Here is a 72,089-nt window from a genome sequence, read left to right as displayed (position 1 = left end):
GAAAGACGGGAAGTTGAGAGCACCCGCTGACGGGTCGCAGTGGAGAAAAATCGAGAGAAAGTACTGGGATGAGTTTGCAAGTGAGCCAAGGAACGTATGGTTTGCTTTAAGCGCGGATGGCATTAATCCTTTCGGGGAGCAGAGCAGCAATCACAGCACCTGGCCCGTGACTCTATGTATGTATAACCTTCCTCCTTGGATGTGCATGAAGCGGAAGTTCATTATGATGCCAGTTCTCATCCAAGGCCCTAAGCAACCCGGCAACGACATTGATGTGTACCTAAGGCCATTAGTTGAAGAACTTTTATAGCTGTGGTATGGAAACGGTGTACGTACGTGGGATGAGCACAAACAGGAGGAATTTAACCTAAAGGCGTTGCTGTTCGTGACCATCAACGATTGGCCCGCTCTCAGTAACCTTTCAGGACAGACAAACAAGGGATACCACGCATGCACGCACTGTTTACTTGACACCGATAGTATATACCTGGCAAGCTGCAGGAAGAATGTGTACCTGGGCCATCGTCGATTTCTTCCAACCAACCATCACTGTCGAAATAAAGGCAAGCATTTCAAAGGCGAGGCAGATCACCGAAAGAAGCCCGCCATGCGTACCGGTGATCACGTACTTGCTATGATCAATGATTTACACATAATCTTTGGAAAGGGTCCCGGCGGACTAGCTGTTCGGAATGACGCTGAGAATCACGCACCCATGTGGAAGAAGAAATCTATATTTTGGGACCTACCCTACTGGAAAGACCTAGAGGTCCGCTCTTCGATCGACGTGATGCACGTGACGAAGAACCTTTGCATGAACCTGCTAGGCTTCTTGGGCGTGTATGGGAAGACAAAAGATACACCTGAGGCACGGGAGGACCTGCAATGCTTGCACGAAAAAGAGGGCATGCCTCCGAAGCAGTATGAAGGTCCTGCCATCTACGCTCTTACGAAAGAAGAGAAATAAATCTTCTTTGAATGCCTGCTCAGTATGAAGGTCCCGACTGGCTTCTCGTCGAATATAAAGGGAATAATAAATATGCCAGAGAAAAAGTTCCAGAACCTAAAGTCTCATGACTGCCACGTGATTATGACGCAACTGCTTCCGGTTGCATTGAGGGGGCTTCTACCGGAAAACGTCCGATTAGCCATTGTGAAGCTATGTGCATTCCTCAATGCAATCTCTCAGAAGGTGATCGATCCAGAAATCATACCAAGGCTAAGGAGTGATGTGGTGCAATGTCTTGTCAGTTTCGAGCTGGTGTTCCCACCATCCTTCTTCAATATCATGACGCACGTCCTAGTTCATCTAGTTGACGAGATTGTCATTCTGGGCCCCGTATTTCTACACAATATGTACCCCTTTGAGAGGTTCATGGGAGTCCTAAAGAAATATGTCCGTAACCGCGCTAGGCCAGAAGGAAGCATCTCCATGGGCCATCAAACAGAGGATGTCATCGGGTTTTGTGTTGACTTCATTCCTGGCCTTAAGAAGATAGGTCTCCCTAAATCGCGGTATGAGGGGAGACTGACTGGAAAAGGCACGCTTGGAAGGGACTCAATAATATGCAGGGACGGATATTCTTGGTCTCAAGCACACTACACAGTTCTACAGAACTCTACCTTGGTGACCCCGTATGTCGATGAACACAAGAACAGTCTGCGCTCCAAACACCCGGAGCAGTGCGACGACTGGATTACATGTGAACACATCAGGACTTTCAGCAGTTGGTTGGAAGCACGTATCAGAGGTGACAACACTGTTTGTGATGAGCTGTACTTGTTGTCCAGGGGACCATCTTTGACTGTATTGATTTGGAAAGGATACGAGATAAATGGGAATACATTTTACACGATTGACCAAGATCAAAAGAGCACCAACCAAAACAGCGGTGTCCGCTTTGATGCAACAACCGAGAGGGGAAAGGACACATATTATGGTTACATAGTGGACATATGGGAACTTGACTACGGACATGATTTTAAGGTCCCTTTGTTTAAGTGCAAATGGGTCAATCTGTCAGGAGGCGGGGTACAGGTAGACCCACAGTACGGAATGACAACAGTGGATCTGAAAAATCTTGGGTACACTGACGAACCGTTCGTCCTAGCCAATGATGTGGCACAGGTTATCTATGTGAAGGACATGTCTACCAGACCGAGAAAGAGAAAAGATAAGGAAGCGAATACATCATACGATGAGCCAAAGCGCCACATAGTTCTTTCAGGAAAAAGGGACATCGTGGGAGTGGAGGACAAGACAGACATGTCTGAAGATTATGAAAAGTTTCATGAAATTCCTCCCTTCAAAGTCAAGGCTGACCCCAGCATCCTGATAAACGATGAAGATTATCCATGGTTACGGCGCAATAAGCAAATGACACAAGCGAAGAAAAAGTGAAGACTTTCTCCCGCAACTATTATGATGATACCATGCCAACTTTGTAACTGACGAGTATGATACCATGCCAACTTTCAACTTTTTCAGAGTTCATTTGAAATGCTTTAATGTCTTATGGTTCGGCCCTCGTAATAATTAAAAATAGCAACAATAAGTTTTTTGTTGTAAGTAAAAACAAAATAAAATAAATAAAGCAAGAAAGAAAACAAAAAACAAAAAAAGTGTTTTCAAATTTGAAAACTAATGGCACTAACAGAAAGTTTATAATTTTCCTAAAACTAAAAGCAAAAAGAATTGAAAAATAAAGCAAAAAACAAAAGAAAATAAATAATGCAGAAATCAAAACAAAAAAACAACAATAAGTATTTTGTTGTAAGTAGAAACAAAATAAAATAAATAAAGCAAGAAAGAAAACAAAAAAAAAGTGTTTTCAAATTTGAAAAGTAATGGCACTAACAGAAAGTTTATAATTTTCCTAAAACTAAAAGCAAAAAGAATTAAAAAATAAAGCAAAAAACAAAAGAAAATAAATAATGCAGAAAACAAAACAAAAAAACTGGAAAAAAATAAAAATAGCAACAATAAGTAAAGAAAACAAAAAAAACAAAAAAATGCCTCCTACTGGGCCCCCACGGCCTGAATATGACATGAAACCCTACTATGGGCCAGGATTCAGGCCCGCAGTAGGCCCAGAAGGCCCATCAGGCACAGCAATAGCAAGTAGGCCCGAAAGCCTCCGGTGGAGAGGAGCTCGAGAGGGGTGCGGCAGTGGGGATTATAAACCACTGCGCGCCCCTCTCAACTAGCGAGGTGGGACTAAACTTTGGCCCCGACGCGTGCAGCACAGGTGCCTTTGGTCCCGGTTGGTGGCACCAACCGGGACTAAAGGGGGGGGCATTGGTACCGGTTCGTGGCACCAACCGGTACCAAAGGCCGCCGCTTCCCGCCCTTTGGGCTGCCGAAAAAGAGGCATTTGGTCCCGGCTGGTGGCACCAACCGGGACTAAAGGGTGCATTAGTCCCGGTTGGTTTCACGAACCATGACCAATGGCTTTGCTATATAAGCAAGCACTTTGCAAAAATTCAGAATCTCATCGCCAGTTGCCCCCGACGACGCCGACCCTCCTCGACGCCGCCAGGCTGCTCCACCTCGCCGCCGCCGCCGCCGCCAAGGCCGTCGCCCCCCAACCCGCGTCATCCTCGTTGCCGGCCTTCCCGAGCCCGCACCGTCCTTGTCGCCGGCCTCCCCGAGCCCGCGCCCCGTCCCGCCACCGCGCGCCACCCCGAGCCCCTGCCCCATCGTCCCGCCCCCGCGCGCCGGAGCCCTCGCCGCCCCCACCGTCGCCATCGTCATCTAGCCGCCCCCGCTGTGAGCCGCCGCACCGCACCGGCTCTGTTTTTTTTCATTTTTATTAGTTTAATTTTTTTGTTCATATATATATATATATATAATGTATATGTGTATGTATGTGGCTATGTGTATGTAGATGTTCAAAATGTATAAAAAAATTGTTCAGAGCATGTTTTTCTTCATATATGTATTTTTTGTTCATATGTGTATTAATGTTTTTAGAGAAGTTAGGTTTTTTTTCTGTTCATAGATTTTTTTCGTGATATTAATTATTGTAGAATATGCAAATGTTTGTATATTCATCTGAACAACGCATTAGGCAAAACCTTTGTTTTTTTCGAAATTTTCTATTTGAACATTTTTTTTAAAACAAGCAATACAAAAAGAATGAGAGGAAAAAGGAAAATAAGAAGAGGAAGAAAGGAGAAGAAGAGGAGAGGAAGAAGAGGAGAAATAAATAATAAGCGGAAATAAGAAGAAAAAGAAGAGGAGAATTCTTCTTCTCCTCTATTCCTTTCTTCTTCTCCTCTTTTTTTTGTTCTTTTTTTTTCTTCTTCCTTCTTCCTAGTTTCTTCCTTTTCCTTATTTTCCTTTCTCGAGGGAGAAGAAGAAAAGGAAGAGTAGAAGAAGAAAGGAATAGAGGAGAAAGAAGAAACTTCAACACGAGGGGGGAGGGGTACCGATACCCCCTCCCCGATAACATTATTTTCCCATGTATATGTATGTCGCGTCGTTGTCGATATAACCCCCTCGAGATAACTTCGACATGAGGGGCGGTCGATATATATACCCCCTCTCGACCGTGATAACTTATACAACGGCAGCACCCCCCTCGGCCCTCTTGCTCGACCAAAACTCTCGAGGACACCCAAACCCTAGAGAGAAAACGATGTTGGTCTCCTACCCCCTACCACCGCGCCCCTACCCGACAAATTAATTCTCTCGAGGCCACCCAAATTAACCCTTGAAGCGTTGTGTCGAGGCGACCCCAAACCGTAGAGAAGCAGCGTCGAGGCCACTAACATGATTCCTTATTGTGATTAGCTAGCTAGTTCTACGTTTGCCACTAATATATATATATATATATATATATATATATATATATATATATATATATCCATCTGTACCATGTTTGAATAATAATTGACATGTTGTAAATATTTGCAGAAACTATGGAGCACTCCCGAGACGAAGAAACAGAAGCGATGTTGGGGCACATAATCGCACAAGGAAGTGATGAAGTTGCGTCATTTTCAACGACACCGAAGGTCCCGAAGGACTGGGTGAAGAAGAGGGCTATGTTCATGATGGCTTCGACCCATTAATGCCGGTACAAGAAGAGGACTATGTTCATGATGGCTCCGGTGACACAATGGAGGTACAAGAAGGAGACCGTGCTGACTGCTCCGGTGACCGAACCGAGTCCGGCCAGGTATATATATATTAGTTAAGCCCGTGCTGACTAGTTAATTGATGCATCCATTGTTTTGGTATATGTACACATATTAATTACTCTCGTCTTTCTTCCTTATAATTTCTAGCCCTCCGGATCGAGCACAACTTCGGTAAGGAGACGAGGCCCGAAGAAAAAGTTGAGCTCGGATGAAAAGTTTGAGATCATAGAAATCGCGCCCGACGGCGAACCGATTGAACCCATCCGGACAAGGAAGGCATTTTCTGCTCAGTGCGGGGTTCTTGTTAGGGACAAGATCCCGATCAGCATCCATCAATGGTATAAGCCTAAGGAGGAAGACCCTGAGGTGTCTTATGTCAATGATATGCAGAAAGAAGATCTTTGGACTCAGCTGAAGGCAAATTTCACCCTACCGCCAGAGGAGGATCCGGAGAAGCCAGTTAAAGAGCAATTAATCAAGTCTTGTGCTCTTAAGAAGATGGCAACCCTAATGAGGAGGTGGAGGAAAGAGCTGAACCAGTTTGTCGAGAAAGAAAAGACACCAGAATTCATCGGCAAATATGAGAAGATCAAAGATCACTGGCCCGCATTTGTGGCCCACAAGACATCGGAAAAGAGTAAGAAGATGTCGGCGACAAACAAGCAAAATGCTGCGAAGAAGAAGCTTCACCATCGCACGGGGTCAGGTGGCTACCTCAAAGCCCGGCCTAAGTGGTCCAAGGCTGAGCATGATCTGCTTGAAAAAGGGATCGAACCAGAGACAATGTACTGGCCAGACCATTGCCGGACTTGGTTCTTCGGGGCTGGCGGAACCTTGGACCCTGTAACAAGGAAGTGCCAGTGGACAGACGAGCAACTGCAAATACCAGTCAAGAACCTTCGACACTATATCGATGCAGCGCAGCGAGGGACGTTCCTTCCAAACAGGGAGAAGGACGAGCTCACAATGGCCCTTGGCAATCCTGAGCACCCTGGACGGACACGAGGCACGCCAGGATCCATTCCGTGGAAGGTTGGTTTTCCGGACGCAGGGGGTTACAAAACCCACGAGAGGAGGAAGAAACTGGAGCAGGACCAACTGCAGGCGCTGCACGAAAGGGTAATGGGGCTAGAGGAACGAGAAGCAGCAGATCGCAGCAAACGACCTGCCGAAGCTTCCCCCGAAGCTACCCCGCCATCTCAGCGGAGAAGCAGCGTGGCTTCCACCGAGCTGCTTCAGCTGGAGCATGTCTTGACGGCTCCTGCCAGCTATCCCGTGGATGGTATCACGGAGTCTCAAAATTGCCACATTATGGCGCGATGGATGAATTTGAAGGTCAAGGCGGCTGTTGGCCAAGTTTATCCTAGTGGACCCGGCACAACTTATCACTGCCAGCCGATTCCAGAAGGATATGCTAAGGTGATGGTGGATGAAATAACGGAGGGATTTGAGGACCTCCTGCTTGACCACCCTACCGGTGAAGGGGAGACTAGGCTGGGTTCTGCTCTGAAGACTCCATGCCTATGGCGGAAGGAGCTCATCAACCTTCCGAACTGGACGCCTCCGCCTCCTCCTCCTCCTCCGGTGAGTCAGGGCACTCCGCCTCCTCCAAAGCCTCCTCCTCCGGCGAGTGACGATCAGGGCACGCGTGGCGGCACTCCGCCTCCTTCTCCGGCGCGTGGCGGCACTCCGCCTCCTTCTCCGCCTGCGCCGGCGCGCCCGAGTAGCCAGCCTCCTCCTTCTCCGCCTCGTCAGCAAGGGAGGAAGTTACCCGCCGCCGCTCCGGCTGCTCCGGCGCGTCGTAGTCCTTCTCCTCCGCCTCGTAAGCAAGCAAAGAAGACATCCGCTCCGTCTGCTCTGCCGGCGTCTAGCAGTACAGCCAAAGGCAGGAGGAAATACAGATTCGGTCCTTCTCTGAAGACTCTAGAGAAGTTACCGTACGAGAGGACCGAGGAGGAAAACGCGAAGATCGTGCAGACCAAAGTGGATGACTGGTTTACAGGGTTGAAAGCAAAGAGGCATCCACCTCCGGAGGAGAAGGTAGATCCGGTGAAAGCGAAGCGCACTCTGGGTGCCCTGAGGAAACCGGCAAAGTCTCTACCGAGAACCAACTATGAGCGCATTACTGAACAGACATATCTCCAAGTGGAGCGGTCGGGAAGTACTGTCAGACATCAAAGAGCAAAAGAACGAGAAGCTGCGAAAAAATTGACCAGCTCGGCGAACAAGCAAACCAATCGTGCCCCCCGCTCAATGTGTCTAGTGGCAACATCGTCGCTAATGTTCCGGGGATGGTGGCCTATTATGGCAATCTACAAGATTACCTAGCCGACGATGCACTTCCTGAATACATGAAGGTGGAAGAACACAGATACGAGTACGGGAAGCCTCTCGTCAAAGATGAAAAATATCTAACAACGATGATGCGAAGATTCCATACTTGGTACATGAAAACCTGCAGAGAGTCTGGGGGGACGAATAGTTTGTATCTGCACATTAAAGAGGAGCACGACCTCGTTGGAACTGATCTGTTGTGTGTTCCATTTGAGGAGTTCTTCGCGTTCTTCAATCAAAAGGCCCTCGATAAATTAGCGGTCTTTTGCTACTGCCTGTAAGTACTATTTCTATCATTAAGTCTCTATATATAGCTCGGCTCTTTCATTGCATGTATTTATAATTAATTATCCTCAATATATTATGCAGATTGAAGATCGTCGAGTGCAAAAAAATGAAATCTATGATATTGGGTTCATTAACACAAATATGATAGATGTATTTCTGGTTGAAAAGCACGTCAAAGAGTTATGCATGCGTGCGCAGGTACCACTATATTCTTCTGGAGATTAAGCTTGAGTGTGGACTAGTAACCGTCTTAGACTCAAGACGGAAAGATCCCAGCACCTATGCGGACATGACTGAAATGCTCAGCAAGTAAGTTCAATCGATCACTATCGCACCATAGCGGCAACTTTTTGTTCATTTCCTGATATCTCAAGTAATAATAATTATTTTCTTTGTCTTGCAAGGTTTGGAAACAGTTCACCGCAAAAGCTCCAGGACTGCCGAAGGAGCTGCGATATACATACCCAAAAGTAAGTACTACTGGCTAGCTAGTTGTGCGCATCTCCCGTTGATTCTATAGCTATACTTTCATCAATGCCATTTATAATGCTTCATTATCAGTTTGATTGACCTTTATTTCTCGTAAAGTGTTTGTGGCGGGAACAAGGGAATGATTTCTGTGGATACTACGTGTGCGAGTTCATCTACAACGCGACTTTGAAAAATAAGCGGGGCTACTCTCAAAGACAATATGAAGTGCGTAAGCAATTAATAATATTCACAATTTCATTTTATTACACCATAATTTCTGTTGAGTTTCATTCATATATATGTATTAATTAACCCCCTTCTTCAAATTAGACGTGGCAGATGCGGAATGAACTCCTAGAACCAGATCGCATTAAAGCAATTCAAGAGGAATTGGCGGGATTCTTTCTTGACCACGTCATCAATAAAGCCGGAGAATACCATGTGGAAGTTGATTTCAAATGCTAGGGGACTGTAATTGAGAGATCTTATATATTGTACATGTATGTAGCTAGTAGCGTCGGACGTACATGATACGAAAACTTGTTGTTCGACCAATCTCTTAGAGAAGGAGAGGTCGATCAATCATTTCTCTCGGTATGCATGACGAACTTCTGTACTCAATGGTTCCCTTCATTTTCTAACTAGCTAGCGTGTCGAGGGCTATATGTATATAGTACGTAGCGTTGCCCAAGAACGGACATAAGAGAGGACACTTCTCTCTATTAATTAGCAAGCTAACACAATATATGAAACACCTAAATTAACCCCCAAAACCCCCAACCCCCCCCCCCCCCCCCCCTTTCAAAAAAAACAAAAACCCCAGCCACTGGAATGCTGACGCGTGGATGCCTTTTGGTCCCGGTTGGTGCCACCAACCGGGACCAAAGGCCCCCCTGCCTGGGCTCGGCGCACCGGCCACATGGAGGACCATCTGTCCCGGTTCGTGTTAGAACTGGGACTAAAGGGGGGAGGTATTAGTAACGACCCATTAGTCCCGGTTCATGAACCGGGACTAAAGGCCCTTATGAACCGGGACTTTAGGTGCTTTTCTACTAGTGGAAGCTGATAGATGGGCGATGGGAGGTGACACACTTTGTTCGTGACCACAATCATCCGCTCGTGAACAAACCTTCATTGTCCAAATACTTGAGATCCCACCAAGGCATCTCACCTGATGAAAAGGAGTTTCTGCGCATCTTGTATAACTGCAACTTGACTACAGGTGTGGTGTTTTTCTATATCCCTTAAAGAATTAAGTTTTCCTCTAGGCAGTCTAGTGTGCAACTATTATGGTACTACTGTGCAACTGAAATGACTTAACTGTGCAACTGGTGTCCAACTGGTGTGCAACTGAAATGACTTCACTTTTGGTGCTTGTTGTGCAACTAGATTGTCTTTACTGTGCAAATAAACATTGTCCTGTATGCAAAAAGTGCAAAAGTGTTTTAAAAAAGATGCAGCTAGGTGTCCATTTCCTGCGATTATCTTCTGTGCCAACACATGTCCTATTACTGAGCAGCTGGATGTGCGCATTCATGCAACTAAAAAAAGGATACATTGTTTGTTTTTGTATTATGCAGGACGTATGATGCATGTAATGGCAGAGTTCTATGGATTTGAGATGATGGTGCCATTCGGACCAAAGGCAATAACAAATCTTTGTACAAGTTTCCATAGAGATGACACAAAGGAGGGTGATCTGATTGAGACAATTGCGCACTTCAAGGATATACAAAAAACCAATCCATACTTCTTCTATAAGGTGAAATATGATGAAGAGGACAGAGTTGTCAACATATTTTGGGTGGATGGATTAGCTCGAAAAGCTTATGCAGAGGCGTACCATGATTGCATATCGTTTGACACCACCTACATGACCAACATGTACAATATGTCGTTCGCGCCCTTCATAGGAATAAACCGACATGGCCAATCTTTCATGCTGGGTTGCGCGTTTGTGAGGCAGGAGTTGGCATCGAGCTTTGTTTGGGTCTTTGGAGCATTCCTAGAGGCTATGGATGGGAAACCTCCTGACAACTTCATCACCGATCAGGATGGTGCAATGAGGCAGTCAATACAGAGCATCTTTCCAACCACCGTGCACCGCTGTTGTAGATGGCACATCATGAAAAAGGCTCAGGAAAATGTTGGTTGGCTGCTGTGCCGGAATCGAGGACTCTCTGATGATTTCAACAAGTGTGTTGACTTCAGCTTCACTATAGACGAGTTTGAGCAGAATTGGGATGGGTTAATGGTGAAGTACGAGGCTATGACACACACGCACTTTGAGAAGTTTTACGAATATAGGTCAACTTGGGTGTCATGCTACTTCAAGCACAGGTTCTTCCCATTCCTACAGTCTACATAGCATAGTGAGGGGTTCAACGCCGTCCTGAAAAGATATGTGAACCCACACAACTCAATGTTGAACTTTGTCAAGTAATATGAAAAAAATCTAGAACCACATCCTTGCCAAGGAAGGCTGCAATGATTACAGGACAGAACACCTTGAGATTGAGTTGTGGTCCAACTTCCCAATAGAGAAGCAAGCTTACAAAACCTATACTAGGGACCTTTACCGCAAGTTCAGAGAAGAGTTTGAGCTGATTGGACGTTATAATGCATTCCAAGTTGGTGCTGATATATTTGAGCTCAGACCGAACCAGGAATTTGTTGCCAAATATAGTTCTTGAAACTACTTGGTGCAGGCAAGGGTGGAGGAGGGTTCCTATTTGTGTGAGTGCTGTAAAATGGACAAGGACGGCATCCTCTGTTGCCACATCCTCAAGGTGTTCACCCATATTGGAGTTGATGTCATACCGGAAAGGTACCTGCTAAGACGGTGGACACCTGCTGCTATACCTAGTGCGCCAGGGACTGGTTATGAACAACCGGATGAAATGCCTCCTCGGTCAAAGAAGCAGATAAGGGAGAGGAACATGATATATGATTTTCGGAAACTAGCAAATTTTGCTTCTGATCCAGCACAAGCTATTGTATACAAGCATATGCGCGCAGCACGTACCGAGGTCGGCCACCTAAACAAGTCCAAGAAAAAGAAAAAAACAGACTGCTGCCACGGGGCCATCAGATGATGGCAACCCTCGAGGACCTCCTCCACCTCCAGGCAGCAATCAGGGGCCTCATTATCCAGGTAATTACCTGCCCCAACTCCTGATCTAACTAGGTGTGTAACTTCAGTTGCACACATCATTGTACCCAGTTGCACACATCATGGTGGCCAGTTGCACAGAAAAAGGTTGCCTAGTTGCGCATGCTGTGTTAGTTCAAGCATCGAGATAACACAACTAACTTGTTTTTCCTGTTCTGGATATAGATGATGTCAACCCTCAAGGACATCCTCCACCTCCTGGCCCTACAGGCAGCACTCAGGGGCCTCATCATCCAGGTAATTACCTGCCCCAACTCCCCATCAAACTAGGTCTGTAACTCCAGTTGCACACATCATGGTGCTCAGTTGCACACATCATGGTGCTCAGTTGCACAGAAAACAACACTGTGTTAGTTCGAGCATCAACTTGTTTGTCCTGTTCTGGCTATAGGTGATGCCAACCCTCAAAGACCTCCTCCCCCGCCTGGCCCAACTTGCAGTGCCCTGCGTGCTACTCCCAATGGACCTACTGGCAGGACTCAGGGGGCTCATCACCCAGGTAAAAATACCTTCCCCAACTCCCAACAAAACTAGGGTGTGTGACTTCAGTTGCACATATCATCCTGCCCAGTTGCACAGAACATGCTGCCTAGTTGCATGCGCTGTGTTAGTTTGAAGATCAAGATAAAAATCTAACTTGTTAGTCCTGTTCTGCCCATAAGCGATTACAATCCAAGTACCATGACGGGCCGTGCTACTACAGGTGTTTTTTTCAACTTAACTTGCACACAGCAACAAGTTAGTTGCACATCATGGGCTGTGTGGTTGCACAGAACATCAGTGCTAGTTGCACAACAAAAAAAGTACTAAATTTTTTAAATGATTATCACACAGGTGATCGTGATGGTCCTACTGCCCCGTTGGAGGTTGCATCCCCTGCACAAGCTTCTGATGATTTTGTGCCCAGGGATCCTCCAAGGTCTACTACAAAGGGTAGGGCAAAACATCGACGGTACAAATCAGCGTTGGAGCTACACCCAAAGAAGAAAAACAAATGCAGCCAGTGCCAATCTACAGAGCACACTACTGGTGTGTGTCCACTCAGGCTACTGTGATTCTGTTTCATCGTTTGTAACTTTGAGACAAAAAAGGAAAAGAATGATGTTTTTTAGCAATATTGGGACCAAGTGGACACATTCAACATCTATGATTTCTCTTTATGTAATTTATGCTCCTTGAATTAGTTCATGCACTGTGTAAAAAAGGTTGCTATTTGTGCCTTTGTTGGCAACTGGTTAAATATTTAGTTGTTGAACAATTGTATGTCCAGTGCTCCTAATGTATCAACAAAAGTGATGATATTGACTTGCAAACGGAATTTCTACTAGTGTGCAACTACAAAATCTGCTTAAAAATTGTGCAAACCAGCAACTACCTCCATGGAGCAGAGAAAGAAAAGGAGTACTGACCTAGTCCTTGTCGTATCTCAGCAACTTCCTCCATGGGGCGGTGTTGTGCACGCTGGTGACCCAGTCATATGCCAGCTTCTTCCTGATGTTGAGTACTTCCTTGGGTTCGTAGTTGGGCAGTTGGCTACCGTTCCACTCGGTGGCATTAAGCAGTGCGAACAGCCCATACTCATTACTGCGATGGTCAAGAAAAAGAAAATTTGTCACATAAAATTAAAACCAATAAAGATAATGCACTCTGTGCAACTACTTATGTTCTACTGTGCAACTGCTTATGTGCCACTGTGCAACTGCTTATGTGCCACTCTGCAACTGGCTAGATAATCCATTAGAAACTCATAAAAATGATAAACAGATTGCAGACTAGTACTGTGTCTTAAAAAACTAAAGATTGCACATGTAGAAAAATTCAAAAACTACAAAATGATGGTAAGAAATTGAGAAGAGAGTCATGCTTATTGTCTTACTTGCCGAGCTGCTTCGGTACGTCAATGTCAATAATCTGGAAGTGCTCGATGCTGAACTTTGGGTAATGCTTCCTCCATAGCTGGCGTATTGCCCCCGCGATTGTAGAGGCGGTGGTCATCAGCTCAATGTTGTCCAGCGTCCTGTTTGAGTCAAGAACTTCGAAGCGTCCATCCCTCAAGTTGACATTGAAGACCCAATAATGCCTCCCTCCCTCCTTATCGGTTACATCAACGCACTCGAGCACTGGCAGCATGACCTGCAAGCGTGAACGATTTCAGACACAGATACAGGCTGTAGCTAAGAAAAAAACAGTAAAAGACTTGGTCAAGTTGAAAATAGGTTTGCAACAAGTATGTGCCAACTAACATATGTGCCATGTGCAACTGAACATGCTGTGGATGTCAACAAAAAGAGATGGATCATGTGGGCACAACACTCACCAAGTCCTTCTTGTCGAGACGGTTCTTGTAATCAAACTTCTTGTTTATCTCATTCACGTTGTGGATACCTTGCTGTAAATTCATCTGCAGAGATTACAAAGCATGGCTCAATTGGTCAACAAAAAAGTGCTACAGAACAAAGATGATTGTGGAGAAGGTTTTGGAAAAACTTACCGAAAACCTCAGTGGCATAACAACCTTCTTTGACCCTTCTGGTAAGTTCTCCATGATGTGTAAGATTCCAGTCTCAATAACAATTTTTGACAGTCATTGAACCGGCTTCATCAAATCAACTAACTCCTTTAAAGAAATTAAGAAATTACCATACCTGATTATCGCAGGGCTGAATTTTTTTTGAAAGCAATAAAAAGACAAGTTAGCTTGAAGGTGTGCAACTAAAACCCATGTTCTGTGCAACATGCTATGCTTTCTGTGCAACTAAGTGGCTGGTCCTGTGCAACTGAAAAAGATATGTATGTAGGCTGTGGGGAGTTAGTTTACCTGGTAGCTTCATCATTTGCTCCTTCGTGATGCCTGACCCAATACAAGAGGGTAGCGTAAAGCTTGTTCACTGCCTCATTGGAGCTGAAAGACTTTTTCTTGTTGTAGTCAATGAATGGAGACCTTTGAGATGCTGCGGGCCTTATTACTCTCCTCTGTCTTCGTGCAATAGGTGGTCCCGAAGAACTGCTCGTGCCAGCTTCTGGTTCTGCGCATATCGGGGTGTGGCAATTCTCTGGTGATCCAACATCTAGCTCTTGAGCTATTGCCTTTCCAGCATCAGCAGCAGCGCATCCTTCATTCATAGCTGCTGGGTCCAACTCACACTCATCAATACAAATCACACCGTCTTCCGTTGTTTCTGCTGCTGGAGCAAGTGCTGGAGCATGACCATCTATGCCGAGGTGAAAAGATGGTGCATCGCAGAACCCGTCACCATGATAAGACTTTGATCTTCGTATGGGTTCAAGGACTAGGGCATCTCCTTGTGGCACAAACACGGGTGCATCATTCACTGACTTGGTTCGCGATAGTGTTGTAGTTTGCGGCCTTGGAAGCTTGCACCTACTTATAATCTTGAACACCTCCTCTTGTGTTAATGGTTGCTGAGAGTCAGCTCTTGGTGATGCAGGCTTGCTTGGCTGCTGTGTGCTGGCTCTTGGGGACGACAATTTGGTAGTAGGATCACCTCCTTTTGTGTTTGGCATTGAAGCATCTCTATGAGTAGGCACCTTGGGGCTTGCAGTTGCAGTGGTGCCTTTCTGAGCAGCTGTGGTGGTTTTGACTGTGACCACACTGCTAGATGACACATCAGTTGGCACACTGGTATCTGTAGTTGGCATCTTTCCAGTCTGAGTTGGCAGCAACCTAGCAGAACTTGGCACCCCTGCATCAATGGTTGCGGCTCACAGTTCTCTCTCGTCTCTGAACCCCAAATCTTTTGTGGTCTGTTCCCCCTTTGTGCCCCTGGCAAACTTGACAATCTTTTGCTGCTTAGGTGGTTTTGGTGGGACTGTTGAAAGGGGAGTCTTCCCCTTGATCTGTTGAACTCCTGTGATGGTGGTTGGCTCTCTGCTCACTACATTTGGCATATCAGTTTGAAGCACAGCTTCCTTGACCATATTTACTTCAGCATCTGCACTCACCATCTTCTCCTTGGTTTCAGGCAACTGCAGATTCTTCTTCATTGAAACTGCTTTATGCTTCTGGACCACGTGAGGGTTTGCCATGGATGCTGCCTTGCTCTTGCCGGAGCTTAGGTCTGGAAGCTGCTTCAAATATTCCTTGTATTTTTCCTTTGAATGAACCCAGTCAAGACCCTTTCCTGCTTCCTCCATGTCAATTTGATTATTTTTAGCAACACTTGATAAGAATAGGCTCTTGTCAATGGCAAAGTTGATCTTCTCACACATATCTTGGTCGCTAAAATCTAGCACAGGAAAGTTGGTTGGCAAAGCTAGCATCAAGTTACAGAGCTTGAACATATCAATGCTGCCCTGAGACTCTGCTTCGTCATTTTTCTTTGACTTCGGCAAATCCTTGTCTTTCCAGCAAGTTTTGTTGATTAACATCTGTAGTGTGCTCCTGCTACTCAATGAATTGCTGCTGCTGGCAGGGGTGGCAGAAGTGCTAGTCCTCCTGGCTGTGTTGCCGCCTGTACCACCAGAACCAGGGGCGTTGTCATCATCATTATCATCATCATCGCTGATGTCGCTGCCTCCATTGGATCCCCCTTTATCATCACCATAACTGTCCTCGTCTTCTTCATCGTCGTCTTCTTCCCTCTCACTGCCATCAGCTGCTACGCCTTTGTCTTCTCCCCTCTCACTGCCATCAACTGCTGCACCTTTGTCCCCGTCCCCCTCTTCGGCCTCACCTTCTTCTTCCTCCTCCTCTGCCTCACTATGTTCCTCCTCCTCCTCTCCTTTGTCCTTTTCTTGTTTGTCCTCCTCCTCCTCCTCCTCCTCCTCCTCCTCCTCCTCCTCCTCTTCCTCCTCCTCCTCTGCATCTTCTTCATTGTCATCCTCATCCTTGTCTTCCTCCTCTGATTCATCCGCGTCTGTGTCCCCGTCATCGTCAACATCTATCGCTGCTTCCATTTCCTCATCTTCTTCTGACTCATCCTCAACAAACTCTTCTTCTTCTTCTATAGTTGACCCCGTCTCTTTCTTTTTTGAGCACGGTATGACGCCCCGGTTTGCATTGATGGCTGCTGTATGTAAGGATCAATATCTGGTTCCTCGTCATCGATCTTGGCAACTGCTTCAATGAAGGTGCCAACCTGTTCAGTTACAGCCCTGCACAGGTCATTGACCACTTTCGCAATCTTTGCCTTTTTCTGCATCAACAAAAAAAATGATTCAGTACTGATTCATTTAGAAAAAAAATAAAAAGGAAAATGTCTATAACTGACCATGATGTGATAAGCAAAAACCGTCTAATACACACTTTCTGGCCAACTAAAAACATGATTCTAGCCAACTACACATGTAGTGTGGCACATACTAAAAACATGCATTCTGCCAAAGTTGATGTCAATGGTTGTAAACGAACACTTTGACTGTCCAAAAGAACATGTGCAACTACAGAAGCTTATATGTGCAACTGAACATACATCACAGCCAACTGAATCCTGTATTCTCGCAACTACAAAAGTTATACATGTCCAACTGAACATATATCCCAGCCAAAAGAAAATGTTGGCAAGTGGTACAAATTTCTGTATTCAAAACACTAACCTGAGGATTGTAGGTTATTGGTGAAGGAAATATGCCCTAGAGGCAATAATAAAGTTATTATTTATTTCCTTATTTCATGATAAATGTTTATTATTCATGCTAGAATTGTATTAACCGGAAACATAATACATGTGTGAATACATAGACAAACATAGTGTCACTAGTATGCCTCTACTTGACTAGCTCGTTTATCAAAGATGGTTATGTTTCCTAGCCATGGACAAAAGAGTTGTCATTTGATTAATGGGATCACATCATTAGGAGAATGATGTGATTGACATGACCCATTCCGTTAGCCTAGCACTTGATCGTTTAGTATGTTGCTATTGCTTTCTTCATGACTTATACAAAATTCCTGCAACTATGAGATTGTGCAACTCCCGTTTACCGGAAGAACACTTTGTGTGCTACCAAATGTCACAACATAACTGGGTGATTATAAAGGTGCTCTATAGGTGTTTCCGAAGGTACATGTTGGTTTGGCATAAATCGAGATTAGGTTTTGTCACTCCGATTGTCGGAGAGGTATCTCTGGGCCCTCTCGGTAATACTCATCACCTAAGCCTTGCAAGCATTGTAACTAGTGAGTTAGTTATAAGATGATGTGTTACAGAACGAGTAAAGAGAGTTGCCGGTAACGAGATTGAACTAGGTATTGGATACCGACGATCAAATCTCGGGCAAGTAACATACCGATGACAAAGGGAACAACGTATGTTGTTATGCGCTTTGACCGATAAAGATCTTCGTAGAATATGTAGGAACCAATATGGGCATCCAGGTTCCGCTATTGGTTATTGACCGAGAATGGTTCTAGGTCATGTCTACATAGTTCTCGAACCCGTAGGGTCCGCACGCTTAACGTTACGATGACAGTTTTATTATGAGTTTGTAAGTTTTGATGTACCGAAGTTTGTTCGGAGTCCCGGATGTGATCATGGACATGATGAGGAGTCTCGAAATGGTCGAGACATAAAGATTGATGTATTGGAAGCCTATGTTTGGACATCGGAAAGGTTTCAGGTGAAATCGGATTTTACCGGAACACCGGGGGGTTACCGGAACCCTCCCGGGGGTTAATGGGCCTTAGTGGGCCATGAGGGAGAAGAGGAGGGCCGGCCAGGGCAGGCCGCGCGCCCCCTCCCCCCTAGTCCGAATAGGACAAGGAAGGGGGGGGGCGCCCCCCTTTCCTCTTTCCCCTCCCCCCTTTCCTTCTCCACCAAGGCAAGAGGGGGGAGTCCTACTCCCGGTGGGAGTAGGACTCCTCCAGGCGCACCCCAAGGGGGCCGGCCGCAGCTCCCCCTCCCTCCTTTATATACGGGGGCAAGGGGGCACCCCACAACAACACAAGTTGATCTACGGATCGTTCCTTAGCCGTGTGCGGTGCCCCCCTCCACCATATTCCACCTCGGTCATATCGTCGCGGAGTTTAGGCGAAGCCCTACGCCGGTAGAATATCATCGTCACCACGCCGTCGTGCTGACGGAACTCATCCCCGAAGCTTTGCTGGATCGGAGCCCGGGGATCGTCATCGAGCTGAACGTGTGCTGAACTCGGAGGTGCCATACGTTCGGTGCTTGGATCGGTCGGATCGTGAAGACGTACGACTACATCAACCGCGTTGTCATAACGCTTCCTCTTACAGTCTACGAGGGTACGTGGACGAACACTCTCCCCTCTCGTTGCTATGCCATCACCATGATCTTGCGTGTGCGTAGGAATTTTTTTGAAATTACTACGTTGCCCAACAATTGGTAACTTGGATGCCACGAATGCTTCAGCTTGCAAAATTCCACCAAACAGTGGTGGCTGCTCCGTGCCTCTATACTCCTCTTTAAGCTGATGTAAAAAAAGAGAAAAAGAAAAGAACAAGGTTGTCAAAACAGATTTGTGTGTTGTACGAAACCAAAAATTATAACCTGTGCAACTACAACAAGATACTGGGGTAGACAATTCGACTATACATATATGCAATTGAACAAAGACACAAAAAATGTGCAACCCACATGGCACCTGAAAAAAAGTTTCTACCAACTGATGCCACACATCTGCGCAGAAAGATTAGTAAAACTGTGCAGCTTAAAAAAGATGGTGTGCCAATTTAAAATGAACATGTGTGCAGATGCCAAACTTAAAGCTACAAGCTGTGCAACTGCATGCATTGTTGTGCCAACTAATGACAGTTTTTGTGCAATTTCCAAAAAAAAGTGACCAGACATCAAAAGAACACAAAAAGAAGAAACTGTTGAAAAATAAACAAAGAGAACTCACTTTTATTTTGCCTAACACACCAGGAGAGATGGTATCCTTCTTGATCACCTTGGCAATTAGAGTACTATCCCATGCATTCGATCGTATCGCGCAGTTGCTTATTGGGATGTCATGGACAAGCGCATCAAGGTATAGTATCTTCACCAGACCCAACAAAAAGAAAAGCCAAGTTCAGTTATTATTATGAGTATTTCAGCAAACTATAACTGCACAAAAAAGAACAAGAACAGATGGAAGTGGTCGTTTTTACTAACCATCAAGTGATACAAGCAGCAGCAGGCAGTTTGCTTCTCCTAGTCCATGTTCCGAAAAGCTTCGTTAATGTGTTCTGCTAAAAAAGGCAGATGTTTGTGTTCTTGAGGTTTTCATGATCTAGCACAAGTCCGTAGCACTTTGGGCTGAGCTTCAAGGCCGTGGTTGGTGCTAAGAAAGTGCTAAAGGCAACCGCAAGCCAGGCCATAAAGAATGTGTCATCCGTTCTTCCGCCCATATCCTTAATCATCGTGGTCCATGTACTGATCTGGGGATGAGAAGTTCCAGTTATGTTGAAGGTCTCGCTGAATCTCCTAGTTGTATCCTTGTAAACTTTGTAACAGACTTTTAGACCCCTGTTAGGAAGATCAAATACCCTTTGAACACTGTCAGCTTCGACTCGGATCCTTCCCCTTCCTGGGAAAACCATTTCAGAGGTCTGTGGCTGGTAGGACTGCACCAGGAACTTAGTGAGGTCCGCTGGAAGTGTGTCTGACAAGTTCAATAGCCCCGCGAACAACCTCGAAACTAGCTATGACTTCTGTGGTGGGGTTAGAGAGGCGTTGAAATTTGCAAACCACGCTGGTGATGCCCTTATCCTGCCCGCTTGTGATGGTCGCTCCACATCTTCCCCTGCAACCACCTCAACTCCTTCACCGCTGGCCTGTTGATGAGAATATAAAAACATTAAGGAAACATTAAAAACAAGAGAAAAAATACGAATGAAAAAAATCTGACAATCATCATTTGGATCAGTATTGGAAAAAGCTATATATTCATAAAATGGAGCATGCCAACTAATATGATGTATTTGTGCAACTAATAAAGATCATGAGGACAACTGAAAAACTGCCAGTGTGCAACCTTCAAAAAAAAACTAAGAAAATATACGATACCTGGCAACTACAAAAAGTTCTAACGGATGTGGAACAATAAGAAATGATATTGCAACAAGATAACAGCAACTAGAAAAAAGGTTTGCAAGGAACTGTTCAATAGCTCATAAACACAAAAAAACCACATACCTCAGCATCTGTTGCGGAAGATGCGACAGCTCCTCCAGCAACTGCTGCCTGCACAGAAAAAATGACCAGTGATGTCAACTATAAAGAAGCCAACTTGTCAACTACAAGATGCCAACTAATGCCAACTAATGTCAACTGTATTTAGATCAAAGATGACCAGAGATGTCAACTACAAGGTTGTTATTGAGAAACTAAAAACAAAAATGGTGGTGAGAACTGCTGCATAATTTCATCAGCATCTAAAAAAGCGAGAAACACTTATATTCGAGAAATTTACTTACCCTAGAAGATGACCCAACTCCCTTTCCAACTGCTGCACGTCTAGGCCGCTTTACAACACGGAACTGCTCAGCATCCTAAGAAAAAATAAAAACATGAGCATGGGAAAAAATAAAAAAATGTTATATGACCCATACAAAACCGAAAAATGGGCTTGTGTCATCAGCAGGCCACTTACCTCAACATCATCTCCCTGCTCAACACTCTGCGCAGGTCGTGGCTGGCGATTAGCAGGACGCTTCGACCTCCGGCGAAGCGACTGACTACCAGAACGCTGATTAAGCAACCCAAAAAGAAAAAAATGAAAAAAAGACATTAGCATACGTGCATAAGTTGAAAACAACTAAAAAACACAGAAAAAGTGAAAAAAATACATCTTCTTCATTGTCATCCGCATCTCCTCCTATTATGACCATTTTTGCCCTGCGGGACGAAATACAACAAAAGAAAACATAGTTAGAAGATGTGGAAACAAACTAGGGATATCATAGAAGGTTGCTTTGACCTACACACATCTACACATAAGCAGGAAACAAAAATGCAAAAAACCAAAAAAACATGTGGACAACCAACTACTACAATGATGCAGCCAACTGGGCAGTAAACCTTATGCAAACTGGATAGCATATAAGCCAACTAACTATTTTCTGCCTAGGTATTACTTGCCAACTGTGACAAGTAATAACTAGGCAGAAAATAGTTAACTAAAGGCAACAAGCTCAGTAAGATAACTTGTGCAAACTGGAACAAGCAAAAATTGCAAAGCAAAAAATCCAGCAAAACAATTGGTCATACTATATTGAAAAATTAGCAACCATTCAGTGCTAATTTGAAAAAAATAAGCGTCCCTAGTTGCACATGAGGGGAAACACATGAAAACAACCACATCCACAACAAAGACTTGCACATTGAGAAAAATTAAATTCGAAAATTGGCAAGCATTGGTACTAATTTGCACAATCAAGGGGCACCTAGTTGCACAAAGCAGGAGAAAACACATGAACCACCACAGCCACAACAAGGCTGGTGGATTGGGTAGACTATATTGGAAAACTGGCAAGCATTGGTGCTAAATTGCACAAACAAGAGTCCCTAGTTGCACACAGCGGAGGGGGAAACAGCACAAGCCAACTAAGCAGAGCAACTAGAACAAAGTGTATAACATATGAACAGCCAACTAGTAAAAGTGATGTAGCCAACTGAGCAGGCAACTTGTGCAACTGAACACCGTATAGACAACCAACTAGTACAAACAGTGAGCCAACTGACCAAAACAACTGCTGCAACTGCACAACATCTGGACAGCCAAGTACTATATGGACGCAGCCAACTGGCGAGAATTTTGTGCAACTAACCACCTAAATCTCTGAACACCAACTACAAATCAGCCGATGCATTGCATACATCATTGCACACATCTAAAATACAACTTCCAGAATGGCTAAGAGTCGTGAACAGATCTCAAACCCCTGCAAAATTGAACGGAACATGAACTAAACAGCCAAATCGCCCTAAAGTCGCGCAACGGGCGCCGCGGCCATGCATCCCCTGCTACCTAACGACTACCGCGTACCCTGGCCAACTACACATTGACCCTGGCCAGCCACCCCGTGTCGTGAACTACGCGTCCTTGTAGATCCCGACCACCGTTGGGTGCGTGCTACCAGAGAGGAGAAGGGAACTCAACATGACCAAAATCGAGGATAAGCTGGGGTAGTTCGCGCCGTTCCCGAACCCTAGAGAGCATTCCCCTCAGATTTCGGCACCATCCGCGCTCGCGAGACAGAGAGAGGGACGAGAAGCATGTAGAAGTCGCAGGTGAGCATACCTCCGACGGCGAGGAGCAGCAGTGATTCCCCCGCGCAGAGAACCACCCGCAAGCCGCTGCCGACCTGAGCACTCCACCGCGACTCCCCCGTATCGCGCCCGTTCGGTGGAGAGGATGGCGAGGAGGAAGACGAAGATGGAATGGGGAGAGAGCACGCTGCGGGCGAGGGATTTCAGGCACAAATTTCGAAACCACCGCCCACGACCCCCACTACTCCCTCTCTCTACCGCTTACAGGTGGGCCTGGCCACGTCCGGATATGGACAAAACCGCCCCCGACCGTGGCACGTGGCCGATCCAGACCAGGTGGCACCTGGCGGATCCGGGCGCGATCACTGGCGCGATCGTGCGGCCAGGAAGCGTCCGCTCGGTTATGTTAGTTGGTGGCCGGCCGCTTTTTAGATTTTAGGTGTGATTTTTATAAGGAAACAGACTGCCCCCGGCCTGGCGGCAGCAGGAGCAGTGATTTGTCTAATCACCTGATGATCTGATGCCTTCGAAGTAGCCATAAATGGTACTCATAGCAGTACTAGTTTTGATCTCCACTTGATTTATCTTTGTATCCCCGTGGACTAGCAACACAAAACAGTCTCGGGACTTTGAACAGGTAATCTAGCCGCAGTAATTTTACGGATTCGGCGGATCGTACAGCGGCAACCCTTTGTCCGCTTCAACGAAAACTATGACTTGACAGTTTCCAAGACTTGGTGAATTTCCCGTCGGTTTGGACAGATCGTCTCGCATCGGCGGAGAACCGGACGCAAACCCTAACATCTTTAATCTCAATATCATATCTCCCTCTTACTGCTTGCCACGGAGACGATGTATCTACTTCTGCGCCGGTTCTTCTTCATCCAGCACATCACGAGCTTTTTGATCCCTGTAAAGATCCCTTCAAGAACTCATCACCACCGTGCGCAGGCCCCACGGTGGGCGCCAACTATCGTAAAATTATCACGGCAGATGTCCTAGTGTGAGGACTTAGTCGTGAGGCCAACGCATCTATGCGGTAGCTTGAAGGGGGTTGGTCGGAATCGAGAGACGCGAGGCGGATCAACACACAAGACAAGGATTTAGACAGCTTCGGGCCCCAGGAAACATCATCTCCGGTAAAAGCCCTACATGTTGTTTGTGGCTAGGTCTCATTATGCTCATGAGGGAGTCGCCGGTAAACCGGCTCTTTGTGTCTAGCCCTAGAGATTGTTTCTTCTTGCTTGTCCCTCTTTTTGGGAGCCCTACCCCTCCTTATATAAGTTGAAGGGGCGGGTTACATGTGGAGTCCTATTAGGATTAGTACTAGTCTACCTTCTAATACAAACCCGGATACAAGTCCGGGTCTTAACTCCTTGTAAGGTAAATGTTCTTCAAGCCTTTGCTCTTAAACCGGCCCACTATTAACATAAACCGGCCTTCTGGGCCTTGGGCCTTGTCATCCGTCTGTCCCATCGCGGGGTTACCAGCGAGTCATAATGTTCAGGCATATTGCTTGTAAACCGTCCGGTCAGGGCGGGTCGCCAGTGAATCGCCAAATGTCAACCGGGTCTTCAAGTAAACCGCCAAGTCCGGCCGGGTTATATTTCCGGCCGGTTCATACCGCAAGGTATATCCCCGACACCAACCATCTTCCATTGTGTTTCTGTCCCGAGGAACACAAAAAAGGACCTACCGTTGTGTTGCACTAACTAGATGGAAAAGTACTTGAACGACTTCCCAACAGGGATCATACTCTGTGTGCTTCTCTTGTACTCTACCATCCATACACATAGTAAGTGCCTAGGGACACACGACTTATATATATAATATTATTTATTTTGTTATTTTTCCGTGATAAGCAGATAGTGTGTATGGTATGTATAATCTATCTCATCAATAGGTTCTTATGGATTCTTAAGTAATGGTATTTTGTCATCCGGTTGTGGTGGTTTCTCTATAGCTCATTGAAAAATAAATTATGAATATATAAATGATTTTCTTTTATTATGTAGGCCAAATCATGGAACGCCAAGAAAACATGAAAATCAATGTACCAACTGGATTATGCATCTATAGAAAAGGAATTTCGCTGTGCAAAGAGAAGTCATTTTGTTTTTGTTGTTTAGTGAACCACAAGTGCTATCTTAAAAAATGGATGTTTGCAAGAGTGAATGTGCAAAGCATGCTCCATTGGGCATTGAGGCTTCAAAGAAACATGTTTTTACCACCCTCCCATGTAATATACGGATGAGTAGTATTGTGTAGCTCAGTCTATCGCGATAGTCCCTGGTATTCACCACCACATGGTGTTTTCCCTTCATGAATAAAATATTGCTTTCATTTCATATTTGTTTCTTTCATACAACTGCCATGTCCACAAACGAGATCATGCATTGTTCATTTCATATTTGTTTGTTGATGCATGTCATACATATATAGTTCAAACCACACTCAAAGGTAGGGCATTTCCCATTGCTATGGAAACTTTTGTACCAGAAACTATAGTATCTCCAATTATAGCCCCTCCGGGATGTAAAATATATCTCTTCTCACCATCCCCATAGTGTATGACACAAATGTGATATTCTAAGATTGTATTCATTGAGCAATTTTAACATGCCCCCTCTTACCCTGTCTTTTCACATGGGAGGTAAGAAGGTAAGAGTCAATCAAACCCACTACCTAATGCAATCAACGGCTCAGACCTATTTCATACTCTTACCTCTCAATTGAAAAGTGGAGGTAAGAGGGGGCATGTTAACAAACCTTGTATTCATATAAGTCCTCCTAGGTATTCGAACAAGGGAATAATAATTACCGTAATAAATGGACCTTCACAAACAAAACATCCTTGTTATTAAAAACAAATGGCATTTTTGAGGACCACTAAAAGGTTAGTCGATTTTGTTTCGAAAGAAACATGATCCTTGATCCACTCTATCATTTCCTATTAAAAATAGTTATAGTTGTATGCATCTTTCATGCATTGGATGGTTGCAATACAATCTTTCCTATTTTAAAAACATGCACACCTCCGAAAATCGGCCCAATACTATGATAGTCGAACTTTTTTCTTACTTGCATATGGACACAGTGATCCAAGAGATTTTACAGTAAAGATTTTGTTTCTTTCACAAGGTTGAATACAGAAAATAAATGTTGATGTTGTCCAGAAAAGATCAAACGAAAGCAAGAACACTCATCAATACCTTGTGAGTACCAAAATTACCAAAATTCCATTGGGCACTCGGGCATTGGGTACCCTCCTGGCAGCTGGCAATAAGGCTTGGCAAGGGAGTGAAGTAGCCGGGTGGGTTGTGAGTCCGGGAAGCCAGGTTGCTCACGCCCGAGTGCTTTTCTTTTCTTCTCTTTGTCGTTTTCCTTCTGATCTTTCATTCATTTGTTTGTCTGTTTCCGTGTCATCCAGTTTTCTTTTCCAGCCAGACTTGATGTAGTGCTCTTGATTGTCCGTGTTTATGACTCATCTTGTTGGTCAGTGTGGGCCCTTGTCAGCTAAATGGCGTCGATGGTGCATCCTTGTTGTTCCGTGTGGTTTACCTACCGTGAACTGATGTCTGCACGGGCAACAAATTGTTACCAATCACTGCTAGGGCGCTACAGCTATTATTTAACAATAGCGCGTTTCTAAACAAGCGCCGCAGCTAAAATACTTATTAGTAGCGCCGCTTTCTCCACCAACGCTACTACTATCATCACGTAGTAGTAGCGCCCTATTTTCTCCCCACGCTACAACTAGACAAATAGAAATAAAAAATAAAAAAAGCAGTCAGGTGCAATATTCATGGCTCAAGACAAGTCCAGTGCAAATAAACTAAGTTCACAGAACCATCTCACAAACATTAACGACAGTACCACATTTAATATAACCACACAATCTCACAAACTCATATAGTAGTCAACAATGCATGGATAGATCATAGTTGATAAGTCTACTAGGTAGTCATACTAGCATATATATGGTTCAACAGCCACACGCATGCATATGTAGTTCTAGATGATGTCGATGACGACCATCATCCTCAAGCCTGAGCGGTGGGTGTTCCTGATAGTAATTAGGATTGCCTATCCAACATGAAGATGCTTGCCGATGAGGAAGCTCTTCCACCCAACCGAGTTGAAGTGTGCGACCGTCCGTGTCCACGCCGTACGCACAAGTGGTGACGGAGCCCCTTGCGGTAAGGCATATTCCAGTAGAGCCTTCTTCATCAGGCTTGATACCACAACTCTCAGATAGGCTCTTTGGCAATTTCTGAATAAGAAAAACATATCAATTAATAAGTAGCCTCACACATTCTACACCAAGCATATATATCATCGGACTTTACACTAAGTATATATATCATCGGACTCTACACTAAGTATAACAATAAAGCATATAAGATTCACTAAACATATAAGATTCACTAAGCATATATATCATCGGACTCTACACTAAGTATAACAATAAAGCATATAATATTCACTAAGAACATAAGATTCACCAAGCATATATATCATCGGACTCTACACTAAGTATAACAATAAAGCATATAAGATTCACTAAGCACATATATCATCGGACTCTACACTAAGTAAACAATAAAGCATATAAGATTCACTAAGCATATATATCATCGAACTCTACACTAAGTATAACAATAAAGCATATCATCAAATTACTCTAAAAACTACAGTAAATGCAACATACCATGATATGCCGATCAACCATGGTACTTGTCAGGCGGGTCACGAATGGCACCCCGACGAAGTCAGCACGTGGCGGAATGATGTCCCATAGGTTGCACACCTCCTCCTCGCTCAACTTCATTCTTTGAGCTACGATGGCATCACCGAGTGGGTCGTCATCATCCTCATCATCCTCATCATCCTCATAATCTTCTGCTTTGTTGACATAAATCACGACCAGCTTGGGTCTTTCAGCTCTGAAGGAGAAGCTGATCAACTCACCACCGGTGATACGCATGTTGTCGATGAAACAGACCCATCCATGTCCTCCCACCCACGTCATCTTTCGTTCTTTCTCGATCTCCATAGTGTAGGGGCCCCCAGGAGCCTCAAAGGTCACAGAGTCTCCAGTCAGATTGTTGAATTCTGACCTCACATTGCATGGGACGATCTGTGTACAAAAAGCAAAATGATATATACACGATGCATTAATGCCATTAACACTAAAAACAACATAGTAGTTACTAGTTTCATATAATTTATTACCGCCGCATGAAGAAAACTAGACTCGAAGTAGATGCCAAACAGTGTGCCAGTTGCAAGGCTACTGGCGCACCTTGACTTGCACCATCGACATGGTGGTGGTGGTGGTGGCGCCATTTCCCTAAAACAATATGATTAAAGGATTAACGATCCAAAAAGTAAACATAAAGTTTTCATAGCTAGAGTTCACATGGCAAGCAAAATAACAACTAAAAAGTAAACAAAAAGTTCAGTCCAGGGGAACACTTTATCTATTCCCACATCCAAAAGTTGAACCAGCTTAGAATCTTCCAGAACACAATAAGTAAACATCCATTCCACCTTTGGCATCAGATGCACAATAATTAAAACTATAAAAGGCAAACACCCCCCTTTTCGATCAGATACAACTCTCTGTCTATCTGTGTTGTCTTTTTCTGAAATTTACCAAAAATGGGCTCACTAACAGCATCATAACAACTTGGCAATTTGAGCATCACCACATACAGATACTCTCTTCAACCTGAAAGAGTATCGAATCAAGCATTGATTTTTCCATGAAACCACATAACAGTGAGGGCTTCTTGGTCATATCTTTATATGCATCGACAAAGAAGCTAGTGGCAGTAGCCAAGAATTGAAACCCTCAACCGTTGATGTCATATCAGAGCTAAAAAAATGCTCACGATTCGACGGTCGAGCACTATGGTTGTTCCAGCGAAGGAAGGACAAGTAGTTACAAGTACTACGTCAATGATCCTAAATGTCGGAAACAATAGTCACGTATCGTGAAAACGTGATACGATGGGACGCTCTCGTCCTCGGCCGATCACATTAGCTAGCTTAGCTGCTAGCTCCCGCCAGCACACCATCTTCAGGACGAGCGCGCCAGCCCTGGAAGATGCGGTTTGCCCGCTCAATTGTGGACTGCGAAATCACGCCCTAGACGACACCAGGGCTCTAGGAGCGTATATCGAAAGCTCCCATGGCACCATTTGAGAAGGGGAGCCGATCCTACGACCACCATCGACAAACTTGAGCGTGTGGAGGCGTTCACACAACCACAGACGATGGATAATCATTCCCATTCCAGAAGCCTATCATCTACACGAAACAGCACACGACAAGCGACGCCGCCCATGGCTCCTCTCCGGAAAAGGCACGACATGGACGCCCCCTCTCTAAACCCTAGAACACTAGGCACCGCCGCCGCCACCACTCCTCCAGGGGCAGCAGCCAAGAATTGAATCCCAAGTTTCAATTATATGTGCTAAAAGCCTCTACTTCTCTAGCTACTTCTCTCTACTCTCTCCTAAGTTTCGGTGAGCAACAAAAAGCCTCTACTTCTCTCACCTAACCCCTCTCTCTACTCTCTCCCCAATCACGCGAGGAGCATGTCGCATGAAGCGCGGAGCCACCGTGCAATCCCTAAATCCCAAAACATGGCGAGCCTCCGCGGCAAATCGATTGGAGGCTAGCTAGTGTGGCGCGCGCAGGGAGGAGGAGATCGAGGGGGACTTACGGGGCTGGAGTGTCGGAGGAGGCGAGAGGCGACCACGCGTGGTGGCGGCGCACCGCACCGTCGACGGGGGTGAGGTGGTCGGGGACGAACCCTAACCGCGGCGGCGGCGGCGGGCGGAGGGGATCGATTGTGAGAGTGAGGGGGTGCAGGGGCGCTCGGGCCGGTTTTCTTTTGCCCTAGTAGTAGCGCTGGTTAGAGGCCGGCGCTACTGCTAAGCCCACCAGCTGTAGCGTCCGTTCAAAACAAACATACAGCTAAGTGGGCTACTGTTTTTGCCCTGCGGCCCATGTAACAGTAGCGCGGCCCAAGCAAACAAACGCTGCTGTTATATATTAGTAGTAGCGTGTTTTCTGCCCAGCGCTACTGGTAAATACTAATAGCGTGGGCTCGTAAACAGGCGCTACTGATAAACTTCTATCTATAAGCATTTTCCTAGTAATGAATTTTTGTTTGACATGGCTGTACTTCTCCGCTATAAAGACTCTAGGTAGCCCGTAGCCACTCATCCACTCATCATAAAGGAAAGGAAGCATTATTACACCCGATTATCAACCCACAACCCAGCTGCTAAGAGTGAGCTAACTTATTTTATTGACCTAAGCCACAGCTGTTACATTTCGTGTCGCCGTCCTGGTTTGTTTCAGGATAGTCTATCTATAACAGCCTTGGTTTTATTCGATGGTTGATATTTCACAAGTGCTCAAAAAAAAATCAAAACTGAACAATGCTTAACACATACTCCCTCCGTCTCATAATGTAAGACGTTTTTCTTACATTATGGGACAGAGGGAGTAGTATTTTGTATTTTTTCAGTGTGTCTTGTGTTTGTCTATTAAGTAGCACATGGGTGGGGGCAAATGAATCAGTGGAATCCATAGAAAACAGGACAACTGGACTAATAACCGTTGAATCTCGAATAATAGACCAGTAAACGGCTCCACATGGTGATGTTCATCACTAGCAAAACCTCGTGAGATAGGCGGCACATCAACTAATTAGAATATCTTTGTCTGGTCCCGGAAGAAAAGTAAGTATATAGACCTGTGGGATTCCAGACCATACATGTCGCAACAACCTAGTCCAGCTCAAACAGCGACGAGCAGTGAAAAGTAGTGGTTAATGGAAAGTTTGACAAATTCCAGGAGTCCAGGTCAAGATCAAGCTAATGAAGATAAGGCTCGAGAATTTGAGATGAGAATGAGATGGATGCAAGTGTGTGGATGTGAGGCTGCTGTAAATGTGTTTTTAAACCATGGGGAACTGGCTCACCCATCTGAGCATCATCCAACACTCACTCAGCCTCCACAGCTCGCGCCCAGCAAAACGAGGCAGAAACAGGAGAGGTGAACATAATTCTGTCTCTCCCTGATCATGTCTTTTTCTTGTGTATATATTGTTGTCAGACTTGCAAACATTTGAAAAGCTGCCCTGGATTCGTATAGCTGTTTTTGTTTTACAGCATGAGCCTAACGCTACTATACAGGCGGTTCATATCAGGCCACCAAGTTTACACTTTACATTTTGCAGGCAACGGGTGTTGCGGTGTTGCCTCATGCGTTATCCAGAGGAGCCGGGCATGCTATTGCTGTTGGCACTGCTGCTTCTCTGTAACAACGGAGTCGGTGACGTTGAAGGCTCAACGATCCACGAGAATAGCAGCATTGTTGATCTGCACGCGCTGCTCGACTTCAAGCAAGGCATCACCGACGATCCACAAGGGGCCTTGAGCAGCTGGAGCAACAACACCCACTTCTGTCGATGGCGTGGTGTAAACTGCACCACGACACCACCGCGTCGCGTCTCATGGCTTGTCCTCACCGGCCTGGATTTAGCAGGACAAATCACCTCCTCTCTTGGAAACATGACATTCCTTCGATCGCTCGACCTTTCATCTAATAACTTGGTTGGCCCCATACCTATCCTTGGCCATCTCCAACAACTGGAGACACTTTACCTGTACGACAACCATCTGCACGGGACAATTCCTGATTCAATCACCAACTGTTCCAGCTTGGCCAACCTAGATCTCTCTATAAATTCTCTAGTGGGTGTAATTCCTCCGAAACTAGACTTTCTTTCACATCTTTTCTACCTAAACCTCTCTGGAAACTCCATAGCGGGTCCAATCCCTCCGGAACTAGGTTTCCTCTCAAATCTGTCCGTCTTAGATCTATCTGAAAACTTGCTAGTGGGTGAAATTCATCCGAAACTAGGTCTCCTTTCAGATCTGATCCTCTTGGATCTCTCCACAAACTTGCTAGTGGACCGAATTCCTCCGAGTTTAGGCTTTCTTCCAAATCTAGAATATCTATATCTTCGATCAAATCAACTCGAGGGGAGCATTCCTGATGAGCTTGGGCAATTGCAGGTTTTAAAAGAGCTGATCCTGGGCAGTAACAAGCTTTCAGGTAAATTCCCACATGCCATCTTGAATCTTTCAGCTTCCCTCCAATATCTAGGGTTGGAGTTTAATATGCTAGGGAAGGCATTGCCACCTAAAATTGGGGACTTTCTGCCTAATCTCATACAGCTTAGCATGAGTGGCAACATGTTTGAGGGTTGCATCCCAGCTTCCCTAGGCAATGCTACAGGGTTAGAAGTGATAGATTTATCAAATAACAGTTTCATCGGAAAAATTCCAGCTTCTTTTGGAATGCTTTCAAAGCTGGTCATTCTAAACCTTGAGCATAACCAGCTAGAAGCCAGGGAAAGCACAGACTGGGAATTCTTAGATGAACTGAGAAACTGCCAATCTCTGAATGTCCTATCACTGTCTTACAATCAGCTGCATGGACATATTCCACAGTTCGTTGGTAACCTATCACCCAGCCTTGATACACTTCTGTTATACGGAAACAGCTTATCGGGACAAGTACCCCAAAGTATCGGAAACCTTAGTGCCTTGACTAAACTGGCACTAGGTAAAAATTATTTAAGTGGTAAAATTGAAGGATGGATTGGAAACCTAAAAAGCCTACAATCGTTGAATCTCGAGTCGAACAGCTTCACTGGCCCAATCCCATCCTCCATTGGCAATCTTACTTACTTGACGTATTTGTACATGAGGGAAAATAGATTCGAGGGCCTCATACCTTAGACAGCTCACAATTGTGGACTTTAGCCATAACAATTTGCGTGGTGGCATAACTCAGTTTGGTAACCTTATTCATCTTGAAAGAATGTATGTTTCATTCAGCAAATTTACTGGTGAAATACAATGAGTGGCGTCCGTATGCTCCCGTTTACACGCACAAGGGTGTATTCTGTCATAAGTATGCAACAGAGATAATTATTAGGGATGGTCATACTTGTTTGTATTTATGTTTTCGAATAATATCTTTTGCATTGCTTCGCACGTATGTGACTTGCTTGTGGAACATCTTTTCAGAAAGCTTAGCACCGGTTAACTTATGCATAATTCAGATCCGAGAGGTGTCATGATTTAGATGTGTAATAAAAAGCACTCTGCTCACTATGAAAACTCGTTTCATTCTGGCCATGGTGTACTGACTAGATAGGTTGCCGTACTAGAAAAAAAAAATGTGTACAAAAGTAAAGCAGATGTAAAGAAATTACCCGATGAGAACTTTGATGCAATAAGTTTTGGTTTCTCATAACTAAACAACCTACATGCTGAAGAATACTTTTACGGAAGATGTCGAAAGATGTAATGCAGATGTCGAAGGATATTACTCGATGAGAAATTTGATGTCGCAAGAATACTTTTATCTAAAAAATTCTAATTCAGTGGGAGGCCACACCACAACATACGAACAGAAAGACAAGACAGATTGTGGCTCACCAGCTGAAGTGGATTCACATTCTGAACCACGATTCAGCCTTGGACTTTGCATCACATTTCGAGGATTTGCTGACTGGGTGGACAGAATTGTTACGGCTTATGCATCATCGCCAACTGAGCCATAGATACCTTGGCTGATTGAAAAGATGATCTTTTGTGATGGCTGAAAATCCTCCTTTGTAGACAACATTGGTTAAGTGCACCCTGATGGTCTATATATGTACACAGTTGAGTTGTGAAGCTTACCTGCCGGACACCCCTTGATGATGGATGCCGTTAATTCATTCCGTCTCTTGAGCCCAGGGACTAGATTGCACACCCAATGTTCCAGTCTGCAATTATCAATGAAGGGTGAAGGCAGAAGGCAATGGCAAAAAGATGGACAACCAGAACTCATCTCTACTCCTAATGTCTCAGTTGGTAGGTCGCGTTTCGGGTTTTATTTTCGTCCCACCTCATCCGGTCTTTTTTGGTACTTCTTTGGTACTTCCTCCCACCTCCCACCCGTTTTATTTCGCTGGTTTTTTTCGTCCCTTCCCCACCCCACCGGTTTAGTTTCGCGTCACCCTCTCACACAACGAAAAAAATCTTAACGGATCATAACTTTCCATGCTGGTGCAAGTTATTTTTAGTAATGTCTTTATGTGAAAGAATCAATCACGATCAATCTCTAAATATCAAATCTAAATTAATTAACCTTACCTTAAATTGCTCAATCACATTATTTAGGAAACAAAATAACCGATTTTAAGAAAATATCTACTCTTAATGGAAGGTATTACATACCAAACATAGGTACGTCATTAGCTCGCTTCCTTCCCTTCTCTTCCCTTCGTCCCTCAGTCCCATGCTCGTGGCGCTGAAGTGGCATCGACAGGCGATGGCGGCGAGGACAGCACGTGGCAGCCCCTGAAGCACGAATCTCTACTCCTAATGTCTCAGTTGGTAGGTCGCGTTCCGGGTTTTATTTTCGTCTCACCTCACCCGGTCTTTTTTGGTACTTCTTTGGTACTTCCTCCCACCTCTCACCCGTTTTTTTTTGCTGGTTTTTTTTCGTCCCTCCCCCACCCCACCGGTTTAGTTTCGCGTCACCCTCTCACACAACGAAAAAAATCTTAACGGATCATAAATTTCCATGCTGGTGCAAGTTATTTTTAGTAATGTCTTTATGTGAAAGAATCAATCACGATCAATCTCTAAATATCAAATCTAAATTAATTAACCTTACCTTAAATTGCTCAATCACATTAATTAGGAAACAAAATAACCGATTTTAAGAAAATATCTACTCTTAATGGAGGGTATTACATACCAAACATAGGTACGTCATTAGCTCGCTTCCTTCCCTTCTCTTCCCTTCGTCCCTCAGTCCCATGCTCGTGGCGCTGAAGTGGCATCGACAAGCGATGGCGGCGAGGGCAGCACATGGCAGCCCCTGAAGCACGAACACGACTGCACCTCGGGTCTGCCGCCTCCCAAGATATGCGTGAGTTCTCGTGATGCCCACCCTAAACCCTCACGTCCTACAAATTCCTCAACCTCTACCATCTCGATTTCGTCCATGCTCTGATCCAAATGACGATGCAGCTCCGGCCGATTGACAATGGAGGTTTGCCATCCTTCCTCTCAGCACCCACTCCTGGAGGAACGACACACCATGCCGATCGAACCCGGTCGAGATCACTCACCAAGATTGCTATTCGGAAGTTTTTTGTCAAAAAGTAAAGAGTGGGACGGGATCTGCACTTTTGTTAATATCTCTACTCCTAATGTCTCAGTTGGTAGGTCGCGTTCCGGGTTTTATTTTCGTCCCACCTCACCCGGTCTTTTTTGGTACTTCTTTGGTACTTGCTCCCACCTCCCGCTCAGCCGAGACGGTTTATTTTCGTACTCCCTCCCACCTCCCAGGTAGTTCCCTTCACGCAAAAAAATCGAACCAACCAATCTCTACTCCTAATAGAGCAGTTGGTAGTCTTCGCCGGTCAATTTTCGTCCCACCACTTTCGTCCGGTTTTTTTTCGTAGGTTAACTGTCGTAGATTTTTTTCGTTGCCTCCCCCACTTCATCGGTTTATTTTCACTTCACCCTCTCACACAACGAAAAAAATTGAACGGATCAGAACTTTCCATACTGACGCAAATTATTTAGTAATGTCTTTATGTAAAAGAATCAATCACAATCAATCTCTAAAGATCAAATCTAAATTAATTAATCTTCATAACTTTGTTTCCTTTCGAATCACGTCCATAACTTTCCTTCCTTGTTTGGGCAGAAACTGTTTGGTAGCAGAGATTAGGAAGCTTCCTATGAGTATAGTAATAGGAAGTATTCTTTTCCTTAATGATTCGTTTCCATGCATGATGATAGTAAATTATGCCAACATTCACCACTATTTATCAATGTCATCAATCGTATCCATTTCTACCAGTTTTAAGGGAATCTGCTTGCTATGTCTTTTTTAAGGGGACCCGCTCGCTAAGTCGTCGTCTCATGTTATTTTCACAAACAATCTCTACTCCTAATGGAGCAGTTGGTAGCCTCGTACGGTTTATTTTTGTCCTCCTCCCACCTCCCCTGGTTTTTTTTCATCCTCTCTCCCACCTCCCAATTTCGTTGGTTTTTTTCGTCGGTTTTTACTCGCCCTCCCACCTCCCAATTTCGTCCGGTTTTTATTCATCCCACCTCCCACCACCCCCTCGTACTGGTTCTTTTTCTCTCCACTCTTTCCTTGCAAACCAATAATTTCCTAACATACAAAAGATCACGAATCTATCTTTCCTTACCCGAACCAATCGCGCCCTACATCAGTGCATTTCTTTATTAAGAAAACTAACACGTAAATCTTAACGCATTGCAAACAAATCCCGTTATGGACCTAATTAATTTATTATGGAATCTATACATGGTCGCATTGGTTCTTTTTCTCTCCACTCTTTCCTTGCAAACCACTAATTTCCTAACATACAAAAGATCACGAATCTATCTTTCCTTATCCGAATCAATCGATCCCTACATCAGTGCATTTCTTTATTAAGAAAACTAACACGCAAATCTTAACGCATTGTAAAGAAATCCCGTTATGGACCTAATTAATTTATTATGGAATCTGTACGTGGTCGCATCTCTCCCCTCATGAAAAAAGTCGCATCCATCTCCCGTTAAAAAGGAAAAGAGAAATGAACGATCAATCCCACACCCTGCATCTCAGTAGCAAAAAATCGCCCCCGCCTCTGCTACTACGCCTCGCCGTGTGCCCGGCTCGACCCATGCCTCGCCTGCATGGCTGGACGCCGCCGTCTCCACCGCCACGTACAAGAAAACGGTGGGCAGAACCATCCATTCAAATCGCACACCCCCACCCTCCTCCGCAATCCCTAGCCCCGCATCACCCTATCGCTTTCTCGCCTCTCTTTCCTCTCGATGTAGATGGTGCCGAGCGGCGGCCTCGAGCACCGGCAGTGCCGCCCTCTCTATCTTCGCTGCGTCGAGAGATGGGCCGAGGCTATCGTCGGTTCGCCGCCCACGATTGGGCCGCCTACGGTTGTCGCGCACCACCGACTCCACCTAACGTGCCCGACCCTCTCCGCTTTCGACCTTCCGGTGACCACATCCCTCCGCGCCTCCATCCATCATCCACAAGGCCACTCCCTGCACCCACCCTCCTAAATTCTCCATACCGGCGGACAATCACCGAAGATCCAAGTTGGCCCGATATCAATTTTCTTACATGCTTTCTTTATCAGTTGGTGATGGGAATGGGTTCCAATTTCTCTCTCTGACCGTGGATTTGCAGGCAAGAAGCGCTTCTACATGCATCCTCCTGTCGGTCCCTAAAGTACCAAGGTAAATGGTTGATGTTGCATTTGTCTAGGATGATATATGTTGGCTCTGTTCCGGTTCATCCGAGCAGTTTGGTGACTAATTTACTGATAATTTAATTATATCAATTAAATGAGTCGGGTGTATCGTCGTGCATTTATCTTGCCAGTAATGTTCTGTGATGCTCTGATGCACTTTGGGAATTGGTTATCTTGTCTTCAGTGCAGAACATTTGTTTATTAATGCATGAGAAGAATCCTTGTTACTACCTTGAACCTGTTTTATAATTCATATTGTTATGCACTAGCACGTGTGCGTGTGAAATAGATGGATTATGGTCCCGTACCCAATAAGATGGATATGTGTGTGTGTTAGAGAGAGAGAGAGGGAGAGGGGGAGAGAGAGTGAGGAGGAGGGAGGGAGAGTGTGTGTGTGAGAATTTGATGGTAAAAAGGTCGTCAATGTCACTTGATATGTATGAAAATATTAAATGTAATATTAACATAATTGATATTGAACTCTTAAAGTTAATGTGGCCCCGTTGCAACGCACGGGTGTTCTTCTAGTACTTATATAGATACAGACTGCAATTGTGCTTGCCTCTAGCTCTGCTTTCTAGACTCTGAATACTTGCATGTCACAACCTCTGCTTTTGCTCTGTTTTGCTCTGAACTCTGCTTGGCATGTAGCTAGCCTCTTCTACTCCTCTGCTTTGCTCTGTTTTCTCAATTCTGAATACTTTCCTGTCACTACCTCTGTTTTTGCTCTGGTTTCTCAACTGTAGATATTTGGCTTTAGCTTGAGGTTTCATGCGTCAGGTTGAATCGACTTCGGGCCTGACAATCTTCCTCCTTCCGACCATGGGACCGACGGAGATGCTGCCTGCCTCCTCATGTTAATGGAGGCTGCTAGATATCCTCTCTTTCTTTTTGTCAGCAGGGAAAATGCACACTAGATTGTGATATTTTAGATACAACGTCGAATCGACGTCATCAGGATCCATAGCTAGGTACAAACCCAACACTTGCAGATCAAGCAGCGACTACTCCACTCAAGCCTGCTACCAGATGCAGCCGATGCCGGTGTCGAGCAACTTCCACAGCCACCGCCACCGCCATAACTATTCACCAGCCGCCTCTCCGGCATATCTCTCTCTACTCCTCTGCTTAAGAGAGAGAGACACCTGTCTGTCAGCGCCATGAGAATAATGAGTTGAAGCAGTACGATAAGCTGGACAACAAGTGGATCACTCTTGGAAAGTTGCCTGTACAGTCTAGGAAAAAGGGCTGTGACATGGGTTTCTGAGCGTGTGGTGACCGCCTGATTGTTATTGGGCCTCCAATCAATTCTTTTTTCTTTTTTTGAGCTGGAACACCTGGCGGCATTCCAATTACAATCGGCGGTCACAGCACGAGATACATCGCCTGGGATACCCAAGTATCTAGATACATCCGCTTTTATTCATTTTGATGACAAGTATTTTCGGACGGAGGGAGTACCAAACTTGTTGGACATCCGGGGAAACCTTAGCACCAAGGGAGACCAACTCATGCGCTGGTGAATTACAAGCCCTAGGGGTGTAGGACATAATATGATGATCAATAAAGCCTACATTAAGCTGAAATCTTGCTTCCCGAAACAAAACGCCAAGAGGGCCTCGATGAGCAGAATCAGTATCAGTTGCCCTCTTCAAAGCCAAACAGTCGGTCTCAAAAATAGCACGACCCATACCAAGTTGCTCGGCTAGACGGATGGCATACAACAGAGCATGCGCTTCAGCTTAAAGTGCAGAACCCATATGATGCAGCCAGTACAACGTCGCCATCGTCGACATCTCTAGCAATGACACCCCAACCCCCAGTCCCTGAGTCGGCATTAAGTGCAGCATCAAAGTTGAGCTTAATGTAATCTGCAGGAGGCCTAGACCACGTCTGAACCACCGCTGGCTTTTCTCCACAATTAGGTCCCAGGAACTCACGCCATTCAGCAATGGTATGCCCAACCTTTGCTTCAAAGGCTTCCACTGATAAACGAGATTGGTTATGATTTGCCTTGTTACGTTCAGACCACCAAGCCCAAACAAGACATACTGTACGCAGCTTGACTACTTCAGGTAGTCGAAACACAGCCGTCAGCATATCCCTCGCTGTTCCGCACTCCAGCAGATTTATGCCCTGTTCGGAGCAATGTTTTAAATAGCGGGCTATGGAAAATAGCGGCGGACCTCCAAAAACAGCTATAGCGTAGTTATAACGGGCTATAGCGGGATATAGCGGGTTATTTGTGAAGGAGACCATTTAGCGGCACCTTGCTGAAAAGGCTATAACCGAGCTATAACGGAGCTATAGCTGGCTATTTAAAACATTGGTTCGGAGTCACTCCAACTCCTAAAAATACGACGAGCTGGAGCATCTCTTTCCCAGCTCCGTGCCTTTTGACTCCAGCTCCGTGACTGGAGTGGTGGAGTGGCAGGTCTCCGAACAGGGCCTTAGTCTAGAATACTCTGCTCATACCCGGCTGCGATGTGGCATCCAACACATTACCTCCAGGAAAAATACTTGGCCTGTAACACTCGGGCACACAAGGAGTCTGGAGCCTGAACCAGTCGCCACACCTGTCTAGAGAGCATTGCAATGTTAAAGAGATGTGGATCCCTAAAGCCAACACCTCCTTGTTCCTTCGGCATCATCATCCTCTCCCAACTAATCCAGTGGTGTTTAATTATGCTCATCATCTTGGTTAGCCCACCAAAACCGACACACCATCTTGCTGATACTCTCACACAGTGCCTTCGTTAGATCAAAACAAGCCATCGCATAAGAGGGAACTGCCTGGATAACAGATTTAATAAGGATCTCTTTGGCTGCCTTGGATAACAACAGTTGCCGAAAAAGGGTTTCCCCCCGCTTTGTATTACAAAGCAACAACATCGATACAACCCACGATAGGTGCTGGGGCGGAAGCAGCACAGGCACGCCCAAAAGAAAAAAAGAGAAAACACAAAAGGAAAAAAAATGCCGACAACGGCGGATCAACAAAAACGAAGATGACTCGCCACCGCTGCGCCCGCCGAAGAGTTCCACCACGCTCCTAGCACCACGAAACGCCGCATACCAAGTAACACCTTCAAGAAGGAACGCGACGACAACGACGCTGCTACCGGACATGGCCTAGGGTTTCCCCCGGTACGCGAAGGGCCGTGGGAGGAAGGGGGATATCCGACGCCCTTCAGGAAGGCACGGCGACGCCCACGCGTTGGTGCCGAACAAGCCGACAAGGATTTCTCCCAACCTCCTACCAACCACGACCCCAGACGATCCATCGCGCTCCACCATACTTGCCGTCCACCAATATGCGCCACCACGGACAGGCAGTCACCATCGCCGTCTCACCGTGACAAGCGAAGCGAGACCGGCGGGGTCGAGAGGAACCAGCCGAAAACGAGGAGCAGCAGGGTCAGCGGCCACGTGGGAGGGGACAACCTCCACCACCCTCGGCGGTGACCGACCGGACGTAGCTCAGGAGCAAACCAGGCACCCCTGCCCGGCCGAGCCCGAAGCGGGCTCGTGAAGCTCCCGTCGCTGCGCTGCAGTACACGCGCCACCGTCTCCGCCACCCCCAGCCCAAGCCACACCTCCGTCCGCCGGAGATGACGCCGGAAAGCACACGCCAGGCCCACCCAGACCCAGATGGGGCCCAAAAGGGCCCAGATCTGGGCCGGAAGGGCGCCGCCGCCAGCCACCGCGCCGCCCCGCAGCCAAGCAGCCACGCCACCGCCACCATGCCACCCGGAGCTGCGCCGCCTGCGAAGACGAGCCGCCACCGGATCCGAAGCCGACCTGGGTGCACCGCCGCCGGCGCCAACGCCCGAGCTACAGCGCCGCGCGGGGAGGAAGAGAACAGGGCCGCCGCCGCCGGCATCACGCGAGCCAGGCCCGATGGCCTACGCCGGCGGCGGCGGGAGGGGAAAGGAGGAGGGGGGGGGCGCTGGGAGGGGCAGGGAAGGGGAGCCCCCGGCCGCCTCGCTCGGGGAGGCGACGCGGGGGGTACGGGGGAGGAGGGGAGGGGGAGGAGGAGCCGGGGCGCGCCCGCCGGCGGCCGGGGGGCGGCGGGGAGCGGGGGAGGGCGGCGGCGGCGGAGGGAGAGGGCGGCGGCGGCGGAGGGCACCCCTGCCCTAACTGTTCACCAAATATTTTATAATCGGATAACAACAGTTTGATCTTCCACCCCTTTAAAATTTCCCAGATTCTTTCCCTTAAATACTCAAAGCACCTTTGACGTGAGCGGCCAACATAGCTCGGCAGACCAAGGTAATGTAAGCAGCTAACAGAGTTACTTGGAATCCATCAAACTCCAGCACCATATTAACCTATATATGACCTTGCCATATTTGTAAAGTTGATGTAACATCACCAGGAGAAACGCATACACCTATGCACTGTACCTTGCGGAGTTCCGCAAAATATGCATCTGCACTCACGAATTCTGTATCCAATACGTACCAAGCCAAAACAGCAACAGGTCCATAACTGATGACAATGGAGATGGCTGGAAGGATCTCTTCACCCATATGGAAAAACAACAATTCTTTCGAAGTCACACGAGCAGTTCTCCACTGTATTTGTTTTAACTCAGGGAAGGAAACCTCTCCAAAAATGCAAGACTGCACTAAATTCGTAAATAATGGCTGAACAAATTCTCTGTCACTAGCAAAATACTCCAAGGGATAAAACCATGCAATCTCCCACTGTATAGGCTCAGAACAACAATGATAATTCCAGCTCAGCTCCCTCCTAGTGACAATTCCACTTCCTTCAAAACATGAGCTAACACAAAACGAGTCCACTAACGACCATGCAATTGCCCACAGAAAATAGTCCAGATCATGATGTGTGTAATTGTTCCACTGGAGCAGGTTGTGGCTAATTGGTGTATGAAATTGCATATTGGTTGCTCCTCCTTTTTTTCTTTGAAGCAGGACAAGGTTGTTATCAGTATTAGAAACCACACTTGCACATGTCACAATAAACAAGGGTTGCTCACAGGCAGGCCATGGCTTCAGTTTTACCTGGAAAATGAAATACTTCTGCAACTGCTCAATGAGATTTTCTAACTTGACAACAGACTTAAGTAATGGGAATGAAAGTCTATCCACCCAGGAAACATCTGGAATAGTGGGGAAGCATCTAGCAAGTGTCTTGCATTCTTGTTCAAAGTCATTCCCCTTATGAGTAACAAACATCATGCAGCCAGTGTCAAGAACATGGCAAGCAGGCCAAGCTTCATGTCCGTAATCATATTGGAACAGTAACTGCACTAGGTAAAATTTGAACCCTGAATTCATCAGTAGAGAATTTCTCACATGGTCAGGATTACTCGTTTGTTCTGCTTGCTCTTGGGTGATGCTGATGTTGCCATGGTTAGGGGACACATCACACACAGCCAGGGCAGCCTCGGCCGCTGCAACGCTCGACGCATAGGAAGATGACACCACCATAGGCATACTCCAAGGGTCCAGGCATAGCATCATGGCATCATCTTCGGTGTTGTGGTCAAGACCTCCTGTTGTGCGGTTGATAGGCTCAGGTGCAGTGACATCAATGATGGCAACATCGATGGCCTCATCGTTTTCCACTGGTGTAGCTAGCTCAGGAATAACGTCGACATTGGTCATGGATGAAGGTGGTTCTGCGGATGAGGTGAACATCGACTCTTTGGATGAGTCGCAGCTTGGACATCGCGTCGAACACTTGGTGGGCGTCCAGGCAGCGAGAACATTGGCGACTGTATTTTCAATGCCCTGGCGCGGTGCCGCTTCTTCCTGCTGATGCCGATCTCTGAGCAGAGGCCACCATGGATGCATCAGGAACAGAGGCGAAGTCGGAGGAGAGCGCGTCAACCATGGTGGATGGCTGCGGGTACAAGGAGGCGTCCTCGTCTGCGACAGACGCAGTTGGGGTCGATGTGGTTGTCGATGCCGATGGCGCTGCTGTGGCCCTTGTTGCACCGTTACCTCTTCCTCGGCATTCCGTCGAGCAGGTGATGGGAACCACACGAGCAAAGTTAGAGTCGTGCGAGGCGAACGCTGCTCCCGCTGATGTGGGGATGGAACGAGCCGCCGCTGACATCTGCATGGACGTGGCCCTCTCGGAGATGAGGCTCGCAGTCGTGGTTGTCGGAGCAAGATCGAGGCTTCTGCGACGGCCGCCGACACCTGCCGCGATGGCCGGAATACGGGCGGCGAACTCGGCGCGACGCTTGTTGCTCTGGTCCGCCCACTCGGACACCAGTAGCGCTGCTGGTGGTCCTCCGCCAACGCGAACACACGATCTCGGCTGGCCGCCGAAGCTGATCCGCGTAGCATGGTTGAACAGGCTGGATCGAAGCTCTCTGATCCAGGAAATTTGTTTGGTTCGAATTTGGAGGAGTTGGGGAAATTTTTGGGAAAAATTTTGTACAGCAGAATTCCGTGGCTAAGGATCTATGGCTCTGAATACCAATTGTTAGCAACACACTCTCTATTCCTAACCAATGGAGATTACAGCAATGGATTCCTCAAGCTCTAGCCATTACAAGGAGGAGGAACACGAACAAAGGAAGAGGAAGACAGAAGCAGACAAGGCCAAAGCCGTCCTGATTTAAGCCGAGTCGTTCGTAGCCTTCCCGTCAGCCCATGCCCAATAGGCGCAACCAATGGCCCATCCCGTGAAGAGTGTACGGTTGGTCGCTAACAAGCAGGCGCTAGGGGCAGGCGCGGCGAGGACGACAGCCTCGCTTGGGGGTGAAAACGGGTTGGAGATTTTTTCATCTTCAAGTCAAACATCTCGCTGGCAGTCCCCCAAGCGGCGAGAAAAATGCCTCCTGGGGGGCTCAACGGCTGGAGATGCTCTAAGTCTGGAGAGCAACAAGGATCATGTCTTCTGCATAGAGGCTCAGGGTTGAATGGCCCAGATTCATGATGCATTGTTTGGGCTCATTCATCTCATGTCTTAGTGATGGATTGTATCTTCACTAACATCTCCACCGTACCCCTAAAGGATTCGCTCGCCGCCTCCCTGGCCGGCAGGCATCTCCGTATCTGGAATCGTCTGCTTCAGAGACACCCACGCGTGTCAACCCCACGTCTAAAAATAAAAGCGAAGATAGATGATCGGACGGCCATATCTAAAAATTTAACAGTCTAGTGGATTTGTCCATGCTAAATATAACCACAAATATAACAGTCTAAAAATAAAAGCAAGGATAGATGAGTGTCTCCATCCGAGCTCTTACTGGATAGCTAGCAGCCTCCAGTAATGTTGATCCCGTGGTCGGAAGGAGGAAGATTGTCTGTCAGGCCCCAAGTTGAGTCGACCTGAGCCTGAAACCAATTATTCAGAGTTGAGAAAACAGAGCAAAAGCTGAGGAAGTGACAGGCAAGTACTATTACTTAAGAGTTGAAAAAGCAGAGCAAATCAAGAGGAAGCTAGCTACAGGAAAGCACAATTGCAGTATGTATCAACTATGTGTATGTATCAGCTCTGGTCCATCTTTGTCCAGCCACTGCCTCCACGGCTTGCTGATAACCCCGGCGAGTCGAGTCGAGGTCCTGACAAAGATGAAGTCGCTGGAGCATCGAGTTTGCAATCCAGGCCCTGGGCAAAAGAGACAGACATGATAAATTAAAAGCAGCAGCAGCAGCAGCTCAACTACGTATATATGCCATCGGTGTGCAGCACTTTTTTTAACCGAGCTTTAAGAAACAGAGCACAGGAAGCACGACTGAACCTCAGCTTCAGCCGCACTGCACAGCACATACACTTCTGAAATTCTTCCTTCGCAACCACATTTGAAGTTGTGCTACTGTACTCCACGGGCAAGCCGCATACTAGAATTGATCATGCATTGGGGTTGCTCCTGCGGATTTTTTCCCTTATCAAATTGTTAATTTTGAGCATTGCTGCGGTCAATTTGCCCTCAGCAACCATGTCAGCAAACAAAAGAAGAATTTTTAAGTAGTTGTTGCTTCGACATCTGCTCTGTCTTTTTTTGAGCCTTTGGACGCTGTGCTATCAATTTCTGATGCGCTACTGTTGGACTCTCAGGTGCTGGGTGTACCAGACAGACTGCTATGGGTTTTTGAGGTCTGTCTGATTTCTGTTCTGTTCTCTGTGGCCGATTAGCATTAGTGTGTGTGCCGAGGACTAGATATATCAAAAATCGTATTTTTGAGGTCTGTCTACTAGATATGAAAACCATTGAAAAAAATAGTGCGCTATAGCGCCGCTAATAGCACGCTATAGCGTGCAGAGAATTGTCTCGCTACATATACCAGTGTACAATTCTTGTTAGTGGCACGCTATAGCATGCTAATAGCATAATTTAAGAGGTGATGGTATTTTGTATTGCACGCTATTTTTTTCCCTTGATGCAAACACAAGCCACAGGAAGGATGCCTTGTCTGCTCCGAATCAACAGAGGAGGATGGATGGTTCTGCGGGCGGGACAAGAGGTGATGGTATTTCGGCAGTCTGCTCAAGGGACGGCCACCAAGGTTACTCTGATCTCTAATCCATACATCGCCAGTTCAACTCATCTAACGTGGTTATTTTGCCAGTGAGCTACATATGTGTGTCTATCTATATTTATCAAGATATTTGATGTGCAATTATTTTTTCTTTTGCCTTCTTTCTTCAGCACAGGGGTATCTTCAGCGCCCAACAAGCAAGCTTGGACCTGAGATACTACCCCCAAGGTGACTGACGGCAAAACGCACTACGTTTGGCACTGACAAATTCAGTAACCGAATTCAACTTAAACTTGAATTTGATAACCGAATTCGTCTTCTCAAGTTAAATTCAATAACCGAATTCGTCTTTTCAAGTTACTAGTCATCGTGATACTACTTACTTGATCAATATGCAGTGGCGGTTATTGCTACTGATGCGTGCGACAATGCAAGCGCAGCCACCAAGGAACGGAGAGCAGCAAGGGACAGGACATGTTGCTATTTCAGAAAGCAACATGTTAGTGATCGGCCGAAATGACAGGAAACATGCAGGATATAATACTACTACTAAGATGGCAGCACCACAAGATAGATTATCCACTCAAACTCCTCAGCACAATTGCAAATTGGAGTACCGTATTAACAAATCACTCATGACAGTATAGCATTTCTTGGTCCATCAACTAAACACAAATCAGACTCAGTTTATGTATGATTCATCACACACACACACACACACAACACACAAGGTTGGACGGCTGGGCACAAACAACCCTTTTATTACATAACAACACAAAGTCCGCCAGCTTGATCATGAACACCACACCAAAGCTGGAGAAAGCAAGCAATCCAGTGCTGCTTGCTCTACAATCACACACTAATCCAATCCAATCACACATACCCACAACAGATCGGGTATATGTGAAACCATTTACTTATTCCTGCATGTTGATGGAGCTTATAACAAACGCGCTGAATTCCCCCGCAAAACACGCTGAATTGCAAAAACCGCAAGCAATGAGAAAGATACACTTCAAAGAGCTGTGAATGAGATCACGACTTGACTATAAACACCAATTGGTTGATGCATTGACCATGTAAGCTGATCGGTCTCCCTTTATATCCAAGTTACCTAGGAAACAAAGAACAAAAATATAGAAAACATTAGTCATATAGTACTTCAAAGACACCTGCTCAGTCAATTTAACTTGAGAAGGGGCCTGGCTTTTATAGGGCGCGGGGAGGGGCGCGGGGTGGGTGCCGGCGATTAATGCCGGCAGGCGAGGGGGCGGCGTGCGCAGGCGGTCAAAGCGGTGGCGTGGACGGGCGGCGAGTGCAGGCGCCCGTGTGGGAATCGACGCCGCGCGCGGATCGACGCCGGCGATTTGACTCCCCCTGCGGTGATTCGACTGGGCACTGCGCGGCGTACGACGCGCGCGGACCGACGCCGGCGATAGGACTTCACACTGCGGCAATTCGATGGGGCGCTGTGCAGCGTAAATGGCCACCGCAATCCGCGCCGGGTTAATGCGGGGGACGACGGTGGTGGACTAAGTACACGTGGGACGCCCCTCGCGCGGGCGTACACCGCCACGTATGCCGTACAGCATGCCGTTCGTCCGCGCCCCGCCCCAAATTCCCATCCTGCCCCTCCTCACTTATTGTACCGAAGGGTTATCTTCTAATCTAAGCCGTCGATGTGTCCAGGGGGGTTGTACCGAAAAAGAAGTGTTTATTTCCCTCAAGAATATTACTGCTTCTTCCTAACTTCACCTTGGTCCTACTACGCCACTATGAGAGCATCAGAAGTTTCTTAGACAGCTGGCTTGTGTAAATTCCGTGTGTGCCATCTTCCACATGTTGCTTCTCTTCAACTGCCACTCCTTCCATCTCATTTTTAAAACTTGCCATGTTACTGCTCAGACCATTTTCACTAACAAAATCATTTGGTTAATGTACAAGGAGGTTGGTTCGGCGTGCCGCCCAGGGGACAGCGGCAGCGGCGGCGACTGGGAGGAGTACGGTATGGAGACCTACACGCGTAGGAGGAATGGATGGGGCGCGACCGGCCGAAACTTTGGGCCGGCACGCCAAACGCTTAGTAGTGGCCATAATACATCTGTGCGTACACAGAAAAACAAGATTTGCTAGAGCAGAGTCAGTCACTTGAAAAAAGGCTCTAACCGCAGGCGAATTTGGATGGCCGTCCGAACTTGCCTGCTCAGTACTCACAGCCTCACAGCACCACCTGACGATCCAATCCATCATTACAAATCGAATCGCAAAATGTATTACGGAATCCTTACCGTCCAAACTAGATCGAGCAACTACTCCAACAACCATCAAATATGTAACATCTTCATTAATAAAGTTCACAACCGAACTACATACATCGTAAAAAAAACAAAAAACTAAAAAAACAAACAGGAGAGACCTATTCAGTGTGCACTTAACCACATCCCACACATATCCTGGTAACAGTTCCAGTAGCACTACAAAACTATATTTGGGCATACTTCTACAGTTCTACCAGCAAAACATAATTACGTCTACTGCTCCCCAAAACTACATTTAGGCCATCTTCATCCTCATTACCAAACCCACCCTATTCACCCCCAATAGTCTCATAATCAAAATTTCCCATCTTAATTTGATTCTACACCCCAAGGCGCCAGACTTCTCCTCTTTTTTTTGTAGAAAAGGAGGATGACCCCCGGCCTCTGCATCTGGTAGATGCATACTGCCACTTTATTGATTATTCTCGAGGACCTTACAAAGTGTTACAACAATAAGCCGGAATCCACCAACTAGGCAACATATGCCGGTACTCCTATCCATATGATGAAGGGGTGCTAGCTGGGCCACTACCCAGACCACTCACCTAAACCTAACATCAAAAGCCGGAATCCCCAGCCTAGCCACATACTCCATCTAGTCTAGCTATAAAAAAAACTATATCCATCGGCTTCCTATTATCACCTGATCGAATAAATTTATATTAACTCAAACATATTACTACTTCCTAACTTCACCTCAGCTCTACTAGCTACAGCACTAAGATAGCATTGGAAGAATCTAAGATAGCTGGACTTTGTTATTATCTGTGTGCCATCTTCTCAAGTAATTGAGTTGTGAAGCTTACTTACGGAAGATCCCTTGATGATAATTTTGTCTGCCTTTTGGGACAAGGGCCTGGATTGCAAACCCAATGCGCCAGCCTGCAATTATCAGCGAGCCGTGAAGCACCTAGGGACAATCACAACTGATACATGTAGATGCAGGCTGCAATTGTGCTTCCTCGTGGCTAGCTTTCCCCTGCTTTTGGGTTGTTTTCTCTACTCTGAATACTTGCCTGTAGCTTCAGATTTCAGGTTTTCTCTGTGACGTGATCTAGTGAGCGTGAGCTACATATCTCTACATCCTCAGGTTTCTCTGTGCTTTATATCAAGAAAAAAATAGGTGTATGAACAATCCAAATCAGGGGACGGCAAAACGTGCTACGTATGACAGAGACAAATTATGTAACTCAACTTGAACTCGATTACTGACATCAGGTGTACTGATTATTTCGCGCAACCCGTCGACGGCAGGATTCGGTCTCCTGTGGTCATCTTGATAGCTATTACTGTACTTGGTTAGTGTGTGTAGCAGCCCCGTCTGTATGTCCCTTGTTCAATCTGCTCACACCTACTTCAGCGGCGGCTACTGCTGCTCATGCACGGTGCGACAACGCCGGCACACCCAGTAACAAAGAACAGAACAACAACAGGGACATAACATGCAGATGCATATCAGTAGTTGGGTTATCGTCTGAAGCCAGAAGCATGTGGAATATATCAACAAAGCATTCATGACAGTAATACTATTTCTTGTTCCATCAACCAAATTTTGCTTTATAATAAAGTATAGATAGATAGATGCAAAACAGTACTGCTACTAGTAGCTTGAAACATACTGTTCTGTTTCCTTCCTTGTGGATGCAAAAGGATTTAGTTTGATCCGAGTTAAACAAAAGCTACTACAGGATGCTCAGCAGAAAGAAAGCAATTAGGCCCCAATTTCCTCCCATTTCTCTCCTTCTCTCTTTTCTCTCTCAGTCTCTCCTCAAGAAGGCATCAAAACTCCAAATGCACACCAAAATTATAACAAAAACAACAGTTAGCAACTCAAGAAGCCTTGAGATGTTTCTTCAGGCACTTTCTCTTGAACTCATTCGTGCCTTCTCTCTTGGTACCAGCAAGCAGTGCACCAGAGGCCTCATGATATGCACGCAGAAGACCGCAATGATGTATAAACGACAGGCATGATCTCGATCGATCTTACCCGAGCGTGGTTAATTGCTCATATTTAGAGATGCAGTGTGAAACTGGTGTATTCTTTTCAGTTTGGTTGGATCGTCTGACCTCCGTGGAGTTGGAACAGCCTTCGACATGTCGCAAAGAGTGAGCCTGTTCTTCTTCAAGAAGCTTGAAAGGCTAGCCAACTGTTATGAACTTTTGGTACATGATAAGTACAAAGGGAAAAGCTGAGGCGATGAAACGCACTGTTGAAGATTGTTCAGCAGGGAAAACAACAAGTTCACTCTTGCTATCTGCTCTGTTGAAGATTGTTCAGGTTCCGTAAGAAGCAAGCCATTCACCTGCTCCGACTGAAATACATCGACGTGCAGCTCGTCGGCAACACATTTTTGCGTATGAGTATATGTAAATCTGTCACATTATAGTCTGTAAAACTGCATCACATGCCAATGTTTTGTTTCAAAGTATAGCATTTGAAGTTTTTCTTGGGGAAAAAAGGAGTAAAAATCAATCGCCGCCGAATGTTGCAAAAAAGAAAAATCACAATCGAATTTCTTATTGTTAGCTGGGCGGCCGAATTTAGGTGACCGTCCGATCAGCCACGCGGCACTGCGACGCGGGCATCTCTCAGTAGCAGAGGAGTCGAGAGATCAAGATGCCGGAGCCCGGGGAGGCGGCGAGCGAATGTATTTCTGTCCCTGAGGTCGAGTGGACACGCTCACCGCGGCTCTGTAAGTGTTCGATCTCGATCTGTAGCTACCTAGCTAGGGTTCCTGATGCTCTCGATTCAGGTGGGGTTTCTTGCAATTTTAGTCTCCCTCCGTCCATATGATGGAGTCGCTGGAGCTGACGAGTCCGCATTTTTTTTCCCACCTCCACGTGATGTGCCAATTTCTAGTTCAGAAATAGGGATAAAAAGTTGTCGATTTATACAGGATATGATCACAGATCGGTTGTGCAGTAGTTTCATTCAATCGGAAACCAAAAGGGAAGCAAAAAGAAAAGAAACATTGTCAGTTCATAGTTGATCCTGTAACTGAATGTAGGACCATTGTCAGTTCATAGTTGACAGGGACTTTGTTACGGCAAAAAGCCCACGAAATTGACATGCATACCAACACAAACAACTCACGTACTAGAAGCAAAAGTCTTCAGGAGACAGAATCCATGGCCGTAGCAGTCTGTCTAGTGTATAGTACACCCAGCAACACCTGAGGATCCAATCCAATCAACTGTTAGAAACGGATACCACAATGTATATTACAGGTTCATTACAGTCCAAACTGGAGCAACTACAACAACCATCAAATTTCTAACATCTCCAGTAAACTCCACACCTCAACTATCTTCTTCCTCATCCCAGGTCCCAGAATCAAAATTTCCCAGCTTTGATTCTCCAACCCAAGGCACACTGCCAGGCTTCTCCTCTAGCTATAAAAACACTATATCCACCGGCTTCTGAATATCACCTCAATATATTTATTTACCTCAAGAATATTACTTCCTAACTTCACCTCAGTTCTACTAGCTACATCACTAAGATAGAATTGGAAGAATTTAAGACAGTTGTAATTCGTTATTATCTGTGTGCCATCTTGTTATGTACAGTACGTGAGTTGTGAAGCCTGCCTACCTACGGGAGATCCGTTGATGATAATGCTGTTAACTTTGGCTGTCTTTTGAGCCAAGGGCCTGCATTGCAAACTCAATGCTCCAGCCTGCAATTATCAGCAAGCCGTGAAGCACCTAGGGACAATCAGAACTGATACATATAGATACCTCTGGCTCGCTTCCTCTGCTTTTGCTCTGTTTTCTCAACTCTCAATACTTGCCTGTAGCTTCAGGTACAGACGAAGATGCTGCCTCCTCATTCTAACAGCGGCTGCTATCTATCCTCTCTCTTTTTTCTTGCAAGGAGAATACACGGTAGACTGTGATAGTAGATGCTCGATATTTGCCCCATACGGCACCGAATCAAAGACATCAGGAACCCTAGGTAGCTACAGGTCCAACACTTACAGACCAAGCCACAATGACTCCACTCGAATCGATCTCTTGAATGGGATGACACCGTAGTCTGTATCTATATCAAGTAGATACGGACAAGTACCACAGGACCTTATTTACGAGTTATTTTTTGAGCAGGAAAAAACAACAAGTTCGGTCTTTTCTTCTGTTCAGCTGAAGGTTGTTCAAACTCTGAAGAAAAGTAAATAAATGGAAAGAAACACATTTATTTTAGACTGTTAGCGTTCATTAATATGGTATAGATCAAACCATGAGTACATGCCCTCTCAGAACAGTTGACTGAATATCATCTTGTGCACCATCACAATGTGTTTTTGTCACAACTCACAAGAAATGCAGCTAACTGAGTATAGACCACAAAATCGATAATGGCACTATCCCAGCGACATAGTTGATGTTGCCTCGTGTATACAAACATCCTGAAGATTTGCGATGAAGTCTGAACAGGATGGCCTACTGAAGTGGTGACAATGTAGTGGCAGGTCTTGTCTGAGATCTTTGAAGAAGTTGAGCAATAGTAAGGAAACAGCTAATTACCTAACCTTAACGTTCTCATAACAACCAAATGCATGCATGTAAATGCAGCGGGAACGGAAAACATCATGACAGGTGCAGTTAAACAATACAGAAAGACCTTGGCATATCTTTGGTTATTTTCGTTACCTCATCAGTAGAGAAGACATGATTGAAGTGATTTAAGAGAAATGACCTGAAGAAACATCAGGGTTTCAAGTTGCTAGTTATTATCTTTAGAATGAGTCTGGAGCGGATGTCGCAGGTGTGATCTTCAGGGGCACGTTGGAGATGTTAGTGAAGATACAACACACCACTGAAGGCATGCGCTGGAAGAGCCAGATCATGAACCATGAATCCGGGCCAATCAACATTGCAATGGCGTGTAAGTTGAAACTCGCGCTACCCTTTCGAGAAGATATTTGAACATATTCATCCAAGTCTACAGGCAATGATGCATATGCTTCTTTCCAAATTGTTTTTTTTATTCAGAGTTTGACCTTGTTGAACAGAAAAAACAGGGGAAGCTAGAGACTCAAGTTGATGTTCAAAAGTAACCGAGAGTAAACAGATAAAGTACAGTTTAAGTTGCGCGATGAAGATGAATTCATTCGAAATACAAATTGCAACAAAATTAATAGCTAGCAACTAAAAATGTGGAAACAATTTTGTAACACAAAGTGCTACAAAAGTAACAGCTAGCAACTAAAAAATCTGGATGCTTGTCCTCCCGAACTCTTTTGTAGCATCAGCGGTCCCAGGAAAATAAGACTACAGAACGAGGCACAGACAGCCACTGCAAGGAAATATGAACAGAAATATGGTGTCAGGCAAACAATCCCACAAATTAACCATCCCAAGTTGACAATGAAGACTAATAAAACAGTAAAAAAATACTCCCTCCGTTTCCAAATACTTGTCTTTCTATGCATTTCAAATGGACTCAACATATGGATGTATGTAGACATATTTTAAAGTGTAGATTCATTCATTTTGTGCCGTATGTAGTCACTTGTTGAAATCTCTAAAAAGACAAGTATTTAGGAATGGAGGGAGTAGCACATAAAAAGTAATATTTCGTAACCAGGGCCATCAAGCATATCATTACCAACTCAGAAGCTGATAGCAGAGTTGTACAGAAGAATATCATGGAGCAAATTGAATAAAGACGTACTACAAAATATAGGGTGGAAAAGATCATACCATGGACATATGCATGCAGCCAGTCGTTCTTCAGTTGACTGAGTCAGCAACCCATCATGGCGCATGTTGACTGAATCCAGCCCTCCCTGTATGGCCGTGTTGCAAACAAACTCCACACAGGTGGTTGCCCATCCGGGTTCCATGAATGAAGCTCAACCACGTTTTCATCAGTAGAATTGTTTGGAGGCCCAATAACAATCAGCCGGTCATCACACGCTCGGAAACCCATGTCCTTGCCCTCTTTCTTAGACTGTACAGGCAATTTTCCAAGAGTTATCCACTTGTTGTCCATCTTATCATACTGCCTCAAATCATTATTCTTACTGTAATCAGCGCCATAAAGCTCATTCTTCACAACTGCAATGAGCGGAAGAGCTCCCCAAAATGTCTGGTTGAGCCCCTGAGACATGTTGTGGATGACCCTCCATGACCGCCGGTTCAAGTCATACTCCTCACCGCATGTCAATACCTCGTTGCTACTGGTAAGACCACCGATCACATAGAACTTGCCATCCATGAACGCTCCAGAGCATCTGAACCTAGCCCTATTCAAGCTGGGAAGGGGTGTCCAGGTATGTGTCTCCGAGTCATACATCTCTACGGAGCTCAATATTTTAATAGAAGAATCAACGCCTCCCGCAACATACGCCTTTTCACCAACACTCGCTGACCCAAACGCGATCCGTGGGGTGTTCATCGCATCAGCCAGCCATGTCCATGAATTGGTAAGGATGTTATATCTCAAGGCAACCCTTCCTCTGTCCCCAAACACCAGCAGCTCTGTTCCTACAGCAAGCGACTCCCAGATGAATATGCTTTCAGCCGGTGGCATCTTGGGAAGTTGGATCCAGCGCCCAGTGGACGGGTCATAAGCCTCCCACTCCGGAGGATTATTACTGCAAGCTGAGAGGTAGATCCAGTGCTCTGCGACCCCGTTCATGCGACGCAGGCGGTAGATGTCCCCGTTGCGAACCACTGAATTGAAATCATGGTTGAGGGATGCGATGGCGCCATATTCCCACCTGGAGAGGCGGTGAAGGCAATAGATGAAGAGGTCACGACCTATCACACCAATGGTATTGCTCCACGAGACCAGATCATGCTGCTCTCCACCATCTGCACGTGACAAAAATCAACAGTTCATCGATCGTTTTGCTAATTTCTACGAGTAATTTATCACCTGATGACGAAACGTCTCTATTACAACTCCAGTTGACTGAAAAGCATACCTGGGGGATGCAGAAGCGAAGACGACTCCGGTGACCTTGATGATATCCTGATTACAACAACCATTTAGAGTGAATAACTGAAGAGTTACAACAGAAACAACAATCATTTAGCATGAAGTGAATAACTATTGCCCGGATGATTGCTAACTACACCGATCCTCGATACATACTCTAGATCAGCAGCTGCACCCACAAATTTTGCGGAGACCTCTGTAAGGCCTGTTATATGCTCGATGCTGATTAATGCAGTACCATGTCGATATTGTTTCCACTGCTCAGACTCCGAAAAAAGTTCAAGTCGTTGGTCCATTTGGGGGATGGCGTCAAAAACAAGCCTGAGCTTCCGGAGATTAGGCATTGCGTCCATCTCAAATCTTAGCCAAGCTATTTCACTCAGGAACCTCAGCTTCAAGTACTTGAGAGTTGTGAATCCAGCAGCCGTGCCAAAGATTATCTTAATATCAGGCGACTTCTCCACACACAACGACAGAGCAGTGAGGCAACGCAACCCTCTAAGAATACGAACATCATTTACTGACAGTCCATCCACTGCAATCTTCAGAATGCATAGGTTGCCAAGTTGTTTCATCCACACATCCAGATGGCAAAATACGACGGGTTTGTGTGGTGAGAGCTCAAATCTCCGGAGATGGTGGGGAGGTTTGACGAAATACCAGCCAACTCTGGCTTTTGAAGCGTCACCACACCCAACCAAGGATCTGTGAGCCACCACTTGTATAGTTTTCAGGCTGCCATGTTCAGATATTAAAGAATCCAGAGCTTCCATGCTTCTCTCCAGATGGTAGTAATCGGAAGAAGGCGGCGTAGAAATATAAATATCATGTAGGTGGCTCAACATGCCAAGGCTCCCAGGTGGATTGACGGACCAATCCAGCAGATTTGAGTGAGCTGGAAGACTGAGGTGCAACAAGTGTGGGAGATATATAATATCCCATGGAACATGAGTGCCTCTTGTTGTATCCTTGACATCCAGTGTTTCCAGACATTGAAGCCCTCTCATATGGCTTGGCAGTTTTATGCAGACATCACAAGCAATCTTCAAATATGTCAAATGGAACAATTCTGATATCCCAGTGAGGTCGATGGCCTGGTCTTGGTCACCATGATGATGGCCAGACAATTGAAGGTTTAGAACACGAATAAGCTTGAAATCTCCAATACAAGGCATACACTCCGATGCTCCAAAAATTCCAAGTGACCGTACTTGTGACTTTCTGATGTTTGCTGGTGTATTGGCATTTTTTGCATCACCAAGTTGGAGAGACAGTCGATGGACCATATGAGAAAGTGCCAAATTCTTTTGATTGTAATCTACTACCACGACGAAATTCTCTTCTGCAGACTTGTGTGCAATAAGATCATGTACCACGTCATGCACTGTGCAGGACACCACCTCATTGTTGAAGTTCATATACATGGACTGGATGAATCTTCTATCAACAAGCTCATCGAAATACATCCCTGCAACTTCCTTTGTGTCTTGCCCTTCACTTGTAGAAATAAACCTTTCAGCCACCCATTGCTTCACCAGGTCATGTTTGAAGATTATGGAGCCCTCCGGATACATACCAAGTTGCAGCAAGCATGTCTTGAGGTAATGAGGAAGGCTGTTGTAGCTGAGGTGCAGTACTTGTCTCGTTCTTTCTGAAGTTGAATTTGATAACAAACAAGACACTAACGAATCATGTATGTGTTTCAATAAATCCACTGATACAGAAGGCTGGTTTGCTAAAAGACTTCATATACTGATGGTGGCTAGCGGCAAACCACCACATGTTTCTACAATTTGGCTTGAAACTTGTTTTAACTCTTCAGGACAGTCACTTTCAGAACCAAAAAGCCTGCCAAAGAATAGCTTCCTGGAGTGATCATCATCCAAAGGTTTCATCTCAAAAACTTGTTCTGGGTCATCGCGGCAACATGCCAATGCAATATCTTCAATCTGCGTAGTTGTTATTATTCTGCTTCCTTGACTACACTTGGGAAAAAGCTGATTAATAACATCCCATGCTGATGTATCCCACAAATCATCAACAATAATCAGATACCTGCATGTCAAGAATGCATGGATGTCACATTTATCTGTCATGCAAACGGCAAAAACACGCTAGAAAAGAGGTTATTGTAGGATACGCTAGAAAAGAATTTAGTTTTAGCCCATACATGTCCAGGACTTATAATATTAACCTGAAGTTAAATGTTGGTGCTGACTTGAAGTGTAAAACTAATGTCCGTTGACTCGACACGCATGTACTGAAGCTTTTCTAGCTCACTGTAAACCTTGTCTGAAAAACATCTTTTCAGAAATTGACTAATATCATCATGCCTTTTTTTGTGAAAAACAAAAGAGCAACATGTACATGCGGTTCTGGATGATGTGGAAAATAAGTACATACTATTTGACTGTGGAAAATAAGTACCTTTGCCATGTAGATAATTCCTGATATTTTCAGCAGTAATGCGTAGTTCATCAGAAGCGGCTTGGCTTGCTTGGGGCTGCTTCCGCTGGATTTGTGACAGGATGTCACAGAAAAGCCTCTTCATATTAGGCTTTTTGGACACCCGGATGAAAGCCCGGCAATGAAATTGTCTCCCAATTTTATTGTACAACACTCTGGCAACCATTGTTTTACCAAGACATCCAAATTCATGAATAGACACCACCTTGAGCTGCTGATCCGCGTCGTTAGCCATCGAGTTAATAAACTTGCTCACCCGACCATCAATTACTAGGACGAAACAAGTTTTCTCACAAGGCAGTGGCGGCATTGGCACTATAGGCCCAATGGCTGATAATCTACGTGCCGCCAAGGTGCTACAACAATGGACCTGGTATCTCTCGTACCGTCGGATCGCCTCTCGGGCATAAATTCTGAATTCTGATACCTTTTCAACCATCTGTTGGTACCACTTGAGCTTCCTAGGAGCACGAATGACATCAACACGAGTGTTCTTGGAGATAACATGTCCTAACGCATCTGGAGCTGCATATTCAATTTGTTTCTGCCACTTGAGCCTCTTGGGAATTTTAACATGAGTCATGTTGTGGTCAAATTTGTAGCCAAAAGACTGATCAGGGGGCACAAAGTTGTCAATACAATCTAGGATGTCATAAGATAACTCATGTGCCTCTTTCATCCAGCACTTGGCCGCCAGGGGAGGGTCCTCCACCTCTAACAGATCTTCAAGGTATGTGGCTATTTCTTCAAGATCATCTTTGAGGAGCTGCGACCTATCATTGACCCCCTTGGTCAGCTTGCATCCATGAGGACCTAGCATCATGTCAAGCTTCTTAAGAAGGGGTCTCATGGCGCCTAGAGAAACACTGAAACTCGTATCCATGTCTCTGCCTCTACCTCCCACTGAAACATCTGAAAAGAAACATAGACAAGAAAGAACGATTTAGTTTACACAAGCAGATGTTGCATGTAATACAAACTAATAGAAGAAATCAGCTCCACGAGTTATGTTGCATGTAATACAAACATAGACAAGAAAAGGAAACCGCTAAAAAAGGCTAAAAAAGGACTGCTCCACCTCTAACAGATTTAGTTCAATCTCGGGGTTTTTCATTTCTTTTTGTAGTAGAGGGATAGGAAGGAGAGAAGCGAAGCGTCACCTTGGGTTGGATAAAAATAGACAACCCTCTCCTCCTCCTCCTCAACAATGCCGTGATCCAGCATCTTGTTGCGGGACTCGCTGCACTTTGGGCACGGCTCGGAGCCGACCCTCTTACAGGCTTGGCAGACGAAGGCCGGACTCGGCCTTGGGGCGGCGTCCAGGAGTTGCCGCAGCCCGCCGGCCTGGTGCAGCTTCCTAACATCCTCAGGGCCGCCAACGAGCCGGCCGCCCACGAGGAGCTGCGGGAGGGAGAAGGCGCAGCCCCGAGCCGCAAGCAACGACTTGAGCTCACAGCGGTGCGCTTTGCTCCTGGACACGTCGCGCACGTCCACGGCCAGGCCGTAGCTGCGCAGCAGGGCGCACAAGGCGTAGAGGTCGGCGGAGGTGCGCGTTCTGTGGCGCGACGCTGAAGCTGACGCCGTGTAGAGAACCACCTCCGGCTGCAGCTCCTGCTTGCCGTGTGGCCGGGACAAGGAGCTGCCGCCAGGATCACCCATGTCCGGCGGCCTCATCCGACGGGACAGGGACAAGTGATGCCTCCTCATGTCATGTGGGTCCACTTTGCATTGACTCCAAACATACACTTTTACCGTCGTATGGACGGACTCATAAGTTTTCACACCACACTAAACAGCAGTTTCACAAATTATCGTGTTCCACAGCAACCTGCCGGCCACTAGCGAAGGCTCGGGACATCTCCGATGGCACCCCTAAATTCTTTTCCGCATCTTCATTTGAGGATGAAGGGACCAGTCCGCGGACATGAATGCAGAAGACAGTCATTCAACTATAGCCGCATATATTTTAATCCGCATTTTAACCAATCGGACATATTTCATGTGAACACGATGAATTTCATTAAAATTCGAAGATAATTTATATAAAATGGTTCATATTTCAATTGTTTAACTAAAAAACTAAACCCTATACCGGACGACCACCTCGTACGCGTGGCCGCCCTGCCATGCCGCATCACCTTGTCTTTCGTGCTGTCATCCCTCCCTTGTCGGTACGTCGCCGGAGGTCCGCGTCATCCTTGTCTGGCGGCTGCCTGCCGCTTACGGAGGAGCCTCTACGCCTCCTGCTGCACTGTGCAAAGTGCCGCCGCAGCCATTCCCAACGTGGCCTTCGAAGCCCGCCTACTTAAAACAGATGGTAAATCAAATGCGGTGTTAGATGGCAGTTCCTTACATCTCCTCGTCTTAAAGCATACGATCTTGGTTCTAGTATACTTCAGATTCTTCATAGGGTAAAATGTCAAGAAAACTCAATAAATTGAGCTATGCTCGTCGGGAACAGCGTCGGAAAAAGGTCTTGATAACCTACAAGTATAGGGGATCGCGACAGTCTTCGAGGGTAGTATTTCACCCAAATTTATTGATTCAACACAACAAGAGGCAAAAAATATTTATGAGTCTTAGCAATTGAGTTGTCAATTCAACAACACATGGAAAATTATATTTCTGTAACAAAGTGTTTAGGGGTACAATAGTTTGATAGTTTTGATAATAATAATAACAGTAGCAACAGTAACAAGACAGTAACAGTAGCAGCAGTAGTAACATAGCAAATATCAATTTGAGAAAACCATAGGCATTGGATCAGCGATGGATATTTGTGTTGGACGTCATTCGTCATATAACAGTCACAACCTAGAGCAATACACAATAGCTCTAATTCATCAGTGTAATGTAGGGATGTATTGCGTATATAGTCATACATACTTACTCTAGTAGAAAACAGGGCTTTGGTCCAGGCCGGGCCAGCCCATTAGTCCCGGTTCAGTCACAAACCGGGACCCACAGGGGCAACGGTCCCGGTTCATCTGGCCAGGGGGCCGGCCGGGCCTCGTGGGACATTGGTCCCGGTTCGTCTGGACCCTTTGGTCCCGTTTTCAGATACGAACCGGGACCAATGTGCCTCGCTCCTGGCCCACAACCATTAGTCCCGGTTCGTGGCTCAAACCGGGACCAAAGGGGTTCCTTTAGTCCCAGTTCTAGCCACGAACCGGGACCAATGAGATGCCTATATATACCCCCTCGCCAGCGTGCAGAGCACTCCATTGTCCTGTTTTTCTGGCCGGCGAGGGGAGAGCTTTGTGGTGCTCTAGCTCACCTCCTATGCACATGAGGTGTTCGATGAATCCCCGAGCCATACTTAAGCTTTCTCCTCTCGAAGCTCCTTGTGCAAGCTCCATTTTCGTCGAGATATGTCTAGGTTTGGCGGTCTGTCCTGTCCCGTCCCCGTCCTCACCGCCGCCGATCGCCCGCGCCGATCTTGTCGCTGGCACCACCGTTATTTCCTTCATGTGGTGAGTGGATAATTAATCCCACTAATAAACTATTCATATTCGGATCTCTCCCTATATACATATTGCACTCCTCAATTGGATGCTATTTTTTGTTGGTAAAATATATATGCCAGGCGCAGAAACATGTGGCTTCTCAATCAATGATTTGGAAGTTTCAACTATTTCTCATGTATACATATTATGATTTTTATTATTATTATTTTAGAATGGACGGGGGCGACAACGCGTGTCTTTATGGTCTAGTAGACTAGATAATGTTTGCAGCCCTTTGGCTTCAATACTTCCACGCAGCACCGCGTCACACGGAAGTGCCAGCTTCATGCGGCCCTGCATGATCTCTTTCACTAACACCACCGGCTCGTATGCATCACACCCACGCACTACTACATGCAGAAACCAAAAACGAAAGTGCAAATGCAAAATATCAAGAGTAACTCTTAACAGTGGGGACATGATCTGCACACACACTGACGTACACACGGGATCTCTTTGAAAGGAGAGTAACTGCTGGGGTCCATTTCAGAGGGTACAGTGAGCGGCTGCTGCCGTTCCAGGGGCACTATTTGTCTAGGAGGACCCGGACGCTGGCCAGGCTAGTCGCCGGGGAACATGTGCACCTGTGGGTGTGTAGTCTGGACGCTGCTCACCAACAGGCGCTCCGACGACAAGTCAGACATCGGCGACGCGCTGCCGACCTGAATCCCATGACGATCAATTATCCACTCGCCCGCGCCGATGATCATCATTATTAGAGCATTGTTCCAGTGAGGAAAGGATGGTGGAGACTATGATTCCCCCACAAGTCGGGATGAGACTCCGGACGAAAAAAATAAAAAAAAAACGAGGCAAAAAAAAGAGGGCCAAAAACAAACAAACAAAAACAAAAAATGAGAAAAAAAGAGAGAAGGGGCAATGCTACTATCCTTTTTCCACACTTGTGATTCAAAGTAGCACCATGATCTTCATGATAAAGAGTCTCCTATGTTGTCACTTTCATATACTAGTGAGAATTTTTCATTATAGAACTTGGCTTGTATATTTCAATGACGGGTTTCCTCAAATTGCCCTAGGTTTTCATGAGCAAGCGAGTTGGATGTACACCCGCTTAGTTTATTTTGTTAAGCTTTCATACACTTATAGCTTTAGTGCATCCGTTGCATGGCAATTCCTACTCACTCACATTGATATCTATTGATGAACAACTCCATAGCGCGTTGATATGCCTAGTTGATGTGAGACTATCTTCTCCTTTTTGTCTTCTTCACAACCACCATTCTATTCCACCTATAGTGCTATGACCATGGCTCGCGCTCATGTATTGCGTGAAGATTGAAAAAGTTTGAGAACATCAAAAGTATTAAACAATTGCTTGGCTTGTCATCGGGGTTGTGCATGATTTAAATATTTTATGCGATGAAGATAGAGCATAGCCAGACTATATGATTTTCTACAGATATCTTTCTTTGGCCATGTTATTTTGAAAAGACATGATTGCTTGGCTAGTATGCTTGAAGTATTACTATTTTTATGTCAAAATTGAATTTTTATCTTTAATCTTATGGATCTGAACATTCATGCCACAATAAAGAAAATTACATTGAGAATTTTCTTAGGTAGCAATCCACATCAAAAATTCTGTTTTTATCATTTACCTACTCGAGGACGAGCAGGAATTAAGGTTGGAGATGCTTGATACGTTTCCAACGTATCTATAGTTTTTGATTGTTCCATGCTATTATATTATACATCTAGGATGTTTTATATGCATTTATATGCTATTTTATATGATTTTTCGGATTGACCTATTAACCTAGAGCCTAGTGCCAGTTTCTGTTTTTTCCTTGTTTTTGAGTATTGTAGAAAAGGAAAACCAAACGGAGTTCAATTGACCTGAAATTTCACGAAAATCATTTTTGGACCAGAAGAAGCCCACGGAGCATAAGAGATGGACCAGAAGAGTCCCGAGGCACTCATGAGGGTCGGGGGCGCGCCCCCTACCTCGTGGCCGCCTCGAAGACCCCCCCCCTGACTTGTTCCTGGCGCCAAAACCTCTTATATATACAGAAACCCCCAGAACATAATCTAAATCGGGAGTTCCGCCGCCGCAAGCCTATGTAGCCACCAAAAATCAATCTGGACCCGTTCCGGCACCCTACCAGAGGGGGGAATCCCTCTCCGGTGGCCATCTTCATCATCCCGGCGCTCTCCATGACGAGGAGGGAGTAGTTCACCCTCGGGGCTGAGGGTATGTATCAGTAGTTATGTGTTTGATCTCTCTCTCTCTCTCGTGTTCTTGAGGTGGTACGACCTTGATGTATCGCGAGCTTTGCTATTATAGTTGGATCTTATGATGTTTCTCCCCCTCTACTCTATTGTAATGGATTGAATTTTCCTTTGAAGTTATCTTATCGGATTGAGTCTTTAAGGATTTGAGAACACTTTATGTATGTCTTGCATGTGCTTATCTGTGGGGACAATGGGATATTCACTTGATCTACTTGATGTATGTTTTGGTGATCAACTTGCGGGTTCCGTGACCTCGTGAACTTATGCATAGGGGTTGGCACACATTTTCATCTTGACTCCCCGGTAGAAACTTTGGGGCACTTTTTGAAGTTCTTTGTGTTGGTTGAATAGATGAATCTGAGATTGTGTGATACATATCGTATAATCATACCACGGATACTTGAGGTGACATTGGAGTATCTAGGTGACATTAGGGTTTTGGTTGATTTGTGTCTTAAGGTGTTATTCTAGTACGAACTCTATGATAGATCGAACGGAAAGTATAGCTTCGTGTTATTTTACTACGGACTCTTGAATAGATCGATCAGAAAGATTAACTTTGAGGTGGTTTCGTACCCTACCATAATCTCTTCGTTTCTTCTCCGCTATTAGTCACTTTGGAGTGACTCTTTGTTCACTAGTAGAAAAAGGGACATTTGTCCCGGTTCGTAAGGGCCTTTTGTCCCGGTTTATGAACCGGGACTAAAAGGTCGGTACTAATGCCCTTGGCCTTTAGTCCCGGTTCATACACGAACCGGGACAGATGGGCCTCCATGTGGCCGCTGCGTCCAGCCCAGGCAGGGGGGCCTTTGGTCCCGGTTGGTGACATAAACCGGGACCAAATGGCATCCACGCGTCAGCAGCTGGCTGGAGTTGAGGTTTTTTTTGAAAGGGGCTGGTTTAGGGGTTTTGGGGGTTAATTTAGGTTGTTATTAGCTAGCTAATAGAGAGAAGTGTCCTCTCTTATATCTCCGTGCTTGGTTTACCAACGCTACTGCTATGTTCATTTCACCCGCTGATATATAATAACTCTTCATGCTCGCATCATGCATCATCATATATAATAACAAGTCCTACTAATCATGCATCATCATACAATTTCTACTCGTTATTAATAACAAGTCATACGATCATCATCCTCATAGTCATCGAACCAACCCTACTTAATTGTTCTTAGCACATGATCATCAATATTAGGTAGGACATAAATACTCTTAAGGTAAAATAGCATAAAACAATATAGACCCTGACTCTCCATTATGGAGAATGGAGATCATCCTGTCTGCAATTCTTGTGCTTCGCTTCCTTTTGCTTCCAAGAACCTCCTTACAACTGTCCATACATTTTTCCATTCTTTGATTGTCATGTCTCCACTTCTTTTAGAAATCCGGTATGGACAATTGAGATTCGAAGGATGACCTGGTTGTATGTTCAAAACATCAAGGCGACCATGCTGATACATCAGATGAGGCACACAATCATTCGGGGTTATCTGTTGAAAAACATAGTAATAACATCGTAGTTAGCAATGATGTACTAGTTTTAGAAGTATGCAAAAGATGCACGGATGTCGTAATAGTACAAAATCTTACCAGGGTATCTCCATGGTAGTACCGTAGTTCAACACGTGCACTAGTGGCACGTATTGACCATAATGTTGAGGAGTTCGATTGTAGATATTGTAATTCTCAAGATCAGTACAAAATGCGATCAGATGATTTTTTTTCTCCTTATAAGTTAATTCGGAGCCATCGGTGTAGTGGGTTTTGTCTACCATCTTCCGCACATTCTTTGAAGAATGAAAATAAGCTGTCAATGGAAATAAGTTGTCAACTATTTTGAAATAAACAATATAAATTACATAATAGCTATATTTTAGAAGCTCACATAGGGGAAGAATTGGAAGTGTATCAACATGGACCCAAATGTCCATATTGTCTTGCTCGGTTTTAGGATCACCAAGATCCATGGTGACAAGCATACACTCATCAAAACCATACATCTTGCAAAGTGCTTCCCAATTTTTGCAACTAAAATGGGTTACACTCTCAGAATTGTACAACTTTACTTCAAAATCCACACCATGATGGGTCCTTAGGTGAATTTTCTTTGTTTCCATACTTTCATGGTCTTCAAAACCTATCCTCTCCAAGACATAGCGTCTTGCATAGCATGGGATAAGCTAATCGAATTGGAAAAGATGAAAAAAACACGTTGAAATAGTTGAAGTCGTGCTTAATTGCGAAAAAAACTATTGTCGTCGTTGCGTACCATTTCAACATCGAAGGTCTCCTCGAGCTTAATGCTGAAGCGCCGATCTTCGTCCAGCTCAAGGAACCTGTCGCACATACCTCGGTCATCGTGGCACCAGTCGCACTCCCCCGGGCGGTTTTCGTCGTCCGAGTACGACATTTCCTATGTTCATAATTCAAATATTAAACTTGTACAATTAAATATATGTACTAAAAAACCTAAATTAGATCATTATTATTCATCACAGGTTAACTATCGGTCTGTCGAGCCTTTTCTTGAAAACTCTCAGCTCATGTGGTGTACATATTCTACCATCGGTAATGGTAGCTCCTCCTTTCATTCCCGAGTGCATTACACCAAATTGTCTAGCACACGGGAATGAAGGAGAAGCTACCCCCACGACAACAGTCGGGATTCTTTGTCCTCTCATATATATATGGTTGGAGACTCTCCCTCATTGATTCCTCTCTGACATTTGCGACCGTCGGTGATGGTAGCTCCTCCTTTCGTTCCCGAGTGCATTACACCAAATTGTGTCTAGCACACGGGAACGAAGGAGAAGCTACCCGACTCATATTATAGGACTCATATTGACATGGAGATTTGGCTGGTCTCACCTCGAGGTCGGAGGGGGGTCGGTGACGGGGACGACGGTGTGGATGATGGAGGGGGCTTCTTGATTTCTGTATAGTGCTCTCCAATTTTAGCATTCAAAGTAGGAGTACTTTTCCAATTTGAGCATTCAATAAGAAAAACCAAATCGTAAAATAAAGTAGTATTCAAATTAGCATGCATTCAATTATAAGCAAAACTACATCATCTCTTGTGTCCGTACATCGTCAAATATTATCACTAATACTCCTCGAATACTATCATACATTGGAGAAGGAACCGTAGCGCCCGACGGGTATCGTCGCGGGCGGTGGACACCCAAATAGAAGGAACCATCACAGGATCATAGCTCTAGTGAGATCCCTGAAGAACCTGCCAGGTATTGTCGAACCTGCCCTCCAATGCAATCATGTAGCAACAGACATTCTCGTCCTCCTCGCTGACACGGTGACGTACCACCTCTGCGTTGTCCAGAAGCCTCGGCACCGTCACTGGCCCACGCGACCACCACCAAACAAGGATCGGGTCAACAACGGGCTGGCTCCTGACCAACCTACGCCCCCGGAAGGTAGCACCTCCCAATACCAACCCGGCGGAGCCAAGTCCCGGACATGGCCCCTCTGATCAAGCCGCCCTCCTCCGTCGAGTCGACGACGAGGATGCGGGATAGGCATCGTCGACGTCGATGCGGGATTAATTGCTTGAACTAAAAAAATAAACTAGTTCTATTATTTTTCTTGCTAAAAATAAACTACTTCTATATATAGTAAAATAAAGTAGTTTTATTAAAACAACTAGTTCAACTACTAAGCACTTACTATAAATAACTAAAATAAAGTAGTTCTTAGTAAAAATAAACTAATTTTATATATAGTAAAATTTAATAAAGTAATTTTATTAAATCAACTAGTTCAACTACTAAGCACTAACCTAAAATCGATATCTACTAACCTAAATAAAAAATTAATACATATATGAAAAAACATATATAAACAAAAAATGCTATGAACATTATATTCATACATACATAGCCACATCCATTCATCATATAGCTACCACATACATATATGTACATTATATATATGAAAAAAATTGCAAATGAACAAAAAAATAATACAAATTATATGAAAAAAAATGAACAGAGCCATGGCGCGGCGGCGGCTCACAGCGAGGGCGCCGGCATGGGCGGCGGAGGGTGACGGCGTGGGTGGCGGAGGGCGACGGCGACGGCGGCGGGGGGCGAAGGGTAACGGTGACGGTGACGGTCGGCGGCTCGGGGGCGCGTGATGGAGGGCGACGGTGACGGCGGCGGGGGATGGAGGGCGACGGCGACGGGCGGCGAACGGCTTCGGCGTGGGCTCGGGGGCACGGGCGACGGCGACGGCGGTGGGGAAGCCTGGCGGCGTGGATGATCTCGCGGCGTCGTCGGCCGGGGGGAAACTGGCGATGGAAATCTGAAAATTTTCTAAGCGCTGGCTTATATAGAAAAGGCTTTGGTCCCGGTTCGTCAAACCAACCGGGACCAATGCCCCCTTTAGTCCCGGTTGGTGGCACCAACAGGACCAAAGGCCTCTTTTCAGCAGCCCAAAGGGCGGGAAGCAGAGCGCTTTGGTCCCGGTTGGTGGCACCAACCGGGACTAAAGGGTGGGACTTGGTACCGGTTGGTGCCACGAACCGGGACCAAAGGTGTGCATTGGCCCCGGTTCGTGGCACCAACCGGGACCAATGTCCTGCTGCCAAAGCCGCGGTGCGGTGGGATGTTTAGTCCTACCTCACTAGCTGATAACCTACAAGTGTAGGGGATCGCAACAGCTTTCGAGGGTAGAGTATTCAACCCAAATTTATTGAGTCGACACAAGGGGAGCCAAAGAATATTCTTAAGTATTAGCAGTTGAGTTCTCAATTAAACCACACCTGGATAACTTAGTATCTGCAGCAAAGTATTTAGTAGCAAAGTAGTATGATAGTAATGGTAACAGTGGCAAAAGTAAAGATAATAGTTTTCTAATAATTGTAATAGTAGTAATGAAAAAGTAAATAAGCGAAGCACAAGATGTGAAAAGCTCGTAGGCATTGGATCAGTGATGGATAATTATGTTGGATGCGATTCCTCATGTAATAGCTATAACATAGGGTGACACAGAACTAGCTCCAGTTCATCAATGTAATGTAGGCATGTATTCCGAATATAGTCATACGTGCTTATGGAAAAGAACTTGCATGACATCTTTTGTCCTACCCTCCCGTGGCAGCAGGGTCCTAGTGGAAACTAAGGGATATTAAGGTCTCCTTTTAATAGAGAACCGGAACAAAGCATTAGCACATAGTGAATACATGAACTCCTCAAACTATGGTCATCACCAAGAAGTATCCCGATTATTGTCACTTCGGGGTTGTCGGATCATAACACATAATAGATGACTATAGACTTGCAAGATAGGATCAAGAACTCACATATATTCATGAAAACATAATAGGTTAAGATCTGAAATCATGGCACTCGGGCCCTAGTGACAAGCATTAAGCATAGCAAAGTCATAGCAACATCAATCTCAGAACATAGTGGATACTAGGGATCAAACCCTAACAAAACTAACTTGATTACATGGTAAATCTCATCCAACCATCACCGTCCAGCAAGCCTACGATGGAATTAGTCATGCACGGCGGTTAGCATCATGAAATTGGTGATGGAGGATGGTTGATGATGACGACGGCGACGAATCCCCCTCTCTAGAGCCCTGAACAGACTCCAGATCAGCCCTCCCGAGAGAGATTAGGGCTTGGCGCTGGCTCCGTATCGTAAAATGTGATGAAACTTTCTCTCTGATTTTTTTCTCCATGAAAGGGAATATATAGAGTTGGAGTTGAGGTCGGCGGAGCTCCAGGGTGCCCACAAGATAGGGGGGCGCGCCCAGGGGGGAGGACGCACCCCCACCCTCGTGGACAGGGTGTGGGCCCCCTGGCCTTCATCTTTTGCCAATATTTTTTATATTTTCCAAAACTTATCTCCGTGGATTTTCAGGTCATTCCGAGAAGTTTTGTTTTCTGCACAATAAACAACATCATGGCAGTTTTGCTAAAAACAGCGTCATTCCGGGTTAGTTTCATTCAAATCATGCAAGTTAGAGTCCAAAACAAGGGCAAAAGTGTTTGGGAAAGTAGATACGTTGGAGACGTATCAACTCGTTGCTTGTCCTCAAGCAATTCAGTTGATAAACTGAAAGTGATAAAGAAAAGCTTTTTACAAACTCTATTTGCTCTTGTTGTTGTAAATATCTAAAGCCATCATTCAAGTTTTAGCAAGTATTATGAACTAACCATACTCGCAATAACACTTAGGTCTCACAATTACTCATATAAATGGCATAATCAGCTAGCAAGCCATAATAATAAAACTCGGATGACAACATTTTCTCCAAACAATCATAATATTATATAACATAATGGTATCTCGCTAGCCCTTGCTGAGACCACAAAACATAAATGCAGAGCACCTTTAAAGATCAAGGACTGACTAAACATTGTAATTCATGGTAAAAGAGACCCAGTCAAGTCATACCCAATATAAACCAATAGTAATGAATGCAAATGACAGTGTGCTCTCCAGCGGGTGCTTTTTGATAAGAAGGTGATGACTCAACATAAAATTAAATAGATAGGCCCTTCGCAGAGGGAAACATGGATTTGTAGAGGTGCCAGAGCTCGATTTTAAAATAGAGATTAAATAACATTTTGAGCGGCATACTTTCATTGTCAACGCAACAACTATGAGATGGCTATATTTTCCATACTACATGCATTATAGGCAGTTGCCAAACAGAATGGTAAAAGTTTATACTCCCCCACCACCAACAAGCATCAATCCATGGCTTGCTCGAAACAACGAGCGCCTCCAACTAACAACAGCCCTGGGGGAGTTTTGTTTAATTATATTGATTTGCTTTGATCTTTTTGGATCATGGGACTGGGCATCCCGGTTACCAGCCCTTTCTCGTGAATGAGGAGCGGAGTCCACTCCTCTTGAGAATAACCCACCTAGCATGGAAGATACAGACAGCCCTAGTTGAAACATGAGCTGCTCGAGGATACAAAACAGAATTTCATTTAAAGGTTTGGAGTTTGGCACATACAAATTTACTTGGAACGGCAGGTAGATACCGCATATAGGTAGGTATGGTGGACTCATATGGAACAACTTTGGGGTTTAAGGAGTTTGGATGCACAAGCAGTATTCCCGCTTAGTACAGGTGAAGGCTAGCAAAAGACTGGGAAGCGACCAACTGAGAGAGCGACAACAGTCATAAACATGCATTAAAATTAATTCACACCGAGTACAAGCATGAGTAGGATATAATCCACCATGAACATAAATATCGTGAAGGCTATGTTGATTTGTTTCAACTACATGCGTGAACATGTGCCAAGTCGAGTCACTCAATTTATTCAAAGGGGGATACCATCTCATCATACCACATCACAATCATTTTAATAGCATGTTGGCACGCAAGGTAGACCATTATAACTCATAGCTAATCAAGCATGGCATAAGCAACTATAATCTCTAAATGTCATTGCAAATATGTTTACTTCATAACAAGCTGAATCAGGAACGATGAACTCATCATATTTACAAAAACAAGAGAGATCGAGTTCATACCAGCTTCTCTCATCTCAATCAGTCCATCATATATCGTCATTATTGCCTTTCACTTGCACGACCGAACGATGTGTATAATAATAATAGTGCATGTGCATTGGACTAAGCTGGAATCCGCAAGCATTCAACTCAAGAGAGAAGACAAAGTAATATGGGCTCTAAGTTAAATAAACAATCATGCATATAAGAGCCGCTAAATATTTTCAATATGGTCTTCTACTCTTGACCCCCAAAGAAAGGAAAAGAAAATAAAACAATTTACACGGAAAAGCTCCCAACAAGTAAAAAAAGAACGAGAAATCTTTTTGGGTTTTCATTTTAATTACTACTTCAAGCATGGAAATTAAACTAACTAATTTTTTGGTTTTTCTTAAGGTTTATCAAGCACACAAGAAGAAGGCTAGAAAAAGAAAATTAAACTAGCATGGATAATACAATGAAAGAGTATGAGCACCGACGGCTAGAATAGTGTTTGAACATGAATGTAACGTTGGTGAGAAATACGTACTCCCCCAAGCTTAGGCTTTTGGCCTAAGTTGGTCTAATGCCAAGTGTAAGGGCATATTTATCCCATGGTGATTTTGGTGATTGATGACAATGCTTTTGCGGACTAATCATGTGCGTTAAGTTCTTTCAGAGAATCATCCATTGGCACGAGAAGACTTCCTCCCCTCGGTGTTTTATTCAAGACGGTGTAGCTCCTGCATTTCGTTGTTGGTGGACTAGTTTCGTAGGAGTCACCGTACTATTAAGAGGGGATCCGCTTTGGTAAGACTAGGATGGAATCAACACGTACACATCCTTATCACACCCATCGTCTTCCTTTCGCATCTTTGGCGCTGCACTTCTCTTCCGTACCTGCTTCGCCCTGTGCCAGCGGTAGTACCACGGACTACAGCGGTAGTACCGCGGTCTACATCTGTAGTACCGCCGAAGCCCCCCAGCGGTAGTACCGCTCCACAAAGCGGTAGTACCGCTCCGCAGAGCGGTAGTACCGCTCGCGGGCTTCGGCCGTAGTATCGCAGTAGTACCGCGCCTACTACCGCCTCGATTCGAGACGGTGTTTTCTCGTGTCGGGTTTTGCGGCACTAGAAGCGGTAGTAGAAGCGGTAGTACCGCTCCGAGCGGTAGTACCGCTCCTACTCCCGCGGTAGTACCGCTCTGGGCCAGTGGCCTGACTTCCTCTTCAGCGCGGTACTACCACTAGGTAGGGAGCGGTAGTACCGCTCTCAGCGGTAGTACCGCCCTTCCCTAGCGGTAGTACCGCCCTGTGCGGGGCTGCTCAGTGGGGTAACGGTTGGATGTGTTCCCCCACTATATAAAGGGGTCTTCTTCCTCCGAGTTGACTTACCTCTTTCCCCCAAAGCTCCATTGTTGCTCAAAGCTCCATTTTCGCCCGATCTCTCTCCCTAGCCAATCAAACTTGTTGATTTGCTCGGGATTGGTTGAGAGGGCCCAAATCTACACTTCCAGCAAGAGAAAGTTGGTTCCCCCCACTTATCCCTTGCGGATCTTGTTACTCTTGGGTGTTGAGCACCCTAGACGGTTGAGGTCACCTCGAAGCCATACTCCATTGTGGTGAAGCTTCGTGGCGTTGTTGTTGTTGTTGGGAGCCTCCGATT

The 72,089-nt window shown here is 45.5% G+C and overlaps 2 protein-coding genes and 1 pseudogene across 2 annotated transcripts; 1 reads left to right on the top strand and 2 right to left on the bottom strand.

The window, feature by feature from the left end:
- Nucleotides 1-30,613: 30,613 nt before the first annotated feature.
- On the top strand, nt 30,614-32,723 carry LOC123083618 (LRR receptor-like serine/threonine-protein kinase FLS2). Its single transcript, XM_044505608.1, has 2 exons — nt 30,614-30,666; nt 30,851-32,723. Exon 2 carries the CDS (start codon nt 30,876-30,878, stop codon nt 32,418-32,420), a length of 1,545 nt encoding a protein of 514 aa, XP_044361543.1. The 5' UTR covers nt 30,614-30,666; nt 30,851-30,875; the 3' UTR covers nt 32,421-32,723.
- Nucleotides 32,724-41,642: 8,919 nt separating this feature from the next.
- On the bottom strand, nt 41,643-42,485 carry LOC123083617 (uncharacterized). The gene is made up of 2 exons (XM_044505607.1): nt 42,013-42,485; nt 41,643-41,756 (listed from the first exon to the last, which is right to left on the bottom strand). The coding sequence occupies exons 1-2, from the start codon at nt 42,472-42,474 to the stop codon at nt 41,727-41,729; spliced, it is 492 nt and encodes a 163-aa protein (XP_044361542.1). The 5' UTR covers nt 42,475-42,485; the 3' UTR covers nt 41,643-41,726.
- Nucleotides 42,486-52,870: 10,385 nt separating this feature from the next.
- Nucleotides 52,871-58,857, bottom strand: LOC123083616 (disease resistance protein RGA5-like; annotated as a pseudogene).
- Between the last annotated feature and the right edge of the window lie 13,232 nt (nt 58,858-72,089).

The sequence above is a fragment of the Triticum aestivum genome, chromosome 4A (assembly GCF_018294505.1).
Source record: "Triticum aestivum cultivar Chinese Spring chromosome 4A, IWGSC CS RefSeq v2.1, whole genome shotgun sequence".
Lineage (NCBI taxonomy): Eukaryota > Viridiplantae > Streptophyta > Magnoliopsida > Poales > Poaceae > Triticum > Triticum aestivum.
Note: the sequence above shows the minus strand (reverse complement) of the source record. Positions and strands in the feature narration are given on the sequence as shown.

Bases quoted from the DNA above. Each gene is read 5' to 3' on its own strand.
- LOC123083617 (XM_044505607.1), bottom strand. From the start codon at position 42,474: ATGATGCTATGCCTGGACCCTTGGAGTATGCCTATGGTGGTGTCATCT. The intron at 41,757-42,012 runs GTAAAACTGAAG...CATGTTTTGAAG, and splicing joins AGAAGTATTTCATTTTCCAG to GAAGTGGAATTGTCACTAGG.
- LOC123083618 (XM_044505608.1), top strand. From the start codon at position 30,876: ATGCGTTATCCAGAGGAGCCGGGCATGCTATTGCTGTTGGCACTGCTG.